A 72,089-nucleotide genomic window follows, 5' to 3' on the forward strand; every position below is an offset into this window, starting at 1 on the left:
ATTTAACTAAGTTATACTTGTTAGGATGTTTACATACCTTAGAATGAGTCTACATTAGGTGAAATGACAATTTCTCACCTTATAAGTACACTTTTATAGGTACTAAAAAATGAAACTTCTAGTGCTAATTTTGGTTTAAAAATGCTGCATAATTGGCTATAGCAGCTGTGACTTGAAGCATCTGCTTCTTTGTGTGCATTGTCAATGTTTGAAAAAGTTTATTTCACCATTTTAAACTTGGGTGCACTGTTCATTTGGTCAAATTTTAGCCTACATGCAAAATCACTATCAAAACCGTTAATTTTGCTTAAATTTGGAAGTGAATTAGTGATTTTCGAGTGTACTATGATTCCTTGTTGTTTCAATGTTTAAACACCTTTAAATTGATGATATAAAGTTGCTTGAATCATCACTTAAGCTTTACAAACACTGCCAATCATTTTTTGGGTTTGAAAGCACACTTTTAAAGTCCATTTTCTGGTGCAGTTTTCATTCTTAGTGCTGTTTGATTTTGTATACTTTTTATTTTCGAATTGTGCCCTCATATCTATCTTTCTTTTATGTTTCAAAACTTGTGTATATAGTTGTTTTACTGTTTTGGTTAATGCTTTAATACTATGACCACTTTTACTGTATTCTACTAACTAGTTTTAGGTTCTAGGGTGTCATATTTTTAGTTCTATAGAAGCATGGATATATACTATAATTTGTGGTTTATGGAATTCTTTGCATTTTTAGTACTCATTTTGAAGAAGAAAAAGTTGTATTGGGTGTCTATTTTCGTGCAACAGGGATTTTGTGCTATTTGGTAGTTTAAACAAGTCCTAATTGTTGTTTTAAACTTATTTCAACATTCAAATATTTGCCAGATTAATGTATGTGCAATTTGCATATTCAAACCTCAATTTTTAAGTGAAATTGGGAACTAAAAGGGTCAATCTGCTATACATGTATATTGTACACCTATTTCTATTATTTTTAAGGTTGTTGGCATTTAAAAATTGACCAATTGAAGTCATAATTTGGTGCTGTCCTTGTACATTTCTGGTCCACTTTTTTATCTGCTTTGGTGATAATTAATGTGTGAAATAGTGGTGTTCTAAAGACTTTGAGGTGCAGTCCAGTTTTAGAAACATTTTCCAACTAAGGTGGCATCTTAGGAAGTGGAGAAGGACCACAATTTGTCAATTCAAAGGGGCTGTCCAGCAAGGAAAATTGATGAAATTGGCAACAAGAAAGGTGAATGAAAGCATCAACAGTGAAAACCTATCAGATGTGGAACTCTCACAAGTCTATATGTATAAATTAATCTGTGTGATGTCAGGTTTTGAAACATGATGCAGTCTTGAATTTATTATAGTTTTGTTGTGTAGTGAATGGACAGTGACGAGTGTTGAAGGCATGCAGTGAGTAGCTGGTGAAGGTCCTGAGAGACATAGCTAGAGGAGAAAGAGCAATGAATGAAACAAGAGCAGAGAAGAGATGTGCTGGAACAGTTAAGCAGTGACTAGTTGTTCTTTTTTATAGGGGAATCTAAGAATCCTGTCAAAGATAAAAAAAAAAGGTGACTCTGTCTTGTTAGCCAAAGCTACAAGGCAAAAGGTCATCTGAACCTAAAGCTTCTTATGTGTTGTATTCAAACAACCAATTTGGAATCATTGTAAACTTTTTTTAATGTACAAGACACTTGGGAAGTGGAACAAAATTGACAGCAGGGTTGTTGAAGGCCAATTGCTTTGATTCTAGTCAACAAGCTAATTTACGTAGAAGACATTACTAAACTGAAGAGGCTAATCTAAACCTACACATTCTATGATCTTACAAACATGGTAAGATGCGTCATGGCTATTTATGACAGATTATAACTAATGGAACAGGCCATTGTACATGCTTTATTTTATCAAATTCATCATTCACATATTAAAGTACCAAAACAAACCTCTTACATGTTTGGCAATCAGTTTCAAACTATTCACAACAAACTTTGACATACCTCAATGTTAACAATATCAGAAAACTTCAATCAGTATAACTTAACATTTAAACTCAACATTCACAACATCTAAGAACAAGATCAAATTCATTAAATGAAAGTCAAAATAATAGGACAGATACAATCATGCAATTTCAGTTTAGGTCCTCATACCTTTGCCTTTGCTTTCCTTTCCTAGTTAAGTCTTCTCCGTCCTCCCTTTGTGGCCACAATCCAAACTCCTTTAAAACCTCACCCTAACACATGAAATGAAAGTTCCTCTAAAAACTCCTTTAAATGTACACAAAAAATTGAATCCAATCTCATGAACTTACAGTCATTCCAAATAGCCTAATACTTTAACATAAATAATATTTTCCTAATGAACTTCCTAACAACTATAAAAAGCACATGGAAGTGATTTAAACAAAGAAAGAAAAAAAGTGTGTTAAGGATGAAAGAGTAATTACAGAAATATGGAGCTGTGGCAGTAATTAGGGAACAATTAATTTTGAAACAGAGACTGTGCCACTAAAACAACCCTGGTTTACTATAATAAACAACCCTGGCAGAAAAGCACACTGTTTCTGCCAGTTTTCTTGTATCTAAAACTTGGGACAAGTTTCTTATGTGATATTAAGCATGTCTGAAGTGATAGTCATTACAATCAATCAAAGATATGCAAAAAACAGTATTTGAGTTGATTTAAATCTGGTTTTTACTATTGTATCAGAATTTCTCATCCATTCTCATCCAATACTTCAAGCACGTAGCACTTTTTCCTCAAAATTATGAAAGCAGAAAGAATCTACAAATTTTCAAAAGATGGATTGGCCCAAAAAACAAGTTCTTTAAAGAATCTTTTGTTGTGACTGTAAAGTTTTTGTCAATTTACACACCAGTAAAGACCGACTCCTGTCATAGAACAGAGAAACACCTGTATCCTTCTTAACAATTTATTTAACACTACAGTAGAGAAACAGTGATTGAAATTTACTCTTTGATTTATTACAGTCATCAACCAAGTGTAATTTGTCTTCTTAACATAGCCAATGATGGAAATACTGTTATCAACCATATATTGCAAATTTGTAAATAGTCAATTTATATAAGAATGCGGTAAAATCAATAGTTGCTTTACTGTAATAAATTTATCCTTTTTTTATATACTTGGATTATGAAATTTGGGGCAGATACTAGTTATTAATCTTTTTACATTATTTTGTTAGAGAATTGGATAATATTTAGATGAAGTAGAGTAGAAAAATAAATAGGGATTTTATTGATTTTATTCTGCTTTCAAGATCTAGATAAAAGAGATATCACAGGTCCAAGGCAGAAGAAAACCATGACTCATGTACAAAAGGGAACTCAACTCTTAGGAAATTTGACAGTCCTTGTTCTCCTTAACTTTTCTCTACAATTTTCAGTTAATACTCTATTAACCACTGAACAACTATCACATAGTGGTTAAAATCTTCTAAACTATTGGCAAGCTCTTCTGGTGTATCCATCACATGTGAATTGGGACATCAGAACTAGATGAGGGACAGCGTGTTGATGTTATTGACATCCCAGGTAAAGACATGATAACATATTAATTCAGGAGCATGTGTGGTTGTGATAGGAATCACACTCATAATTCCCTATTAGCATACTCCCGTGGGCTCAAATCCCCCAGGTTATGGCCCAATACACCCGTAAGTAAGAATAAATGGTTGTATAGAGAGAGTGTAGATTCCAGTAGGGGTATAAGGAATATTGTTTTTAAGTCTAGAGCTTTTTCTTGTACTTGGGACTACGACTCTTATCTTTCCCTGTTTTTTCCTCTTTTATTATCAATAAAATAGCGGATTATTCAATGTTATATGGGAATTGCTATCTTTGTGTTTTCTTTGAGATCATTGCCCAAGTCATCTATGCCAACACTCGTTTCACTGGTTTAGGACGGAGAGGTGCTAAATATTGAATCTCTAATAGCCATGGAGGGGAAGGAGGCCGAGGAAGGGAAGGAGATGGTATGACAAATCTTAAATTGTAGACCCTTCAACAACCGCAAAGAGCTTTCTTGTTCAAAATCCATTAAATTTGAAGGACTTTTGGAGGGGTATTAAATTCTAATCTTTTTAGTCTATAGTGCTTCCAGTCACAACTTTATGCCTTTGTAGTCTGTTGGGGCTCTAGGAATGAGTTTTACTAATACGTGAGGCTTTATACTCAACTTTGGAAATGGTAGCTGGTGTGCTTCTCAATTTATGTGAGGGACTGAAGGTTAAAGTTGGCTAGTATAATTTGGATATGGATGCTTGTGTGTTGGATTTAAGAGGGGTTGACTTATTGTTAGGAGTGGATTTGCTGGAACAACTTGGATAAACCATAATAGATTGGAGGAAGACACTGAGTCTTGATGAGAATGGATGAACAACGTGGATCCTCAAATTACACAATTTATTTCCTATCAAGGCTATCATCAAAATAGACAATTCATACATGCTCATATTGCTCAAATTGCAAACTAAACAATCCATATTCAATTATAATTGGCTCTCAGTTCATAAGGCAATTAACACAACACAATGAGAATGGCAAACACAACAGGATGAACTTTACCTACCTGTAAATGATAACTGTTGGACACTTCAGTGCATCCCTTTTGCAACCAGCTTTAACCCACTGTGTTGGAACCTTCTACACGTTCTGTGACTCAGCCCCTTATCAAGACCCTAAAACCTTGTAGAATAATGGACAAATTACATTAGCAAACCGTAACACCAACAAATATTAATCATTAAACACCCTCTTACGAAGAATAGGGGCTAAACACATGCAGGTTCAATAAGAAACCTACTTACCTTGACGGTAGGGGAAGTAAGGCAACACAAAACCTCCACCGCAGGGATTGTCCACACCCTCCCTCCAACATACCCTCCTCCACAGCGGCACAAAAGGCAGCAACTCAGCCTCTACCGTAGAATAGCCGTCAAAGAAAACCCCTAACCAAGATGACAGAAACGCACCACCCAACCTCTCGTTTAGCGACAGCACCAAACCAGCTCCAAGCCTCCCCTCACCACCACCAACCGAAGAAGGAAGCCAATGTTGATTGGGAGCAAAGGACGAACAATTTTCTCGGACTCAAATGGATTGGGGAATCAAGAAAGGGAGTAGTGTTCGAAGAAACAAATTTCGGGTAAAGGGAGAAAGGAAGACTTGCGCGAAAACAATTTGGGACAATGGGAGAGGGAAATCCCAAATTCGCATTTCATTAAGTCGATCCTTATACCGACGGTCGCAAGCCTTCGGTATTTACACTCAGCCATTATCGACGGTCAGAATCCTTCGGTAATTACCATCTCACATGCCCTTCGGTAAAGCCTTCGGTAAATGAACATTACCGACGGTCCAAAAAGCCTTCGGTATTTATCCTTCGGTATTTACTGCATTTCTTGTAGTGTCACTGCCTTCATCAACCATAAAGAAATACTGTGTAGAAGAGAAAAGATATCATTAACAGAGAGAGCAGAACCCTATATATACACAATGGAGGCAAATAACAAAGAGAGACACGTGTAAACATGCAGAGAGACGCGTCTAAACATGCAGATAGACGCGTGTAAACATGAAGTTCATTGGTTTACGTAATACATTGTCTGTTATTTAGATGAAGAAAACTTTCTTGTTTTTAGAAAAATTTTAAAAGTGGCACTAGATTTTGCTAATTGTTTTTACTCCTTTAAGTTATACGATTCCTCATACAAAAGTAAATATTTAGAAGTAGATTTTCTATTATTTTTCAACCTGTCTAATTAATATACTTTTTTACTTTCAAAATTTTCATGATTTAAAAACAAATTTATTTTCTAAGAATGGACTTTAAATATCTCTAAGCATTTATACAAAACTTTCGTAATTGATTAACAACATTCACACTGGCATAATTAGTAATATATGAATGTGTATAGGATAAATTAATTAATTTTCCTACTAGTATTTGGTATTATGGTTGTTGAATTTGAATATTAAAAGAGTTTGTGATTTTGTTCAATTGGTATATCAAATGGTTTACTCTTTTAAGCAGTCAAGTTTCCGATAGTAAGTCAATAATATATTTTTTTGGATATGTTTTGATCTAGCTACTTCAATATCCAAAAAATATTTGAGGTTTCCAAGTTGTTTTATCTTAAAATTCAAATACAAGGTATTATTGTAAACTAAAAATCTCATCTTGATCATTTCATGTAAGAATCTGTCATCTACATATATAATAATCTACATATATAATCAAAACTGTAATTTTTCCTTTTTCTCTTTTAAAAAAGGTTTAAACCCTTTAGTTGTCCCTATTTATGTGGGTTTTTCCTAGTTTGATCTCCGACTTATTAGAATCCCCAATTGAGTCCTTAAAAGTGCTAATTTGAGTCAATTAAGCCACTGCCGTTAAATTTAGTTAACGTGGTTAAGTTTTTGCACAAATGGGAGGGTGATGTGTCAAGTTTTGAACACGTGGCATGGTGAGAGTTGAAACGTGGAATTTGGCAACTTGTAAAATTATAATAATATGAATTTTTGAAAAAAAATTATAGGACTGAAACTAAAGTTTTTAGAGAGGCCAAAAACATATTTTTTCTCAACTTGAAAAAAAAATCGATTCTAATCTAAATGGTCTCTTCGTGTCCAATTCTTCATCTTCTCCAAACAACCACGGGTGTTGCTCACAGTAACTCCCGCTTATATCACAATGCCAAAAACTACAAATCTGCTGATTACGAGCCACTCGTGCTCGAAGTTGTGGTTGGCACTGAGAAAACATGACTAGGCTCTTTTTCAAGTTGAGAAAAAATATGGATTTCTGAAAAGGGATTTAGGGTTCAATAAAACTGAATTTGGGATTCAATTTGAGATTAAAAATCTAAGAGGAATTTGGGATTTAAAGTATTGGGATTCAATTTGGGAGATGAGTGAAGTCGCAATTTAGGGTTTCTGGTGCGAAGAGATTTGGGGCTTTCTGTGTTTCAGGTTTTGCAGGTTGCGAGGAAGTGTTTCGCGATAAAGAAGATGAAGCGAGGAGCTTCGTTTCGCGGTGTTGCTCATGGTGACGCTGTGATTTTGGAGCTTTTGCGCTACAAGTTTCGAGATTTCACAGTGACTCTGACGAAACTCGCGACGGCTTCTTCTTACGGTGGCGTGAGGGTTTGCGTTGGTGGTGGGGAGACGAGCATCGCTAGCACTATGAAGGAGGTGATGGAGCGTGATGATCTCTAGTGACTATATGAAAAATTGGAAAAAACAATCAGAGAGGTTCACAAGCACATTACTCTGACATCAACATGTCACGTTTCAAAAAATTACACATCAACCTCCCACTTGTACAAAAACTTAACCCCGTTAACTAAATTTAACGGCAGGGATTCAATTGACTCAAATTAGCACTTTTAAGAACTCAATTGGAGATTCTAATAAGTCGCGGATCAAACTGGGAAAAATAAGGTGTAATCAAAGTTATCTATAGCCAAAAGCCTTCATAGACTTAGTAAACCTTCCAAACCATGTTCTAGGATATTGTTTTAATCCATATAGAGTCTTCTTTAAATTGCAAACCTTCATTCCAATTGAATTTGTCATGCCTGGTGGAGTTAGATTAAAAGTTAGATATTCATGTCTTGGTCACAAATCTGGTAGCAATAGAAATATAACCCTTAAAAGCAGCCAAAGTCTCATAATCATGTTTCTCTAATTGTTTTTTTTATAGAAAGGAGACATCAGAAATATTCAATAAAATAAAGAAGCACCAATTTCTATATTGTGGAGGGTGTAGTGTTTTGCTCTGATATCATATAAAAAGATTTAAAGAATAATTCTGATGTATTCTTTCAAATAGTAATGTACCATATACATACAAGATCTTATAATTCTTTATCTATTAAAGGAATGATAATTCCATAAATCTACATAAATTATAATAATACCTAAATTATAGCTAACACAATATTTAATTAACTGTAATAAAATATTTCATGTATATTGTTAACTAATTAATGAGACCCTTTAAAACACTTTAATAATATGTGGAAGAGAAACAACAAAGTAAGGGTATGATGGTCTTTCCACTAATATTTAGTCCATCAATTTACTTAATCATTTAACTTCCAATTCACATACATAAAGTCATTTGCTCTTTTATGTAGTGTTCGCTTGAACAGATTTTACTATTCAGAGGTGAATGCGAGCAATGAATTGAGAGTGAGAAGGTGTTCATTTGTGCGGATTTGCGAGCGGTGAAATGCAGTGATTTGCGAGATGGGGCTATTTTTTTCATCTCGCTGAAACGAGGAGATTTGCGCTGATTTCTTTGCAAATTACGTGTGTGCCCTCATAATTTTGTTAACTTCGCAGTTTCGGTGTGCAGCGCTTGTAGCCCTAGCTAGCGAGATTCTCTGCCATTGGCACAACCATTCAAGACGAAGAACGGGGTTGATTGCAGCTTGATGTTGAGGACAGCTTGATGGATGAAGATGAAGTTTAGTGAAGGAGTGACACTTGAAGAAGAGGTGGTTCATGGGCGTGTATTCGGTTCCACAAATCTGGTAACCAATTCCAATGGTAAGAAGAAAATGAAGATGGAGTTGTATTCGGTTCCATCACGAGTATCCGGTTCCACTCCTTCAAGAAATTGTAGAGAAGAATGTATTGGGTTCCACGTTCTTGTATTCAGTTCTAGCTTTGAAGAATGCGTGTGCACTAATCGGTTCCCCAACATTCTTCCTCCCTCGTGCATGGCTGATGCATGTTGCAGGCTGATGCGATTTTGATGATGGTGGAGGTTGGAAGGATCCAGCGAGCATCCCATGGTGGATGATGATGAAGACGAAGCTGATAGGGAAATGGGGACCCAACTCTTGAAGAAGACTTCAATGACCACTTATTTTTAGTACGTTTCATGATTCTAATACTACTAGAGTTTTCTTTTGGGAGAAAATCTTTGCCCGTGTTAGTATACTGGATACAGATGCAGTGAAAAATTCCTAATTATGATTTCAATGAAGAACATTGTTGGTTTGGATAAGTTCTAGTCTGTACAATTGATTTTGATTAGAAGTGGTTTCGGTGATTTAATTATATTTTAAATTATTTATTTAAAAAGTGATTTTGACATGATGCTTTTTAGATATTGTTAAAACAAAATCTTTTTGATATATAACTATACAAGAGGATATAGTTTTCTTATTTGATATTTGGTTACTGAGATAGTAACATGATGTTAAGTTAAATAATATTGATGTAAACACATACAAATCTCGGATTTACTCATTGCGAAAGGTAACAAAAATTATAATTTTTTTACTTTTAAAAACTAATTTTAATAATTATTTTTAATTTTTTACTCTTTATAAACATTTTTACAATTAAATATAACATTAACAAATATCATTTTATATTATTTTAATAATTAGGGGTATTTTGGTAATCTTTAATTTCTACCAATTAAACAAATTTTTTAAATCTCTCACATCAATCAAATCTTACACCAATTCTCACAAACTTTACTTATAAATTCACTCTTATTATTTACTCTAACGACACAACCTTGATTCATTTTTCTTTCTACCATTTTTCACTTTTTAACATCAACTTGATCTTATTCATATAAATATTTTCACGGTTTACTCAAAGATGTTAATTAGATTTCAGAACTAAATCATACCAAGACAAGGCTTAGCACTCTCGAAACGTAATCTAGAAGAAGGGAGACATGGTAGCAACAAGGACTCTACACATAGAAGACATACGGCCTTAAAGTGGGTTTGCACATCAACATGTCAAGAATTTTGATCAAAGATAAACCTTTACGGTTACAACTAATCAAGGTATGCCAAAGAGGAATCATGTCAGAGAAGCTGTCAAAATGGACAACTCGGTTTGACCCGGCCCGATTCACCACGGGTTGGTCACTTAGTGAGTCAACCTAACCCGACTCACTTAGCAAGCTGAAAAAATTCGAACTCGACTCGACCCACCATAGATTTAGTGGGTTAAACGAGTTGGTTCACTAGCTCACTTAATTATAAGTTTTTTAAAATAAAAAAAATTATAATTTTTTTAGTTCAAATCTAAATAAATTTCACTCTAATTCTAAATACAATTCAAAATAAATAAAAAAATCATATAATCCAAGCGTAATCTAAAAACAAACACAAAAAACCAATAAATAAGTTTTTGATATAATTTTTGTATCACTTGTCCATCTATAATATTAGAGTCTTAAATGGATAAATCTATAAGATTTTTTCCTCTTGAAACATCTTTTTTTTATCTCATCTACAATATAATAAAAAAATGCTCACTAATAATATTGAAACACAAAATAATAAATAATTAAATTAAATTAATGGATTGGTGAGGCAACCCGACTCATGAATTCAATTCGGATTAAGTCGAATTCTTAGTGAACCGAGTTAAAAATAATGCGTATAAAAATATTATATATTTTTTTTAAATCTAACTCAGTTTAAATCCTTACTCTCGGCCTATTTTGACCGCACTAAGGAAAATAGTACTCCACCTATGCTTGTCTTATAATACTATTAGAAAATGATTACTGCAGTCCATGTTTACTTAAGGCAGAAAACGTACACAATGGAATATAAAAAGTTTCTATTCAACTTAAATTTAGACATAATGGTTCCATCATGTATGTACGATCAAAAGGAATTCCTGGCAGCAGTAAAATGATTCTGCACGTCTACAAGAAATAAAACACAAGGAAGACCATTTCCTTCACTTCTCTTGGGAACTAGCCGTGAAACAACACAACAATTACAGAGGAAACTTGCAGCATACAACATATTGAGAATCAAGATCTCTCTTCTTTCACAATCTCAGATCATCAATACATGCATCAACATCATCTAATTCGCATTCACAAAGTCAAGAGGCAAGACAGAAACATAAGTCAAGCATCGAACTCAACATTCATCAACTATATGATCAGAAGACGTATTACAGATAAATTATTTCAAGGTATACATACAATCCAGACAAAGGTTAGCTCCCCTACCTCAACTCCAGCTCCAACTCATCTAAACATTCCATGGTGGCTCCTACTTGTCCAGATCTCCCAGAATTCGTCCAACCATCTCCAACCTCACGTTTTCTCTTCTGGTTCCCTTAATATTTTCCTTGAGTTTCATTAAGGAGGAATTCAAGGTTTTATCCTTGAAGCTACAGCCCCTATGTTTGGACGTTTCTAAAAAGAAGAAACCATTTTTCCTTAATTCAAGCCTGATGTCTGTATAACGTCCTGCCAAGTCCTGTGCATGTTTTGTTTCATTTGATTACTAGGAGATACTTTTGATGTGAAGTCAAAACATAAAGTTGCTACGCTGGAAAGAAAGGAATGGTAGGTGTGTGGGGGAAATAAGACAATTTACATTATAAAAGTTGAAATATAAAATACAACACTTTCCAAAAGCCTGAAATTATCTCAGAACTAAATAATCTCCTCTTTGATAAAGATAAATGTTTCTCATCATTAGTTTAGCTTTTTCCTCTTCGTCACCGTTTGTAAAACCTTCTGTGTTGGGAACTTCCTTATCATCTCGAGAAATCTTGTCTCTGAATCTTGGACTGCAGCCTATGTCACAATTCTCTGAAGCCATTAATTATTCATTTCCTTCCAATCTCATGATGAACAGAATCATCATTCAAAAAAACTAAGAGCAGATCAAATTTTTATGTTTGTGCAATTTGATATTATGGAAAAACCCTCTTCAAGGTACCTATGTCACAAATTTATATGACCTTAGTACAGTGTGTAACCAAATGGGTTTTCTTTTTGCATGATTCTTCCTTTCAAAAATCCACTCTTTTGGTTTTTCTTTAGCAGAAACAACAGCAACAGACGTACAACTTTTTAACGTTGAAACTGTTCGAAACAAAATAATGAGGAGACAGTAACTGAGTTGGCTGCTATTCCTACCCTGCACTGACCATTACTCACTCACTCAATATCGGTCTTGCCCTTCCAATTTAAATTTATAAATATGTAATTTTTTTATAATGGTAATTTACTCCAATATTATTTTTTTTTTTAATTTCTTTAAACTCGCCCTTCCGAAAAGAATTTGCATATTTTGAAAAAATGGGCAAAACATGGTCATTGTAGGAAGAAACAGCAGACAGCTCGGTTACTGGCTCCTCACTATTTGGGCTCGAAGAGTTTCAAAATCAAAAGGCTTCAGATCTTGTTGAAACTGTTACTGTAAAAAGAAACCTGAAACTGTAGATTTTGAAAGAATGGTAATGCAAAAAGAACAGTTTGGTTACATACTGTGTAAGAAATAAAGGCCACTTAATAATCTGCAAATACCTTAGAAAGTGTTTTGCTTGAGAAATAAATTGCACAATCATAAAAAAATAAACATTATTACTCAAGAAAAAATGCTTTGATAATTATAATAAATAAAATAAAAATATATTAAAAGTGAGGTAGATACCAGTTTCAAATGATAAATTAGCATTTTGCTGCATTAAATTAGAAAGAAAAACATTAAATTAGAAAGAAAAATAATACTTTCACATATATAAACCTTTTACATTCATTTATACTATTTTTTTTTTACTTTTTGAAAAAATATAAAAATTCATCTTTTAGGACTATTTTATTTTTATATTGTGTATAAATAAATGTAAAAATATATCACCTTATTATTACTCAATTAAATAAAAAGGTAAAGTATCCACTATTTTTAGTAAAATTACACACATTATAACACTAGAATTTAAGACAAGAAAATTAATCAGAAATACAAAATACAATACTCAAACTGAGATAAATAACAGTAATAATAATAAATAGTAAATAATAAATAATAATAATAATAAATAATAATAAATAATAATAATAACAATAATAATAATAATAATAATAATAATAATGAAAAATGATAATGCAAGAGAGTTTAACATAAACCAAAACATGTAGAAATGAAAAATCAGTGGTCAATAAATATGAAAAATCAGAAACCTGTAAAAATTTGCTTGAGAGATGAAAAAGAACATAATATAAAAACTCAGTGTATTCCTAATTTGTTTATGAATTCCACCACTCAATGCACTTCTTCTATCAAAAGTGATAAATTTATGTGAAGTCTAAACTTTGGAGAGTAAAAAAATTGTATCTTTTATGCACTGAAGTTGTCCAAGAGGACCATGAAAGGGAGAAGAATCCTAATTTGAAGAATAAAATGAAATATAAGCCTTATTTGGGGAAAGGGTAAAAAAAACTTGGAAAGAAAAAGGAAGATGGTAATAAACCAAAATCTGTCTTCTAGATATAAGAAAAAATAGGAAGAATTGAAATTGCAACAAGTTTTGTTCAAAATATTGAGAGAAATTGCAAAGAGTGAGGATATGAGTGAAAGTTATTGTAATTGAGAATGAAAATTAGCACAAGGAGAGGAAGGTATTTATACTAAATTGAATGAGATGGGGAGGACAAAAATAAGAGTTAAACATTTTTTAGAGACAAATTTATTAATTAAAGGATTGGAATAATTTATTTTTGAGATAGAAAATTATGAAACTAATTATAAGCATAAAACGTTTGACAATCTCTTATATAAATTCATTATTGTAGAAAGAGAAATACATTAATAGTTTCCTAATCTAACTGATAGCTCATAACTCAGTTTTCAATTTATATTTAATGTAGCATACGTTAAACCAGCTGTTAGATGTAAAAAATATTAAATTTGTTTGAAAATAGTTAAGTTATTTTAAATTTTGGTTTAATTAAGTTTATTTTCAATCAAGTCTTTATTAAAATTTTCTTGTGTATCAAGTCATAAAAAAATATTATTTCCCAATTTAGTTTCATTTCATTTATGTTGACTATTATTATATTTTGTCATTTTGTTTACACGTTAAAGAAAATATTATTGATATTACAATTAATGTAAAAAATAACCTTCATTGTTTCCATAAAATTTAATTAGTAATTTAGTATGCGTTTAAATGGTTTAATTATATTTTAATTTTTATTTGATTCAATTAAGTCTTTTATATTTGTAAAAATAATTCAATTAAATCTTTTTCATTATATTGTATAGTCATGTCACCTGTTTGTTTACATTATTTTCTATTTTATTCATTTTTTATATCATATGTCAGGTTTTTGTCATGTCACCTGATAGTTGTAATAATAGTGTTTTATGTCAGAATTAATGTCACATGGTAATATTTAGGATTTATGGTTTAGGAGATAGGATATATGGTTCATGTTTTAAGGTTTAAAAAATCTTTAGTTTCTTTGTTAGCTTATTTATAATTTTAATGTCATAAATATATTTATAACTTTTAACTTAATATATTTTACATATTTGTTAGTTTATTTATAAATTTAATATGACAAATATAAAAATTAAAAAACTACAACTGTCATTTTATGTTTATATTTTTAATATTTTTTAAAAAAATATTTGTTTAAAATAGGGATTTTTTTATTGATATTAAAAGTGTAAAAATTAATTTAAATATTTAAATAGAATGGTTTGATATATAAATTCAAAAAACATGTTTTAACATGTATATATTAATTGCATATAAGCTTAATTATTCATTTGGTCTCATTTTGGAGAGCACAATGTGGTTTCAATTTTAAAAAAAATTGAAATTCAATTGAGTTATTAATATTTCAAATATATAGACTAAATAAAATTCAAGACATGATCAACGGGACACTAACATTGACATGTAACATTTTATGGACATGTGTAATATCATTGCCTACTACCAAATGGTAACACAATGACTTCACATATGACAAAAAAAATTGAAAATACTATGAGCTACGTATAGGTATGACCTTATCGTCAATCTAAAGAGAAAAAAAACTAATTGGATCACTTTACCAAATACGAAGACTTAATGGAACCAAATAAAAAATAGGGGACATAATTGAATTGAAAGGAATACAATAACCAAATTACTAATTAAATTTTTTATAAAAACTGTGTTGGAGAACAATAATGATTGGCAAAGTTCCTTTATCACTATAGAAGATGATGTAGCGGTAATCAAGGTTATATCAAGGCTTAATTACTCGCTTGGTTTCCTTGATTGGAAAGTTTCAAGTTAGTCCTTATTAAACTTTTTTTGTTTCATTTATGTCTTATCTTTTGAAAAAGTATCACAAATAAGTCCTTAAAAAAATACTAACCATGGTAATGACATTTCATGTGTCAATCAGTGGTTTTTTTTAATTTTTCTTTTTTGAAATGTTTTTATTATTCGCATGTCAGGTTCCTGGTGTGACACGTAGCATTAGTAATGTTATGTGGCAAGACAATGTCATGTATTAGTGTTAGTATGAGTGACAAGTGTTATTGTCTTGATTTCAATTTAGTCTTTGTATATATCTTTTTAATTTAATTTAGTTCCAACTTTTTCAAAATAATGCAATATTGTCTCTCTCCAACTTGAGACCAAAATTATTATTTGTATAAATGTCATGACTTTTAACATGTTACATCAAAAATAAATTTTTAACATATTACATTATTATATATTATTAATCAATGTAAGTTTGTTCAATGCAGTGTATCGTGTCATTCATATAAACAAAATCATCTATTAAAATTTTAACATGATGTAAACTCAATTTCTGAAATACTTGTTGAATCAAATACACATGCTAGTCATACATTTATCATGATCTATTATTCTAAAATACAATAATAATAAAATATTGAATAAGTTACAAAAATGGAATTATCTGTTTGAGTTAGAAAAACATAAAATAGATTATCGTTATGTTTTATCAAATACTTTTATATTAGTGAAATTAGTTTATAAATTCATCAAATAAAACAATAATTAAATATAAATCTTATTAAATATACTCAAAGTAAGAAGTGTGAATTGACAAAGATATAACAATTCTTTTAACAGTGTTTTCTTAAATAAGGTTGCGTTTTCTTAAATATTCGATATTAATATTGTAGGGATTAAAAACAACGTAATGAAAGTATATAATGTTACAAAATTTAAAATTATATGAATGTTATATAAGGAGTGGGGATTATCTTATTCTAGACATGCTTCAACTGTTTGATGTTCAAGTGAGAAAAGCTTTGGGGTCCATTTGTCCAACTGTTTAATGTTCAACTGTCAGGTTAATATCATACGGTAATGTTTAGGATTAATATTTAGGATTTTTGGTTTAGAATTTATCATATATATATATATATATATATGGTTCATGTTTTAAGGTTTAAAAAACCTTTAGTTTCTTTGTTATCTTATTTATAATTTTAGTGTCATAAATACATTTAATAGCTTTTAACTTAATATATTTTACATATTTGTTAGTTTATTTATGAATTTAATATGACAAATATAGAAATTAAAAAACTACAAGTGTCATTTTATATTATATTTATAATATTTTTTTAAAAAAATATTAGTTTAAAATAGGGATTTTTTTTCCGGGTTAAATATGTTTTCAGTCCCTAAAGTATCATGCGATTTTGAGTTTCGTCCCTCTTCGAAAGGTTTATTCATTTTCATCCTCTTAATTAGGAAACTCGTATTTTTAGTCCTTAAAATGTAACGGCGTTAAATTTTCTATGAGGTGGCTAACGGTGTGCCACGTATGATGCCACCTTACTTGCCCACTGTGTGCCACGTTTCATCTTCAAGGCATCAGCTGAACTAAACAGTGACAAAAAAAAACTTATGGATGCTACCTTAAGCTCTGTTCAGCACTCTTCCTCTCTTTCCCTCTCCCAAGTCCTAAACAACATCTCTTCTTCGACGAAATAAAGAATATCCATAATCTCAAGATAAATAAAAAACAAACATACAACGCACACCACAGTTTCACTCTTCGACGCAATCTTCACCGTCCGCAAGGCTTTCACTGCCGACTTCGACGCCGGCGGCACTCCTCTCCTACCTCCGCCGTCGGTCTCCGCCAGAGTTTGCAACAACGCCTCGTACTTCGCCAACGTCTTCCAGGCCCATCAAAATTTATGCCCCTCGTGTGCGTCACCAAATCCCTAATCTGAAGACGAAGCAGCTCGCGCCTTCTCTTTCTCAGATCCTCGTCATCTCTGTGTGAATCCTCGTTACTAGAGCGATCCTCCACCTCCTCATGCTCCTCGAACTCCTCATCACCAAAGTTCAACGTGATCATTGGCAAATATTGTGGTTCAAAGACAAAATCTTTAACTCCCAGATAATGTGAATTTTGGTAAATATTTTCAATTTCAAGAGGGGTGAGAGAGAATTCAGAGTAAAAACGATTCCAATCAAGAAAAAAAAAGAGTCTGAAATTAGGCAAAACGTTGGTTCAAAAGGATGGGGATTTAGAAATTTGTGTTTTTTTCTCATTGTGAATCTGAAATCTGAAATGTGAATCTGATAGAGATTATGATAATGTTGGCACTGGTTTGGTTGGTGCAGAAGGAGACAGTTTGCCACCAGTCGCAAACGGAGGGAGAGGGGGCAACTCAACGATCGAAGGCGGTCCGGCGATCGGAGACAGAGATTGAGAGGAGGAAGTCCTTAACAAGAAACGTGGCACACAATTTTCATGAAAGCTCGCATCATACGTGGCACACTATTAGCCACCTCAGAAAAATTTAACGTTGTTACATTTTAAGGACTAAAAATACGAGTTTCCTAACTACGAGGATGAAAATTAACAAACCTTTGGAAGAGGGACAAAACCCAAAATCGCATGATACTTTAGGGACTAAAAACATATTTAACCCTTTTTTTTATTGATATTAAAAGTGTAAAAAATTAATTTAAATATTTAAATAGAATGGTTTGATATATAAATTCAAAAAACATATTTTAACATGTATATATTAATTGCAAGTAAGCTTAATTATTAATTTGGTCTCATTTTGGAGAGGGACAATATGGTTTCATTTAAAAAATTTAAGATTCAATTGAGTTATTAATATTTAAGATATATGGACTAAATAAAATTCAAGGCACTATCATGTGACATTTTACGGACATGTGCAATACCATTGCCTACTACCAAATGGCATGACAATACTTGACATATGACAAAAAAAATAATTGAAAATACTATGAGGTACGTATAGGCACGACCTTAACGTCAATCTAAAGAAAAAAGAAAACAAATTAGATCACTTTACCAAATACAAAGACTTAATGAAACCAAATAAAAAATAGGGGACAATTGAATTCAAAGGAATACAATGACCAAAATACTAAATAAACTTTTTATAAAATGTGTTGCAGAACAATGATGATCGGCAAAGTTCCTTTATCACTATAGAAGATGATGTAGCGGTAATCAAGGTTATATCAAGGCTTAATTACTCGCTTAGTTTCCTTGATTGGAAAGTTTCAAGTTAGTCCTTATTAAACTTTTTTTGTTTCAATTATGTCCTATCTTTTGAAAAAGTATTACAAATAAGTCCTTTAAAAAATACTAACCATGGTAATGACCTTTCATGTGTCAATGCGTGGTTTTTTAATCTTTTTGAAATTTTTGGTGTTGTCCACATGCTAGGTTCCTAGTGTGACATGTAGCATTGGTTCTTGTCACATGTTAGTGTTAATTTAGTATCAGTGACAGATGTCATTGTCTTGATTTCAATTTAATCTTTGTATATGTCTTTTTAATTTAATTTAGTCCCAAAATTTTCAAAATAGTGCAATATTATCCTCTCCAAATTAAAACCAACTTTATTATTTGTATAAATGTTATGACTTTTAACATGTTATATTAAAAATGAATTTTTAACATATTACATTATTATATATTATTAATCAATGTAAGTTTTCTTCAATCAATTCACTATATCGCGTCATTCATATAAACAAAATCATCTATTAAAATTTTAACATAGTGTAATCTCAATTTTCGAAATACTCGTTCAGTCAAATACACATGCTAGTTGTACATCTATCATGATCTATTACTCTAAAATATAATAATAAAAAAATATTGAATAAGTTACAAAAATGGAATGATCTTTTATAGTTTGAATTAGAAAAACATAAAATAGATTATCTTTATGTTTTATCAAATACTTTTATATTAGTGATATTAGTTTATAAATTCATCAAATAAAACAATAATTAAATATAAATCTTATTAAATATACTTAAGAAGAGTGAACTGACAAAGATATAACAATTCTTTTAACATAAAAATAGAAATAGCATGATGTTCTTATTAAATTATTTATAAAATCATAAGCTATGAGGTTGTGTTTTCTTAAATAAGGTTGCGTTACTTAAATATTCGATATAAATATTGTAGGGATTAAAAACAACGTAATGAAAATATATAATGTTACAAAATTAAAATTATATGAATGTTATATAAGGAGTGGGGATTATCTTATTCTAGATATGCTTCAACTGTTTAATGTTCAAGTGAGAAAAGCTTTGGGGTCCATTTGTCCTAAGAAATATTTTCCAAATTTCCATTGGTTGATTATATTTTGCCATCATGTTGTTATAAATTAAAATATTGTATTTTGAAAGTTTATTTTATATACCTTTTTATGATCTTTTTTTTTATTTAGAAGGAGGGTTTAATGAAAAAAGTGATACAATAGAAAATAAATATTGGAATCCAATATTTCAGCATTATTTATTCTATATCTTTATGAATCTAACATTAATAAGTTGTTTAATGCAATTTGACATCGAATATGATGCCAGAAAATTGAATAATATAATTTTTATTAAGACATATTTATATAATTTTAAAAAGATCATTAAAAATAACCTTAATTTGGTTTACGGGTAAAGAAAAGTAGAAGTACGAAAGAAAAAAAAGGTAATAAGAGATACGAGAGTTAAAGATGAAAAGAAAAGAGTAAAAGTGAGTGAGAAATCACAACTAGTGTTATTTATATATTAACTAGTCTATTAAATAATAAATATATAAAATTAACTCCAATAAAGCTCGAGAAATTCTGTATAATTTTTTTATAAACATTGATCTAAATTACTATTGATAAGTTTTTCATATAAACACACAACTTCCAATAAAATAATAGTGTTAAAATTAATATTTGTTTTATATTTATATATCTTTTAAATTATAATCAATAATTAAATTAATTTAATCACAATTGAATTAAATAAATATTAGAATAAAATATATATATATATATATATATATATATATATATATATTATTTTTTCTTACAAAAGTTTTTAAATTTTTCATAATTCTTATTATCATTAAACTCTTCATTCCTATTTGATTTAGTAATCAACTCTTCGAATTGCTACATCATTTGACAAACCTCTCTCGTTTTCCCAACTTACATTATCATTAAAGTTTTTGTCTAATGTCTCACTCGAACATGGTCCACTAAAATCATTTGATAGACTTTGGACTTCTACTTCTACATTATCATACTATTCTATATGACCATCTATATCACAATCAACACTAACATTAACTAGCCCCTCCAACAACTGACTATATATTTCCATCAAGACTACCATGGTAACTAGAGGAATTCCAACTACGAACATCAACTTCCTCCTCCACAACTGATGGAAGTTCACATTCACGCACCTCTTGATATATGTCACCCTCACCTTCAACTTAACCATAAAATGAGTTGGGTTTTCTAACACACCACCATCTTCTTCACCCTGATGGACCTCTTCTTGTATGTCAGGCTCACCTTCCACTTCACCAACACAATCATCATTCTCTTGTGTGTTAGTATCACCTTCACATTTACCACCAACTTTACCTACACACTAACTAGTCTCATGCAACATAGGTTCCAGTCCTCCTTCATCATCATTAATATATTCCAGCATGCGTATGACTCAGAATTCATAAATAGTGTGTACCACAAATACATTAATCTGACCATTAAGCCTAACTAAGTTAACCATATGCATGACCCTAGTGTCATCATACAAAGGCTCTAACTTGTCTTCCAACACTGAACCCCCTACAGAGTACCACATAGTACCCCTCCTATAGAGTATCACAAATCTTTAAAACCAACATACCTCAAACCTTTGACTACACTTACAACCACGAAGTACTTCACATATTTAGGTCAAAGGATAACGTAGAAGTCTCCCCTTTATACTTCAACATCCCATCATTAACGAACTTCCCTCCATGGTGGAAAACAAACTCAATATCCTCGTCCACTACGCATAACACTATATAAATATTTCTACACCTATAATATAATCATATCCCAAAAAAAATTAAACACATTAAAACCATAACCATAACATACTCAAACAGACACCAAAACAACTTTAAACATGGATGACCACCACATCGCAATTAACAACCCAAATCATTTCAACCATGGGGGACCACCACCCAATAAGCTTTCTCCAAAACAAACACAATAGAACCATAAAAAAACATAACAAAAAACATAATTATTAACCTTTGTTGCGATTGAACTCCAATGACCACGTAACTTAGCCTCGCGCTTTCAACGAAACAAGGTTTCACAGATCGTGAAAATTACCAATGTCCTAAAATCGTTCAATTTGAATTTCTTATAAACCCTAATTTCCTAAAATGAATCTTTAGTTTCTCTTATTGATTTCCAATTTTTTGCCAATAAGTCTTAATTCAAAGAAAGAACTCTGACTTTCTTTTCACAATCTCTAATATGAAGAAATTACTAAGTTTAATTAACTTTTTCTCCAATTTCTTTAATTAAAAAAAACTAAATACTCGTCATAATCACCTATAATAAATAATTGGGTCACGTCATTAAAAAATCAATATCAATATGTCACGTCAATGTATCTAACGTACTTGATCCAATTTAATGGCAAAGATCTAATTAAAATAATTTTACAAAAATAAAAATCCAATGGAAACAAGAGTTAATGATAAATAAAAAAAGTAGAAGTGAATGAGAAATCACATATTTGTATATAACTAGTCAATTAAATAATAAACATATAAAATTAACTCCAATAAAGCTCGAGGAATTCTGTACAATTTTTTTTATAAACATTGATCTAAGTTATTATTGATAAGCTTTTCATATAAACACACAAAGAACAAGTGTTAAAATTAATATTTGTTTTGTATTTATATATATTTTAAATTATAATCAATAATTAAATTAATTTAATCACAAATAAATTAAATAAATTTTAGAATTCAGTCAAATTGATTTAGTTATAATCGATTTAAATGAGTATTGACATTTTTTCTTTTCTTCTAAAAGGAGTCATGGATACAAATTGTTATTTATGTGAAAGTTATGAGGAGAAAATATTACAAGTAATCATATACTTTATATATATATATATATATATATATATATATATATTTGTTTTTTATGATTAAATTATAATAATTATAAAAATAAATAAAGTTAAATATATACTTTAATTAAAAGATAAAATTATTTATTCAAAAGGTAAAAAGATTTCATAATTATTCAATTTAAAATATTTATTGATTTTTTAGTTATTTAATTTAGAAAATTTATTTATTATGATAGAAGATATAATGATTTATTAATTATTATTATTTTTATTTAAAAGGACTTGTTTTTAAAAATTATTATTATATAGGAGATTGAATAGTTAAAAATATGTTTTTAAATGATTTATTAAGAGATAAAAGACTTGTTGAATAATTATTAAGAAGATATTAAATAGATTATCTAACAAATGAATATAAGGGATATAAATACTTAATTAGATTTTATGAATATAATAATATATTTAATTAGATTTTATGAATATGATAATATCTGAATTTTTTTAATTGATATTGTCTTAAAAAATAATTGAAATTTTGGGCTATGAGTTTTATTATAAATAAGTCATTTGGGATAGTGATAATGCATTCAAATCTAAAACTTTTCAATGTTTTAGACAGTGAAACGTGAAGGTTTTTTTAAGGAGAATTAAGAATAGTTTTAAGGTATTTTTGAAGAAGTACGTATAAGAAAAGACATAGAGTTTAAAGTGAAGATTGAAGAGTTAGTGTAAACTTTTGAATATCCAGGTGAGAAAAACTAACTTTCTTGTTGTATGTTTGTTGATTTCTTTTGAGTTTTGGATACTTTTATTAACGTTGAAGATGTTGAAAGTTTTTATTTTTAAATTTATAAATTATAAAAATTTTGTTGTGTTTTAAAAATTATTTTAGGGTGTTTTCAATTATTCAAAATTTCAAACAATTATTTAAATATTTTTGGATTTTTAATTACTTCGATATTTGTTTTCAAAATTAAGGTTTTCAAATTGTTTTTTTAATTTACTCTTGTATTGATTGATGTGGATTCCATCATATTCGTATTTTTATACATACGAAATTATACGATTCTCCAAGTATTAAGAAAAATGTAAAATTTTATGTTTTCTCGTTTCCATAAACACTATGCTAATAAAAGAATAATTTTTTTATTAGACTTATAAAATTAGGATAAGATTTTATTTTAATTGTTATTGATTATAGATTTTATGAAGTAAAAAATTTGGGTGTTACTACGCTTTTACAAATAAAATTTACTGTGAAAGTAATAATAAATAATAAATAATTTATTTATTTACTAAAATAATTAAATAACGTATTTTAAATTAAAAAAATTATTTTAAAAAATTATGTAATTTTTATTACTTTTACAAAATTATATATATATATATATATATATATATATATATATATATATCAATTTAAATTATTTTTTTGTTTTTAATTAATCTCTCATAAAAATTATAAATTACAAATATTTTGATATAATAAATACAGTATGATTTCCCTAGTAATATTAATGAAAAATAAAAAATGATACAACATCATAGTAAAACTCTGTTTATCACCTAAGCTTCCCTGCAAAATCAATTGGCCTTTGTTTCCTTCCTCACTGCTGCAACCCTTAAACTCCTCTCTCCTTTCTTCTTTCTCCGCCGCCGGAAAAGTCCAAAGTGTCGGCAATTATCTACCTTCTGCTGCTCTCTGCAAGATGGGCATCCCAACTAATCCGTGTTCAAATTCCTTTTTTTCGTTCTAGGTCTCTAGGAATCGGGGCTTTTTATTCTGTATTGTAAGGTAACTCTTATGCCACCAACAAATTTTTTCTTTTTCTAGAAATTTAAGCGCTTTTTGGTGTTTGGGTTATTGACTATTGCTATCATTTTCGTTTTCGTTTTTGTTTTTTGTTTTGCTTCGAACTGGCTTTTTTTGGTGGTTTGTTTCTGCAATGTTGCTTTCGGAGTTTGGCATACGAGTGTTCGGGGTTTCTTCCATGTTTATTTATATGCAATGGTTGTTATTTAAATGTTTACATTTGATGCAGTATTATTTTACTATTATGTATTGGTGAATTTTTTGTGGCCATGATCTGGTTTTTCAATGTTTTCTTTTTGCGTATTGTAGGTTGTAAGTTATTTGTGGCTGGTTGAACAGTAGCAATATTGTTCAAATTTTAGTTCCTGTTTTTGAAGATGATACTTTGATGAATTAATTTTTCTTTTACTTTACCCGTCCTGGTTTTAACTGTCATGCTTTTGAGGGATCTTGTTTTTGTATGTATTTTTTGGTTGTTGAACAATCCTAGTTGATAACCCGAATGTCTGGAAATGTGATGCAGAGTTGTTGCGTGTTAGGTAGGAATCCATGGAAACACAACCAGACGGTAATGAGGACACGATAGCTGCCGTTAAAGATATGAGGCAACAGCTTGAAGCTCGCATAGAGTGCCAACACAAGGCTCACATGGAGATACTTGCTTCTATACAAACAGTAATACCTAATCTTGTTTCATCCCTTGACCTTTCTCTCAAGGTTGTGTCTTCTTTCAACCATCGTCCTTTTGCTCCTACACCTGCTTTGCCTCTGCCTGATCCTAAATTGAACCCTAAAAGACCTACTGAACAAACTCAACGTTCCAATTCTGAATCCTACGCCGATGGCTCTACTGAAGCCGACTTGACAAATCCCAGGAATCAAAAACTCAAAACGTCTATGGATTCAAACCCAGCATCTCAAGTGGATTCTGAGAAGATTAGTCCATTAGCGGTGGTTCGATCACTGGTTGCCGTTTGTCTATTAGGGCGAGTGCCCTTCTCACCAATTGATTCTTCCACTGTGTCAAGGAAATTGGAAAATGATCAGACAGTGACACCAGCAGAAAAGACAGCGCTTCAGGAGCTCGGAGGGGATTCAGGGGCAATACTTGCAGTGGAGATAGCTTTAAGGTCAATGGCAGATGATAACGGTGGTGTTGAAGTGGAGGAATTTGTGGTTAGTGGCAAGGCAAGGATTATGGTTTTGAATATAGACAGGACCAGACTTTTGAGAGAATTGCCAGAAAGTGCACAGTATCAACGGCTTGAATCAAGTTCTGGAGATGGGAATGTAAATCAAAATCAAGTTCAACAAATCACTAACAGTGGTACTAATGTGAATGGTAGTTTGCTTGGGATGGGAAGGCCAGTTCTGAGACCAATGTCTGAAATGTGGATACCCCATGGGGATCCTCATATGTCAGGGTTGCAGCCAATGTTTCCAGGTGCACCAAGGGGGGCACCCAGGGTAATGGGCATGATGGGGACTCATAGAGGTATGAGTATTCCTTCAATGCACAGACTCCCAATGGGGCCAAATGCACAAGGGAGTAGTCCTAATGCAATGTCACAAAAACCAAGAACTTTAGAGGATGACATGAAAGATCTTGAGGCTTTGTTGAATAAGAAATCGTTTAGGGAGATGCAAAAATCTAAAACCGGTGAGGAGCTTTTGGACCTAATTCATCGTCCAACTGCAAGGGAAACTGCTGTAGCCGCTAAGGTTTAAGCTCACTGCCTACTTTAATAGGCTCTATACTAAAATTTCCCTTATGCTTGATTTCAGCTTTGGTGCAATTTTCTACAGTTTAATCTAATTCAGCTTTTTTACTATGAATTGTTTCAGTTCAAAACAAAAGGTGGTTCCCAGGTCAGACAATACTGTGACTTACTGACTAAAGAGGATTGTCGACGTCAATCTGGTTCCTTTATAGCATGTGATAAGGTTTGTGATAAGGACATTATTTTACTGTTTCTAGATCTTTTAGATTTTATTTCAACTTTTTTTATCTCTGTTGGTTTAAACCAATGTGCCGATTATTCGGTTTTAAATGAAATCTAATCATGAAGATTGGTGTTTACTTTTTCTGTTAGCCTTTCTTGACATGCATTAATCATCCTTCCACTGCCAGGTTCATTTTAGACGGATTATTGCTCCTCATACCGACATCAATTTAGGAGACTGTTCTTTTCTTGATACTTGCAGACACATGAAGGCATGATTTTTACCCGATTCTATATTGTTTTGAAATTATTTTCATTTTAGTAATCCTTATTCTTAGTTTGAGTTGTGTATTGTTCTTTTGTCCTTTGACAGACATGCAAGTATGTTCACTATGAGTATGACCCTACACCTGATGTGTCTCCAACAATGATGGGTGCCCCTGCTCCTCCCAAACCGCTAAAGCCTCAGCGTGCTGAATATTGTTCTGAAGTGGAACTTGGTGAACCACAATGGATCAACTGTGATATACGTAACTTTAGAATGGACATTTTAGGTCAATTTGGAGTAATAATGGCAGATCCACCATGGGACATTCACATGGAACTGCCTTATGGAACAATGGCTGATGATGAAATGCGCAGTCTTAATGTCCCTGCTTTGCAAACTGATGGGCTTATTTTTCTATGGGTCACTGGACGTGCAATGGAACTTGGACGGGAATGGTAATGTTTTCGTGTTTGGTTATATGCTATTTGTTATTTTGTAGGAAAAATCTATTACCTGATTCTCGTACAAGGCTGCCTTTTATTAATAATTCGTTTTCGGTTTCTATATTCCATATGCTCCATCCAGTTTGGAACTTTGGGGATATAAACGTGTTGAGGAGATTATTTGGGTGAAAACAAATCAACTTCAGCGAATAATCAGAACTGGGCGCACGGGCCACTGGCTCAATCACAGTAAGGAACATTGTCTCGTTGGAATAAAGGGTAATCCTGAAGTGAACAGGAACATTGACACGGATGTTATTGTTGCTGAGGTCAGAGAAACAAGTCGTAAACCGGATGAGGTTTGTATAATATTCATTTGTCATTCTGCTGCTTCTGACGTTAAATTCAAATAATTCACATTCTTAACATTTTCAAATTTGTCATTGTATTCCTGAAGATGTATCCTATGCTGGAGAGGATAAGTCCAAGAACAAGAAAGCTAGAACTATTTGCTCGCATGCACAATACTCATGCAGGGTTGGTTTTCTTAACTGGTGTATTTTCCTTTGAGATTTTCTTTCATGGTATTCATGAAATATGTCGATTGAGGTTGAGGACAGTCTAATTATGTCATGGATTTTGATGCTTTGTAAGCAGAGTTTACATGATAATGTTCTAAGAACCTAAACTGATAGAAAGATAGAAATAAACTAGTTGGTTTAGGGCTTAAGAATCATCTTAGTAGAAATTATTAACTGTTGGTGTTATTATTGATTATGTTCTTTCTTACATGATAATGTTCTAAGAACCTAAACTGATAGAAAGATAGAAATAAACTAGTTGGTTTAGGGCTTAAGAATCATCTTAGTAGAAATTATTAACTGTTGGTGTTATTATTGATTATGTTCTTTCTTGTTCTCCATCAGATGGATGTCTCTTGGTAATCAATTGAGTGGTGTAAGGTTGGTTGATGAGGGACTGCGAGCAAGGTTTAAGGCTGCTTATCCTGATGTGGAGGTGCAACCACCATCGCCTCCAAGAGCTTCAGCTATGGAAGTTGACACTAGTGTTGCTCCTCACACCAGGAGTCCATTTGCAGCCACAGAATCAAAGTCCAATTCAACTCAGTTTGCAGAGACTGCAGCAGCTCCAGAAACAAACTTTACTTCAGAAGATAAGTCAATGGCTATTGATGTTGACATGGGTTAAGTTTCCACTTCTGGTCATGCTTAGTTGTAGCTATTCCTTGACAAAGCTGAAAGCAGAACAGTATTCTGATCTTTTCACCATTGTTAATTTTACTATTTCACACCTCTTTTTAGGAAAGATAGAGTAACAAAGGTATCCCGGAAGAAATATTTCTCTTTCTCTTAGGCGAAGATGCTTTTGCAAGTGAAATAATTATGAAATAGTTGTTAATGACGAGGAATGTTGTAAAAGTCTAATTCCATTTTGTACATTTTGTTTTTATCAAAGTTTTTTGTATTTGATAATATTAATGTCAAATTAGGAGAAGCAAATGCATATTAATGCTTAATGCTCATATGAGACTATTTTCTCCCTTTAAAACTTTTTATTGGAAGAAAAGGTCAATTAAACTTAGCATGTTAATCCATCACATTATTAATTATTTAATACAGAAAAACACATCACTGTTTTTAGATTATATATATATATATATATATATATATATATATATATATTTATATTTCAATTAATCTTGATTCTTGAAAATTTTTTCAGACTATATTTTTTTCATGTATTCATTACAATTTGAGAATTAAATTAACCAAAAATGTTAATCCTAATCAAATTCAGTTAAATAAATATTAAAACTAAAACATACTAAGTCACTCAATTTATAATTCCTTTAATTAATACCAGCACAAACACATATGTGCTAAGGCGTTCACATTTTAAAAATATGTTTAACATTATATTTTTGAGTTTATGATATTTAAAATTTGATTATGCTAATTTATAAAGTAAAATTACAAATAACATTAGAAAGTTTATAATGTATTTGTTAGCATGTTATAATAAATAAAGTACTTGTAGGAAGTCTCATAATTTTGGAATAATAAATTATTTGTTAAGTGAAAAATCAAATAAAGATATGTGTTTAAACTTCTATGTAATTTTTTAAAAGTAAATTATTTTTTAATGAATTTATTTAGCAAATATAACAATAATTGAGAAAATGTAAAATTATTTAAATATAAAACATAATTTTTCAGTCCAACGTAATTTTCATTTTAAAGGATGTGGACAATGTCACAACTGACTGTTTTATTTATTGTATTAAAATATAAATGATATTATTTATTTATTTCATATAAATATATGATCATAGTAGTCATAATATATACTTATAGTATAATTCTTAAAAACTCTATCACATTAACTTATAATATTTTAAATTTATTTATTTGTTTACATAAATTGATTTATTTAGTGTAGTTATAGTTATTATAAAATTTTAAAATAATAGTGAATTTTTTTTAAAAGCCTGCCTTGACCCTGAGCATAAGAAAATGGAAATTGGGATCTGAAATCTAAGGTTTTGTAATCAAAATTAAAAATAATCTGAAATTAAAATCAGCAAAGAAATTTTGATTAAGAATGAAAATTACATTTCAAAAGAAGAATGGATGGAGAATTATGGAAGTACATTTATTAACATTAATATAATAAATATTTTGTAGTATAATTAAAAATTTAAACAAAATCAAACAAAATCCTATTTCTTCTGCAGGCACACACACTCTCTCTGGTTCTTTGCTCATTCATTCTCTGATTCCAAACCTAAAAGAAACCAACTTCTCTCTCTTCTTCTCTCAGTATCAGTAAGCATTGCGCTAGGCGGCTAGGGTTAGTTGCTTCCTTATCACTCTCCCAATCAAACATCGAATTTTCTTCCGTAACCTTAGGTTTCTGAGGAGATTTTTCTTCCATCTACCAATTAATCACTTGTTTTATTCTTTTCTGTTTTTTCATTACCTATCTATTTTTTACATAGAATATAGGGATTTTTATTTTACTTTGTATTTTTTTTTTCAATGTTGGTGTCCTGGATGGGTTTGCAATGCAGTGAGTTCTGCCATTGTTGCTTCAGTGGTGCTTTGATTTTCCCAGGCGATTTTTCACCTTCGAGTGCTCTCCAGATCATTAGGAATCAGGGTTTTTTATTCTGTATTTTAAGGTGACTCTTATCCTCCCACCTAAGTCCTTTTTTTTCCGCAATAAATTTAAGTTCTGTATTTGGGTTGTTAACTGTTGTATCATTTTGGGTTCTTTTGCCCAGAACTTGTTTTCTGGGACGAGTTATTTATAGGGAAGGCTTTTCCATTCCCAGAAAACTAAGTTAACCTTCATTTTTTGGAGGTTTCTTTAGATTTTCATTTAAAGTATTTCCAAATGAAATTTTCCTTTTAGCCTAAATTTTTATTTTTATCTGGTCTCCTCTCACTCTAAAATTTTATTTTTGTCTGGTCTGATTTCAATTCAGTCGTACCTGGTGGTTGATACTTCACTGTTCACGCACATTATATAGCAGGAGACTTGTTCAATCAAATCCATAAGAATAAAACAAACTTCAATATTGGAGCCAGCTATCTTGTGAAGAACTAGCACTATAAGTGTCCAAACCATTTTTAAGTATTTTAATACAAATTAATTTTAATATGGGTAATAAAACTCTGCTCAAGTGGCCAAAGCAAATCACAAATTCCATAGTTGTGCAGTTAATTAAAGCAGAAAAGGACGCTCACAAAGCTGTTACTATATTCGATTCTGCAACTGCTGAATATAGTAATGGGTTTCGTCATGATCATGAAACTTTTGGTCTCATGATCTCCAAGTTAGTAGCAGTGAATCAGTTTAGGACAGCAGAAGGGATGCTGGAGAGAATGAAGCAAGAAGATTGTAAGGTTACAGAGGACATACTTTTAACTATATCTAGGGGTTTTGGACGGGTGCATAGGCCACTTGATGCCATCAGGGTTTTCCACAAGATGGAAGATTTTCAGCTTAGACCCACTCAAAAGGCTTACCTTACAATAGTAGATATTCTTGTGGAGGAAAACCATGTAAAAAGGGCTATTGGTTTTTATAAGGAGATGAGAGAACTGGGCTTTCCACCTACTGTTGTTTCCCTCAATATTTTGATCAAGGCCCTCTGCAAAAACAAGGAGACTGTTGATTCTGCCTTACTGATATTTCAGGAAATGCCCAACCATGGGTGCCAACCTGATTCATATACATATGGTACATTGATTAATGGGATGTGTAGACTTGGAAATATCAGTGAGGCAAAGGAACTATTCAAAGAGATGAAGCAAAAAGGTTTTTCAGCTTCTGTTGTTACTTATACTAGTTTGATACATGGCTTGTGTCAGTCTAATAATTTAGATGAAGCTATTGGATTGCTTGAAGAAATGAAAAGAAATGACATTGAGCCAAATGTTTTTACTTATAGTTCTCTTATAGATGGTTTGTGCAAAGGTGGTCATTCATCACAAGCAATGGGATTATTGGAAGTGATGGTCAGAAAGAACCATTTACCCAACATGGTTACTTATAGTTCTTTAATCAGTGGACTGTGTAAAGAAGGAAAGCTTTGTGAATCTGTGGAGATTCTTGATAGGATGAGGATTCAAGGCTTGAAACCAAGTGCAGGGTTGTATGGAAAAGTCATAAGTGGCCTCTGTGCTGTAGGAAGCTTTCAAGAAGCTGCAAACTTCATTGATGAGATGGTGCTAGGTGGTATTTCGCCTAATCGAGCAAGTTGGAGCCTTCATGTTGGGATGCATAACATGGTAGTCAAGGGTCTTTGTAATAATATTGATCCACCTCGTGCATTTCAGTTGTATCTGAGTATGCGAACTAGAGGCATCTCTGTTGAAGTTGGCACTTTTGATTGTCTAGTCAAATGTTTTTGTAAGAGAGGAGACCTGCATAAAGCTGCTCGGATTCTTGATGAGATGGTGTTAGATGGATGCATTCCAGATGAACAAATATGGAATGTTGTAATTGGTGGACTTTGGGACCGAAAAAAAGTGAGAGAAGCCACTGAGCTGTTGCTGGTTGAGCTGAGGCAGAAGTTTGTTGAAGCTGAAAGTTGAAGTCTGTGTTTCTCACATTATCCATATGCATTTCATTCTTACTGAAAACCTTTGGTATCTGGTGGTCTTTTTCTAATGTTGAAGGTTGTTATTTAGTTGCCAGTTGTGTTAGGCATATCAATCTTGCTTATTTTTTATTATTGCATTTAGTCTCAATTAATTTTGTGCTCAGTCCTTTAATGGCTTGCTTGTTATTTGTGCTAACTGTTAAATGAATCTGTAATTGTTTCTAGTATAGTTTAGCTGTCTTTTTAAATGCAATGATTTGATCATCACGTGACTCCACCATCAAAACATAAAGGAAGAGATTCTTGGATATTGTTGAAGAAAAAAGATTTCTCGTCAACCCCTGTAGCTTTTGAACCCTTAAATTCAACCACTGAATTTTAGTGAATTTTAGGATTCTAAATTACCCATTTCTTTTGAGCCGCTTCAAAGAACTTCAACATTTATCATTTGAAGCTACAATTTGTTGCTTTCAAGTAAATTTTGACATCATTATCGTCTCAACCTTGATCTTAGATGGACAACCAAATATCCTCTAGTAGGTGTATACAATAAAAGACACGATTTCAATTCTTCTAATCCTATATATTTTTGGAGCTTCATAACATTACTAGTTAATGCCCAAATTGTTGCATCAAGAAATTTGAAGACTTTTTTTTCTTGAAAAAATAGTTTTATCTTTAACTTTTACAATTGACATTGCAGATCCAAACTAACCTTTTTCCTTTTTTTGTGACTGAAGATGTGCTGCCTTTTCAATTTATGATCTCACCTCATCTCAAAGGGTTGACATTTTCTGATGATCAGTGTCTTTGTGATCTGATGGTTTGAGCTTCAAATTGAGGAAGTAAATGTGCGGTGTAGGATTTAAAACTAAGCTATCCTTGGGGCTGCGACTTAACATTCCACACAACCCTGCTCTGTCTGAGTAAGGTAAATTCAGGTAATTGCAAAATTGGTTTTTTTGGTCGAACCTATTACTCGTTGATGTTGTCAGTTCGTAGAAAATTTGTTTCAGTCAGTTGCAGTAATTTAGCAAAATTTTGTGTATTCTTTAGTGCTCTTATAGTGTAACCATTAAGATTTTAGTTGACATTCTTTATTTGCAGATTACAATTATATGGCCTGACTCCTCAGGCATTAATATATTGGAATTTCATTTGATGTTGGATTCAAAATCGCACATGTGTTAAATAAAGGGGGGATATTCATTACTAGATAGCCTCTTAATGAGGATGGGTTATCATTATCACTGACTTGTTGAATAATGGCTCTTGAATATTTATGAATTCGAGCTGAATACTATTAAGTTTTTTCTAGTTGTATACTTCTAAGTCTGAATTAAACAATAAACCCAAATCAAATATAAGACTGTTGAAAAAATACAATTTGTTTAAGGTAAGATTCAAGTAGTTGAAAAGTTGCTCGAGCAATCTATTCTCCGTTAAAAAGGAGGACTTGGTGTTAGCTGTTGCTTACCCGATCAAAAGAGTGCTTCTAAGGTTTAATACATAGATTAATCAAGAATTTCTATAGCTTGGTTTAAGTCAGCTTTAAATATATTAAAATGTTTTAATAATATATAATTTAAATAACGGATTTCAGTAGAATATATATGGATATGTGTGTGTGTGTTTATGTGTATAATTTGTTCCAGAAACAAGAAATAATCAATCCAATTAAATTATTGAAATAGGTAAAAAAAATTGAATATAAACAGAAGACTATTAATTTGTTGGAAGGGGGAAGTCAGTTCCATGCTCTCTTTAGGAAGTGCAACGAAGAACATGATGCCCAAAACGTCAATTCCCACTGGCAATGCTGTGTGGATTTTCTGTATCTCAGCAAAGGATGTGGAAAGAGGCAATTCACTACATTCTGATCAAACAACACAATTACTGCAACTACCAAAGTTGTCATCACTGCATGCATGAAATCTATGAACTTTAGTCGATAATTTGCTCCGAGATGGGGTGGAAGGGTGGTTGATCCATCAATAACAGATATTCCCCTTGTTGTCTCTGAAGTCATTAGTTAAAACATAATAAAAGCATGAGGAACCACATAGAGATACAAGTGCAGCAGTCATGGCCATACCGACAGAGTCACAGTAGCCAGTATTTCTGAAGATTGGAGAGAGAAGTTGGAAAGCAAGGGTTGTTCCAATTGGTAAAAGATTGGCCAAATGGACATTGCTGGCAGTGTCACAGTCGCCAATATCTGTGAAGAGTGCAGAAAGAAGTCGGAGAGCTAGGACTGCGCCAGTTAGTAAAAGGTTGGCCAAATGGGCAGTGCTCTGAAATGTCTAACCAACGGCTTTCTAATTTTTATGGATGATCACTTTTTTGCTGGCAGCTTCTAATTTTTTGTTTTCTGGTGTTGCTGATGTTCGCTTCAAGTTTCTTAGATTGCCAATAGATGTCAACCGTAGGGGATTTAAGACATGGCAGCCAGTTGTAGACTCTTTGAAGAAGATTCTAGCTTCTTGGAAAGGAAAAGGATTCTTTCAGAGGAAGAATTACTCTCCTAAGCTCTGTACTTTCAAGTTTGCCTCTTTATTTTCTTATCCTTCTACAAGTTGTCAAAGAGCATTGCTAAAACACTAGTGGGTTGAAGAAGAGAAATCCTTTGGTGTGGGTTAGATGAGAGAAAAAAAAATTGCATGGATTAGTTGAGATAATATATTAGCGTGCTTGGTAAGTGGGTATGTATTAAGGAAAAACTTGTGTAAATGGTGCGTGAGGTAAGTCCAATTCAGTCTTTGTGGTTTTAAAGAAAAGCATTAAGGTAAGTTAGAAATGGGAAATCGTCAAAATTTTGGCAAGACATGGATAGGTCTAACTCCCTCTAAACATTTTTTTCCAAGGTTTTATCAAACATCAGAAGACAAGCAAGCATTTTTATCTTTGAAAAGGGGGATTTGAAAAGGGAACAATGGTGTTGAAACTAGAAGTGGCGCAGGGATATGTTTTTTGGGAGGTAGATCTCTTGGATATTTCAAATCTCATTTCTTACCGAACAAAGGAACCTTGTGTAGAATTTTTTTTTTCTGCAATTTTGTGTAGAAACATTTGGATGAGTTGTGTCTCACAAGGTGAAAGTTTTCTCTTGGAGACTATTCCTTTACGGGTTGCCCACTAAAGTTGCTCTTTTTAGAAGACATTTTTTTTTTCTCATGATCACTGACAAACCTTATGCTGTTTTTGCTTTAGTCATCCAGAAGATTGCTAGCATCTGTTCTTCTTATGTTCTATAGCTTCTCTACTTTGATATCATATGTATGCTTGGACATGTCTTCACACAGTTCTCTAGCAGTGTTTGGAGAAACTCATTTTCTTCTAAAAGGAAAAAGGGTTAAGAAGGCTCGGTACCTAGTGTGGCATGCATTGGTGTGGTCTATTTGGTCACTCTGCACGACTTTGTTATTTTTCAGCGAGCTTGATCTTTATTTGGTGGATTTATTAAGGTTCATTCTTGGTCTTGGTTAAACTTTCTGGTCGGCAAAAAGCTAATTTCTTTTTCAGATTGGTACATCAATCCTATATCTTGTCTCTCCTGCTCATCATGACATTTTCTTCTACAATTGGTTGGTGTCAAACAGATATTGTAATTTTTTTTGTATAGTTGTCGTATTTATGTATTTCACTTATACAATCTCACTTAAAAACTATAACATAAAATCGTTAAATATAAATATATTGTAAATATAATATGGTGACATTGTAAATTAACTTTTAACAGTCCCGTCGCATTTATTTATCAGTTAGTTACTAATTAATTAAATAATAATAATAATAATAATATTGTATTCAAATAAAACAATCAATTTGATTCAGCTCTGATTTTCTAACCGAAGCCAAACATTCTTGAGTAAAAAATAGAGAATCCCAAATATTATAATGTTTTTTCTTTTTGATATTTACAATGTTTTTAATCCGTTTTTTTTTTATATTTTTAAGAAAGAAGTGATATATGATAATATTGTGTTAATAGTTATGTAATTAAATGTTAACCAAAGAAGGCATCAGTTTCACATTTCCTGAACATTTTTTGTCTAACCCTAGCTATGTTGAGTTTCTTTAGGCCTTCTTAAAAGGCTAAAATGATTAGAAAAAGGAAGTATTGACAATATTATATATATTTGATTTTGTATAATAATGATAATTAATTGTATGAGTGATATTGATTGTGAATACATTCGTCTTTATGATAAAGAATGTGATATTTTAAAAAATTGTATATTTTATGAAACTATTTATATCATATGGTAAAGAATGCACAATAAAAACACCTTTTTATATCAATTAAAAATGATTTTTTTATACTGATTGATATAGAAGGAGAAAATATAGAAAACATTGATTTTTTACGCCGGTTTTAAAATTGATATAAAAAATCTCACTTTTTATATCAGTTAAAGGTACAATCAGTATAGAAAGCAAAATATTTATAATTGGATTTACTTCAGAGTTAGTTAAAAGTTGGTTGTAATTCAGGCTCATAGTTTTTTTTTAAGATTTGGTGGAGCATGGATGAACGTCGACAATGTGTTGTTATGTTGCGCGCGTCTGGCTATGGTTGACAGTGGTGGCACACGGATTTGGCAGAGGCTGGGTTTCGCGAGATGTACACTCGTGGTGGTTGCATCGTTCTAACGCAGTGAATTCAATGGAAATTCGAGGTGATTCTTGTAGTGGTCGCGCAGTAAGTGCTACTTTCATGATGTTGTGTGGTGGTGCAAGGTGTTTATGTAATGGCCAGTGCAGATAGTGAGAGTCTTAGAGTTTTGCCGTAAGGATTTTAAGAGTTTAAGGATTTGAATGTATGTTTTTTCTTATAAATAAAAAAGATCTTAGAAATTTCACGTCAACTAGAGATAAAACCAATTTATAAAATTTATAATATATAAGTGAGTGTAAACCTCAACTTATAAACCAATTTTGTGATGGTATCCCATTGTCGATCTACTATCAGATCATCCATTAATTCTACTCTCACGCTCGAGATGTCTATATCTCAGTGTGAAGGGGATGTGTTAGAAGTTCTACGTCAAATAGAGATAAAGCCTAAGGCTTAAAAACCACTTTCTAACAAAAGATAAGAAACTACTTTTTATACTATCTGTATCTGCAAGGGCCGGACGCCGTACGGAAGGATCCATGTGTACGGACGCACAAACTAATTGGGCGGATCTCCATGCGGACGAGGCGGACGCCCATATCACATGGACGGATCTTCGCGGACACGGCCGGCAAATCCGGACGCCGGACCAAAGATCCCACATGGGCGGATCCCACATGGACGGATCTTCGCGGACACGGCCGGCAAAACCGAACGCCGGACCAAAGATCCCGCATGGGCGGATCTCGCATGGGCGGATCTCCGTGCGCGCGAGGCAGACGCCCATTTCACATGGGCGGACGTCCACGCCCGCCAAAACACTAATCAACATGACTTAAGGAAAAGCAGCCTGGTTTAAAGGTAAGTAGAAATTAGAAGCTATTGGGCCGTTTTGGGCCGTGATTAACTTTTCACTAATCCCAAGCCCATAGCGAAAACTATAAATACAGGTCCACGGTGAGTGGTAGATAGGTTACATTGAATGCACATTTATTGCTATTCTAGAGAGAGAAACCATTGCTCAGAAACTGACTTTGGCATCGGAGAATCTTTTGCAGGTCTCCACCCCTCAGGATTGAGAGAAGGAATCGAGAATCAGGACAGAAGATCAGCCACCGGGACAAATTGACAGGAGGTCGTGGAGGTTTGGAACTGCACAGCCCTACACATCCGAAACATTTGGCGCCCACCGTGGGGCCGTGTGATTTAAAAAAAAACCCAATGGTGACCACGAGAAATATGAGCTTAGACGATCCCGCTGAGATGATGCGCGCGCTACAACAAAAAATGGACGAGATGCAGCAACGTCATGAAGAAGAGATGGCGGCCGTGAAGGCCGACTGCGAAGCCCGGATAGCTCGGGAGATCGGGCGGATGAACGGGGAAGAACGAACGAAGGATAAAGGAAAGGGGGTGGAAGGAGAACGCCCGCCCCCGGGTACCGAGAGCGATAGGACTTGGAGGCCATCCGGATCGGAGGCAGCGGAAAGCAAGGCTAAGTCGGTGCACGCGGAAAGCGCTGCCGAGGACGGGCGGATGGTTATCAAGCCGGAGCCTTCATCCACCCTATTGCTCCCATTTACCCAGAACATAATGAATGTCCAAATCTCGGAGCAATTCATGGCTCCGCAGTTCAAAATGTATAACGGAACGACGGACCCCGCGTCCCACATCCAGACATTCTCAAATGCGATGGCGTTCCGAACAGGCAATGACGCCATTTGGTGCCGAGCATTCTCGCTCTCGTTGGAAGATGAGGCACTGGAATGGTTCAACACCCTCCCCCCTAATTCGATAGAAAATTTTGCCGGATTGAAACAGCTGTTCGTCAAACAATTTGCGGCCAGCAGCACTCAAGATCTGACCGTATTCGAATTAATGACCCTCAAGCAGGAGAAGGACGAGACCTTGCGGACGTTCATGGACAGGTATCAGAAGACCATCCGGCGAGTGAAAAGCCTGACGCCGGAGCTCGCCCTTCACTACATCCTGCCGGCTCTTAAGCCGGGGCCGTTCAAAGATAGTGTCTGCAGGCGAGCACCCAAAACAATGGAGGAATTGAGGGAAAGAGCAGCTGATGAAATAAGGGTGGAGGAGATGAAGCTCTCCTATAAAAAAGAAACTCAAGAGGCCAGAGGAGAGAGGACGGACGGTAATAAATCCGCCAATCCTACGGGAAAAACGTTCGGCCCTAGGCCCCGGGAGCAGAAGAAAGGACCCCGCTTCCAACAATATACGCCCTTGAACGCCTCAAGGGAGAAAATTCTCCGAGAGGCCCTAAGTGCAGAACTGATAGTGGAGCATGAGGGACTCCCAACTTCGAAGAACGCTGACCGGAGCAAACACTGCTCCTACCACAAAAACATGGGTCACAGCACCGAAGAGTGCTGGACCCTCAAGGACAAAATAGAGGAGCTCATCCGGGCGGGAAAGCTCAAGAAATACGTCCGCGATGAGCGTCCGCCATTACAAACCGAACGACCTGCTCAGAGGCCGGCCTACCGAAAGGACGAGCCAAAGAGCACGAGGACAGAGCGACCACGCTCGGAAAGGCGACCAAGCAGAAGCCGTAGCAGGGAGCGCCCCTTGAGAGGGCATATCAACACCATTTCCGGAGGATTCGCGGGGGGAGGATCATCTTCCTCCGCCCGTAAACGCCATATTCGGGCCCTCCATTCCGTCCATGTGGTTGATAAGCCGCGCCGTTCCATGCCGGCCATCACCTTCTCGGATGAAGACTTTCACGCCCCCGATCCCGACCAAGACGACCCAATGGTCATAACGGCAGAAATAGCACGTTACGGGATAAGTAAAGTCCTGGTTGATCAAGGAAGCTCGGTCAACATCCTCTACTGGAAGACTTTCCTGCAGATGGATATCTCGGAAGATCTGATCGTCCCCTACGATGGACAGATAGTGGGATTTGCCGGAGAGAGAGTTGACACGAGGGGGTATGTGGAATTACGAACGAGGCTGGGAACCGGACGATCTAGCGAGGAGAAGAGGGTCCGGTATTTGCTGGTGGAGGCCAACACGTCGTACAATGTACTGCTCGGGAGGCCGTGTTTAAACGCCTTTGGAGCGATCGTCTCTACCCCCCACCTCGCAATGAAGTACCCCTCCGAGAGGGGAACTATCTGTACGGTCCGGGCGGACCAGAAGACGGCACGAGAATGCTACGCGGCGGGGTTGAGATTGCACGTCCGTCCAATGAAAAGACGGGCGGCCGGCTCTGAGGTGGCCATGGCAGACCTCGACCCGAGGACGAATACCGAAGACCGCTTGGAACCTATTGGGGAAACCCAACCTATCTTGATAGGAAAGGAACCCGCCCAGACCACCCTCATCGCCAGGGAGCTAAACCCTGAGACGGAAAGGGATCTGAGGGCACTCCTGTGGAAAAACCGGGATCTATTTGCATGGACGGCAGCGGATATGCCGGGCATCCATCCCGCCGTAATGAGCCATAAGCTCTCGCTTTTCCAGAACGCTCGCCCAGTGGCCCAGAAGAAGCGACGAATGGGCGAGGAGAAACGTAAGGCTGTGCAAGAAGAGGTGGACAAGCTGAGGAAAGCCGGTTTCGTCCGGGCAGTCACTTACACCACGTGGCTAGCTAACGTGGTCATGGTGAAGAAGGCCAACGGGAAGTGGCGTATGTGTACTGATTACACAGATCTGAATAAAGCCTGCCCGAAGGATTCCCACCCCTTGCCCAGTATTGACGCCTTGGTGGACGGCGCTTCCGGGCACCGGGTATTGAGCTTCCTAGACGCGTATTCCGGGTATAATCAGATACCCATGTACGGGCCGGACATTGAAAAGACAGCTTTCATTACGGAGAAGGCTAACTTCTGCTACGAGGTTATGCCGTTCGGCCTGAAGAATGCAGGGGCAACCTATCAGCGCCTAATGGACAGAATCTTCCAGGGCCAGATAGGCCGGTGCATGGACGTATACGTAGATGACATGGTGGTCCGGTCAGCAGACGGAGAGGGGCACCTCAAGGATCTTGAGGAAGTTTTTCACCAAGTTAGGAAATTTGGCATGCGCTTAAATCCCGCAAAGTGTACGTTCGGGGTAGCAGCCGGAAAGTTCTTGGGTTTCATGCTGACATCCAGGGGGATCGAGGCTAACCCGGACAAATGCGACGCGGTATTGCAAATGCAGAGTCCGGCCACCCTTAAGGAAGTGCAGAGACTGGTGGGACGCCTCACTGCTTTATCCCGGTTCATCCCCAAGTTGGCAGAGCGGATGAGGCCGGTCCTGCGTAAGTTAAAGAAGGGGACCGGCCAGTCATGGGACGACGAATGCGAGCGAGCGTTCCAGGACATCAAGATCCTCCTTAGCAACCCACCGGTCATGAACCGACCGGTCCCAGGTGGAGATTTGCACATCTTCTTGGGAGTGTCTGAAACGGCTGTCAGCGCCGTGTTGATGCAGGAACGGCCTCAGGCGAGGCTAATTTACTTCGTGAGCCGCACGCTCTTGGACGCAGAGACCCGGTACCAGCAGGTAGAAAAGGTGGCCTTGGCCTTGTTACATGCCTCTCGAAGACTTCGTCCTTATTTCCAAAGTTACCAGGTCATAGTCCGGACGGACTTCCCAATCTCCAAAATCCTCCGGAAGCCAGACCTAGCCGGACGGATGGTGGCCTGGGCGGTAGAGCTCTCAGAGTTCGGCTTGCGCTATGAACCAAGAGGATCGGTTAAAGGCCAACATCTGGCGGATTTCGCGGCCGAATTACCCTCTTCCGGCCAAGACGTCTGGAACTTGTATGTAGATGGAGCTTCCGGCCGCTCGGTCAGCGGTGCCGGCATCGTACTTGAAGGTCCCAATGGTTTCCTACTGGAGCATTCTTTGATATTCAAATTCAAAGTATCCAACAATCAGGCCGAGTACGAGGCCCTTGTAGCCGGCCTCGAACTGGCAAAAGATATGGGGGCGAGGAGGATAACCTGTCGCACGGATTCTGAGCTGGTGGTGGGCCAAATGAATGGCAACTTCCAAGTCAGGGAAGAACGCCTTTCGCAATACTATCAGAAAGCGACCGAGCTCACCCGGGCGTTCGACAAAGTGGATATACAGCATATTCCCAGGGAGCAAAACACGAGGGCGGACGTACTATCCAAACTCAGTTCGGGAAAGGAAAAGGGGCAGCTGACTACTATCGTACGGCAGGTTCTACTACAGCCTTCTGTAGAATGCTCGGTGGTATCCGGCGGAGGACAAGATTGGCGCGCAGGAATCCGGGAAATCATGAACCGCCAGGATGAGGGGCGGATGGTAGGTCCGGGCGAAGCCAAGAAAGTCGCCCGTTATTTTATCATGGGAGATGACTTGTACCGAAGGGGATTCTCCTCCCCCCTCCTTAAGTGCCTGGGGGCTGAAGAGGCATACTATGTCATGGACGAACTCCACAACGGCGTTTGTGGCCTCCACACGGGCTGGAGGACGTTAAAAGCCCGGCTACTAAGAGCCGGATATTATTGGCCTACCATGGAGGCGGACACAAGAGCGTTCGTCCAAAAGTGTATCCGCTGTCAAGAACACTCCAACAACTCCCATCTTCCGCCACATGCCTTACATTCAATATCCTCCCCTTGGCCATTCGCACAATGGGGAATGGACATCGTAGGACCATTCCCAACAGGGCAGGCACAGAAGAAATTCCTTTTGGTGGCAGTTGATTACTTCACCAAGTGGGTGGAGGCCGAACCTTTAGCAACAATCACGGCCTCCCAGGTCCAGAAATTCTGCTGGAGATTGATATGTCGCTTCGGCCTCCCTCAGTCCGTCATCACAGATAATGGCCGGCAGTTTATCGACAAAAAACTAGCCGAATTCTTCAAAGGGCTAGGGATCAAGCACATCACCAGCTCTGTAGAGCACCCCCAGACGAACGGACAAGCAGAGGCAATGAACAAAACCATAGTTTCGGAACTCAAGCGGCGTTTGGGAGAAAGGAAGGGAGCATGGGTGGACGAGCTGCCCGAGGTCTTATGGGCCTATAGGTGCACACCTCATGGAACCACAGGCGAAACCCCTTTCAACTTAACTTATGGTACTGATGCCATGTTGCCGGTTGAGCTGGGCGAACCGTCCTTAAGGCGAGAAGTCGAGGACCTGAACCTCAACGATCAAGAGTTGAGAATCGAATTGGACTCCCTGGACGAACGGCGTGACCGAGCGGCGCTGAGGGCCGAAGCTTGCAAACGAATGGTCAAGAGAAAATACAACTCCAAGGTCCGCCCAAGAAGTTTCCAAGAGGGGGATTTGGTATGGAGAAAAACGGGGGATGCCCGCCGAAACCCGGCGCACGGAAAACTCGCCGCCAAATGGGAGGGGCCGTTCAGGATAGTGGAAGCCCCGGGAAACGGAGCCTACAGGCTGAAACGCATGGACGGACGTCCCATCCCCAACACCTGGAACGCCACGCATTTAAAGTTTTACTTTAGTTAATGTCAAATACTTGATTCCATGTACCCCCATAATCAATGAATCAAGATATCTGTTTTCTCCCACAAAGCTAATGTCGTCTTGTAGAAATGTAGTAACGAAGGATCGTCCGCCCTACCAAACTCCAAGCTGGCGAACGAGCGTTCCGAAGAGAACGACTCTTAGCTTGGTTGGGCGACGAAGTAAAATGACGTCCGCCCTACCAAACTCCAAGCTGGCAAACGAGCGTTCCAAAGAGAACGACTCTTAGCTTGGTTGGGCGACGAAGTGAAATGACGTCCGCCCTACCAAACTCCAAGCTGGCAAACGAGCGTTCCAAAGAGAACGACTCTTAGCTTGGTTGGGCGACGAAGTGAAATGACGTCCGCCCTACCAAACTCCAAGCTGGCAAACGAGCGTTCCAAAGAGAACGACTCTTAGCTTGGTTGGGCGACGAAGTGAAATGACGTCCGCCCTACCAAACTCCAAGTTGGCGAACGAGCGTTCCAAAGAGAACGACTCTTAGCTTGGTTGGGCGACGAAGTGAAATAACGTCCGCCCTACCAAACTCCAAGCCGGCGAGTGTTCCAACGAGAACAACTCTCGGCCTGGTGGGGCGACCCCGCGAAAGGATTGTCCGCCCGACCAAACTCCAAGCCGGTGAGTGGTCCAACGAAAACAAATCTCGGCCTGGTTGGGCGACATCGCGAAAGGATTGTCCGCGCTACCAAAATCCAAGTTGGCGATTGTTCCAACGAGAACAATTCTCAGCTTTGTTGGGCGACGCTATGCAACTAAACCGGATAAAAATAAAGGCAGATAAAGATGTGCAAAATTAAAAAGCTGTGTATTAATCATTTGCGCTTAAAGGCGCTGCGATCTACAAAAAGACCGCCCAGCCAACCTCTGGAACACTCGAGACGTTGGATGGACGGTCGAAAGATACACCTCCAAAAAACAATATTGAAAAAGAGAAAAATTCTAATTCTTCCCGCCCCCAGCGATCTCCACGGGCGGCTCGTTCTCTTCGACGGCATTCAAGTCCACAAGGACGCCGTTGAAGACGTCCTTTTCTATATCCACGCCCAAGGCAAAGGGATCCTGGACGCCCGCCAAGAGAGTCACTTGGCGAAGGGCTTTGTTGAATCCCTCCTCATGTTCAAAAAGGATGGTGGACTCCAACTCAGCAATCTGTTCCTTAGCCTTAGCCACTTCAAGAGTGAGCTCCTCATTGGCCTTGGCGTGGCACGACTCGGCCTCCTTCGAGCGGGTTACTTCCGCCTCCAGCAGCTCAATTTTCTGGCAGCTCTCTTCCGCCAAACGCTCCTGCTCAATCCGGGCGGCTTCCAACCCTTCAGCGGACTCCCTCTTAGCTTCCTCTAGCTCGGCCTCAAGCTGCTCGATCCTCTTATCGTATTCGTCTTGATTCAGTATGTCGCAACCGGAATCGCGACGGGACGACGATCCAAAGAAAGATCGTATTTTAAAAAGAGATTTGGAGTCGCCACCATAGTTTATTATGGAAAACTATGGAAAAACCTCAAAACGATAAAGCACGGTCCACAAAAACCAAAGATTGGGTTCGGGAGTCGGTTACGCGTGGGGAAGGTGTTAGCACCCCACAACGCCTGCCCTAAGGCAGTACCTTTAACTAAATGCACGAATATGATGTGGTTTTTCAAAATGTTTAATTATCCCCTAAAATAAAATTCTAAATAAACAAAACATATTTTTTAGTTTTTTGGGCCCGACAAGGATTGACCTTGCTCCTACGTATTCTCATTCAAAATGAGAAATCAGGGTTACGTAGTTCTAGCTAAAAGATTGTTTGTTGTTTGGAAAAGCATATGTTTTTAATTTTTGGAGATTTTTATGTTTTTAATATTTTCGAGAAGGTAATGAGTACTAGGCTGACGCGAACGGTCGCACGAGTACTCATACCTTTAAAATGATATTTAAATATTTTTAATTATTTTTGAAAAGAGAGATAACGATATTAAGCACTAGGACGATGCGAACGATCACACGAGCACTCATACTGTTATCTGCTTATTTAGGAAGACTTGAGAGCAATGAGTGCTAGGCTGATGCGGACGATCGCACGAGCACTCATACCCTCGTTTAATATTACGTAAATAAGAGAGAAAAGTATTGAACACTAGGACGATGCGAACGACCACACGAGTGTTCAACCTTTAAACGTATTTTTGAAATTTTATTTAAGAAAAGAAGAAAAAGGTTTTTAGCACAAGGACGACGCGAGCGGTCACACGTGTGCTTAAACCTTTAAAATGTATTTTTGAAATTTTATTTAAGAAAAGAAGAAAAGGTTTTTAGCACAAGGACGACGCGAGCGGTCACACGTGTGCTTAAACCTTTAAAATGTATTTTTGAAATTTTATTTAAGAAAAGAAGAAAAGGTTTTTAGCACAAGGCCTACGCGAGCGGTCGCACGTGTGCTTAAAACCTTTTTCAAAATATTTTTATTTGATTTTTAACTTTTGTAAAAGAAAGGAAAAAAATTTTCAGCACAAGGCCTACGCGAGCGGTCGCACGTGTGCTTAAACCTTTTCAAAATATTTTTATTTGATTTTTAACTTTTGTAAAAGAAAGGGAAAAGATTTTCAGCACAAGGCCTACGCGAGCGGTCGCACGTGTGCTTAAACCTTTTCAAAATATTTTTATTTCATTTTTAATTAATTAAAAGTAGATAATGATAGAAAAATAGAAAGTAGGGGAGTTACTAAATATAAATAAAGGGTAAAAATAAAGATAATATGGAAAGCTTAATGATGAAATAAAATAAATAAAAAAATGGTGTTTAAATAAAAGATGGGAGTGTCTAAATGAGAAAATGGGGTGCCCAAACCATTTTTCTTTTATAAAAAGATTGGGCCTAAACCCAAGCTAAAAGGGGTGTGGAAGTGAGAACAGGAGCTGCGCGAAGTAGAAAGGAATTTTTTTGTTTACTTGGGCCAAGCCCAGCACTGGCCCGAGGATGGTATGGGGTGCGCGGGTGAGAAAACAGGGTCTGCAGAACGGAATTGAGGCTCCTTTGGTTTGCAGAAACGGAATGGGCTTCAACCCAAACAGGAGGGGGTGTGAATGAGAAATGCGCGTCGACATGAAGAAGAATCAGTCCTGCTGGGCCCAAAGCCTCTCTATCCAGAAACCCTAATCCCATTAGGGGTTTGGTTGAATTCCCCCATTTCGCCACACCCCATCAGCATCCGAGAGGTCCCCTTTCCTCCTCCTCTCAACAAACAGAAACCGTGGACCTTCACCTCCGCCACACGACGATCACCACTCAACCTTCACACCACCGGTAGCCGCCAGCCACGGTCCATGGTGTCGCCCGTGACGGCGTTCGTCACCGGAACCGTCCCTGGTCGAGGTGAAAGCCCTCCCTCTTCCACCGCTTGTCGCGCGCGAGTTTGAACTCGCCCTCGCCGCCGCAAATGATACCCGTCGCCGCCAACCACAACTTCAGGTTCTCGCCTCTCTTCTTCTTCTTCGCGCGAGAGGGAAGAAACGTTGCTGCTCTACGACGAAACCTCACCACTACGAGCAGAGCCAACCGCCACCGATGCCTCCGCGATTTGCCCCTACTCGCGCCGGTGCCGCTGTGACTCCCCTACCACCGTTGCCGGCGTGCGCCACCCTCCGATATCTCCCTCTTTCTGTCATTTATTTCCTTGATTGTATGATGGGTTGTTATGTGCGGGAGTGTTGTTTGGTGAGGAAGAAGACGAAGGCGTGGAGATGGTAAAAAAACAATTAGAAGCTCGACTTTATGCGTGTGTTTGGAGAGGTGGTATTTGGTGCTTGAGGATTCAATTTTGCTGGGGATTGGAGATGAACATAAGCGTTGAAGGGTTCCATGAAAGGGGAAGAGAAGAATGGTTTTGTTTTTGTTTCTGTTTCTGAATTTGGTTGACTGCAGGTGGGGGGTGACACACTGAGGAAGTTCTCGGTGGAGGGTGTCGGAAACGCAAATTGATGATGTGGTTGGGATAGCGGTTCCAGTGGAGAATGGAATGGTTCAATGAGGATGAAGACACTGTTCCATTGTTTCTGTTACATGATTTTTCTGTTGTGTGTTTTGTGTTTTTTATTTCAATTTCAGTATTGATGATTGGAGATGAACAGAGGCTTGGGGGCACATCTTATGGAACCTACCTCGTTTTGAGCTTGCTTGACATTGAAAAATAAGACCATAGAAGTGGACGTGGGGAGGGTGATGCAACCATGAACATGTACAGTGGAAGGTATTCAAACCATACGCAAATAGCAATTTCAAGAGAGATATATGTAAGGGCAAACAAACAACTCTCTAAGCAACATTACTTACCTTTCGAAGATCCACCCGCTATGGTCAATCTCCTGCTTCCAATGAATACTCTTCTTCCTTGAGCTTCCAATGAATACTCTTCTTCCTTGAGTGGCTGCCCTGTGTCTCTCTTTCAGATGCCAAAAAAAATGGGGAAAAACTCCTCAGCAATGGATGATCCAAGATGATGGCCCGGAGCTGTGTCCAAAATCTCTTTTCTCTTCCTCCCGATCCCAACCAAAATCCTGCTCTAAAATCTTCGAAAAAAAATTCTTTGTAACCACCTTGTCCCCCTCCTTCCAGACATGTTTCCCATACGCCAATTCCCACGTTTTTTCATTTTTTCTATTTTTTATTTTTTATTTCAATTTTATTTTATTTTTTAATTGTTTTCAGTTTTAATTTTATTTTTTTAATTTTTTAATTATTAATTCTATTAAAACAAAATTGAAGATAAGAAAAATAGAAATTGAATTAAAAACAAAAAATCTAAATACATAAAAATAGAATAAAACAAAAAGGTAAAATAATAAAAAGGAAAATAATAAATAACCAATAAAAAAAGAATTTTTTACAACCCGGACAAAATTGAGTGTTGACAGCTGCCCCTCTTTACTTAGATATTACTAAATAATATGAAAATTTAATCTTTTCGTATTATTTAAGTAAAGCTAAGTAAAGATAAAAACACAAATTTTGTTCGGGTTTCAATCATGACAGAAAACGAACAAAATAATTCAAATCACGATACCAAACGACCAATGTCAAGTAGAGTATCCGTAACAAAAACTAAAACCTGGATTTGACCATTGCCTCGCAGAGGGCCAAACTCACAGAACAAAAATTTAAATCCGACCATTGCCACGCAGAGGGTCGATACCAGAAAATTAAAATCTGGATTTGACCATTGCCTCGCAGAGGGCCAAACTCACAGAACAGAAATTTAAATCCGACCATTGCCATGCAGAGGGTCGATAACAGAAAATTAAAACCTGGATTTGACCATTGCCTCGCAGAGGGCCAAACTCACAGAACAGAAATTTAAATCCGACCATTGCCATGCAGAGGGTCGATAACAGAAAATTAAAACCTGGATTTGACCATTGCCTCGCAGAGGGCCAAACTCACAGAACAGAAATTTAAATCCGACCATTGCCATGCAGAGGGTCGATAACAGAAAATTAAAACCTGGATTTGACCATTGCCTCGCAGAGGGCCAAACTCACAGAACAGAAATTTAAATCCGACCATTGCCATGCAGAGGGTCGATAACAGAAAATTAAAACCTGGATTTGACCATTGCCTCGCAGAGGGCCAAACTCACAGAACAGAAATTTAAATCCGACCATTGCCATGCAGAGGGTCGATAACAGAAAATTAAAACCTGGATTTGACCATTGCCTCGCAGAGGGCCAAACTCACAGAACAGAAATTTAAATCCGACCATTGCCATGCAGAGGGTCGATAACAGAAAATTAAAACCTGGATTTGACCATTGCCTCGCAGAGGGCCAAACTCACAGAATAGAAATTTAAATCCGACCATTGCCATGCAGAGGGTCGATAACAGAAAATTAAAACCTGAATTTGTAACTTTGAAAAGTTGATAAATGCCGAGTCAAACATGAAGATTTTGCAAACAATTTTCCTCGCTTCCTCTAAGATGATGTTATGTCATGATGATGCATGGATGCATGAACACATGAGACCTTCATTTTGGTCTTTTCTTTTAATCTCGCTTTTCATCATTTTTTTTTTTTTTTTTTTTTTTTTTTTTTTTTTGAAAATTCCATGCTTGGAATCCATTGTTAACATTGTCATCAAACACAATGTACGTTCAAAACGCATTCCTAAAAACAACGTTGATAGGTATAGAACCCTTTGATGAGCAGGAAGAAAGTGTAACCCTGAGTTAAAATTCTTTTTATCGCTTTTTGCAATCCAAATTAAATTGAACCCTGTAGAATGTGGAAGAATGATTATGAGAAGCAAATGAATAATGATTAACGTATGTGTGTCCCTCCTTTGGGGAAAAGTGCTATTAACATGTTGTGCTCCCATACTGCCCCAATTTTACACAATGGAAAAGTGAAAAGATTTGGGTATGAAGGATTCCCCCAAATTGGATGATCTTCGATTGACAGGGAGACCTCTTTTTCCCTTTTTTTTTTTTTTTTTTTTTTTTTTTTTTTTTTTTTAACACTGAATTGTGTCGTTCACCACATCATTTTGTTTCAAAGTTAAATTCGTGAGAAAGATTAGGACCAACAGTCTTCAGTCAGCGTGGACTTTTATGGGCTTGTACCGTGGTTAAAGGTAAAAGGGTTTTGAAAGAAAGGATAACAAAGGCCCAAATAAGTGTTTGATGGTTAAAGTCTTTAAACACGAATCATTTGCAAGGTGCCCAGTCAATTGTCTTTAGGGATTTGAATTTCAAGCATATTTATTGTTGTTTTTTCTTTCTTTCCCTTTGGATCATTCTTTTCGTTGCCCCTGTTGTGGTCTTTTATGATATTTCCCCTTTCATTCATTTTTTCTCAACTTTGGATGCTTGTGATGTACCCTTTCAAATTGACGTCGACATGCTAAAGATTCTTGTCTAGGGTGATGAAAACAATTATGAATTTCGGCTCAAAAGGGGTGCAATTGGATGAACTGTTTTTGACGATTGGATAATGAAAAATGGCCACACGTCACTCCGAATCTTGTTTGTCTGACTTTCTCTTGAATTTAAACCTGAAACGAAACTACGTAGTGCCTGACACATCAACTTCATTTTTTCTTTGTTTTATCCTCTTTTTTTTTTTTTTTTTTTTTTTTTTTTTTATTATATATCTCCCTAATCAACGGATTATCGGTGATATGTAACATGATGAAAACTGTCCCAATATTAGGCATATGGCGAAATCCTTCGTCTTGTGAGAAACGAAAAAGTTAGGGTTCAAGTAATGTGAATGCAGATGCTTTATCAAGAAAAGACACCGGTTACACCCAAAACCTTGAATCAGGGAAGTATTCACCAACGGTATTTTTCAAAACTGTTTTCGAACATACTATGTCTTTGACAACTTTATTAACAACAAACTCAACATGTAACTCTTTTTTTTCGTTTTTCCTTTCCGACATCCTCCAGGACCGAGCTCGCCAACCTGATATACCTGTGATGCTTTTATCAACGCGCGTTTACTTATTTTCATTTTCATTTTCACTTGACTACTTAACAGCTCAGCGTGACATGCAATATTTCAGATGGAATGCAAACAACCAAAATATGAATGAAATCATGTGAAATTTATTTATTGAATAAAACACAGAGTACAATAAGCGTTGAAGATAACATCAACATCCCTTTAACAGCAACCACTATCACGGAATCATCATGCGTAAAACTTTTTTACTGCATCAGAATTAACTGGCAATGGTAACTCCTCTCCGTCCATTCTCGTGAGAATTAGTGCCCCACCAGAAAATGCTTTCTTCACTACAAATGGCCCTTCATAATTTGGAGTCCATTTGCCTCTATGATCCTTTTGTATAGGTAGGATCTTCTTCAACACCAGCTCACCTTCATGAAATTCTCTTGGATGTACCTTTTTGTCAAATGCCTTCTTCATTCTTCTTTGATACAATTGTCCATGGCATACTGCTGTTAGTCTCTTTTCATCAATGAGATTGAGCTGGTCGAAACGAGCTTGAACCCACTCCGCCTCTTCTAATTGGGTTTCCATTAAAACTCGTAAGGACGGAATTTCCACTTCAAACGGAAGTACTGCCTCCATTCCATATACAAGCGAGAAAGGCGTTGCCCCAGTCGATGTTCGTACCGAAGTGCGATAACCATGTAAAGCAAAAGGAAGCATTTCATGCCAATCCTTATACGTGACCACCATTTTCTGCACAATCTTCTTGATATTTTTGTTAGCAGCCTCTACTGCCCCATTCATCTTTGGACGATAAGGAGAAGAATTAAGATGATGAATTTTGAACTCCTCACATAACTCTGTCATCATCTGGTTATTCAAGTTAGTGGCATTATCAGTGATGATCCTGTTAGGGATCCCGTATCTGCAAATCAACTCCCTTTTTATGAACTTGGTCACTACCTTTCTAGTCACATTAGCATAAGAAGCAGCCTCAACCCACTTGGTGAAGTAGTCGATTGCGACTAATATGAAACGGTGTCCATTTGACGCCTTTGGCTCTATAGCTCCGATGACATCTATTCCCCACATCGAAAAGGGCCATGGTGCAGACAACACGTTCAAGGTCGTGGGTGGAACGTTGATATTACTTGCGTATACCTGGCATTTCTCACACTTTCTCACATGTGTACAGCAATCATTTTCCATAGTCAACCAAAAATACCCCGCTCTCAGTATCTTCCTGGCCATTGAGTGCCCATTCATGTGCGTGCCAAATGTACCCTCGTGTACTTCTTTTAGTATCAGGTCGGCTTCTTTTGCATCTACGCATCTAAGGAGAACCATGTCATGATTCCTCTTATATAGAATATCCCCACTCAAAATGAAACTGCCAACCAACCTCCTTAGCGCCCTTTTGTCGTTTTCTGATGCCTTTTCTGGATATTCTCGGGTCTTAAGATAATGCTTGATATCAAAGTACCAAGGTTTACCATCTACCTCCTCTTCAATGAAATGACAATACACTGGCTTTGCATGACTCTTCATTTCAATCATTGGCAATTCTGCATCTTGATCAACTTCAAACATCGATGACAAGGTAGCCAATGCGTCTGCTAATTGATTATCTTCTCTCGGCATATGATTAAACGTGATGGAATCGAAATACTCAATTAATCCCCTGATGTAAGCTTGGTATGGAATTAATTTAGTATCCCTAGTCTCCCATTCTCCCTTCAATTGATGGATGACCAAAGCTGAATCTCCATATACATCTAGAATTTTTGCTTTAGACTCTATAGCTGCTCGAATTCCCATGGCACAGGCTTCATATTCTGCGATATTATTCGTGCAATTAAAACACAACCTTGCCGTCATTGGAATGTATTGATTCTTAGGAGAGATAAGCACTGCCCCTATTCCATGCCCCATTACATTCGAAGCCCCATCGAATAATACCGTCCACGCTTTTTCATCTTTGTCCTCTTTATTCTCAGCAAATAAAGCCATGATATCTTCATCAGGAAATTCAGGTTGCATTGGCTGATAATCACTAATGGGTTGATGGGCTAAATATTCCGCTAAAGCGCTACCCTTGATAGATTTCTGAGTAACATATACAATGTCGTACTCTGACAATAACATCTGCCATCGAGCTATCCTTCCAGTGAGAGCAGGCTTTTCGAAAATATATTTGATAGGATCCATCTTGGATATCAACCAAGTAGAGTGGCTCAACATGTATTGCCTTAGACGATGAGTAGCCCACGCCAGTGCACAACAAGTTCGCTCTAACGACGAATATCGTTGTTCGCAATCTGTGAATCTTTTGCTCAAGTAATATATGGCATGCTCTCTTTTCCCGTCTTCATCATGCTGACCCAATACACAACCCATTGAATTGTCCAATACGGTCAAATACAAAATGAGAGGTCTTCCAGGCGTAGGTGGACGCAATACAGGAGGATCTTGCAGGTATTGTTTGACCTTTTCAAAAGCAGCTTGACAATCTTCATTCCAGACTACGGCCTGATTTTTCCGTAGTAACTTGAACATTGGTTCACAAGTAGCAGTTAATTGGGAGATGAACCTAGCAATGTAGTTCAATCTTCCCAAAAAACCTCGAACCTCCTTTTCTGTTCTGGGCGCAGGCATTTCCGTTATCGCTCTTACTTTGTCAGGATCAACTTCTATCCCTCTTTGGCTGACAATAAAGCCCAACAATTTTCCAGACTTTACTCCAAACGTGCATTTGGCAGGATTTAACCTGAGTTTGTACTTTCTCAGTCTCTCAAATAATTTCCTTAGATTGAAAATATGCTCCTCTTCTGATTCCGATTTTGCAATCATGTCATCCACATAAACTTCAATTTCCTTATGCATCATATCATGAAAGAGTGTCACCATTGCCCTTTGGTATGTTGCCCCAGCATTCTTGAGTCCGAAAGACATCACCTTATAACAGAATGTTCCCCACAACGTGATAAAGGTTGTTTTTTCCATATCTTCCGGTGCCATTTTAATTTGATTGTATCCCGAGAATCCATCCATGAACGAAAACAACGAAAATTTGGCCGTATTATCAACCAGAGTATCGATGTGTGGTAACGGGAAATTATCTTTCGGACTTGCCCGATTTAAATCACGATAGTCAACACACATTCGAACCTTCCCATCCTTCTTAGGCACTGGTACAACATTCGCTACCCATTGTGGGTATCTTGCCACGGCCAAAAATCCTGCGTCAAATTGCTTTTGGACTTCTTCTTTAATTTTTAGGGACATTTCCGGCTTCATTCTTCTTAGTTTTTGCTTGACTGGAGGGCATTCTGGCTTGAGTGGGAGCCTATGCTGCACAATATCGGTATCCAGACCCGGCATGTCATTGTAAGACCATGCGAACACATCTTTAAACTCCTTCAATAGGGCACGCAATCTTTCCCTCACTTCCGCTTTCATACTAGTACCGATTTTCACTTCCTTTATCTCATCTTTCTCTCCCAAGTTAAGTATTTCAATCTCCTCCTGATGGGGTTTTATCTCCTTAGACTCTTGTTCCACTAATCTCAATAATTCTGGAGAGGGTTCCACATCATCTTCGAAATCATCTTCCGTATTATTGATAGGGTGCTCAAAATTAGGAACATTGATATCATTATTTTCAAAACAATCATTGTCACATCTGCATCATTTAAATTTATGAAAAAGTATAAATAAATAAGATAAACAAAGAAAAATGCCAAATGATGATGAAATGCAACTTTATTATCACGCTGAGTGAAAAGTAAAAAGAATCAATCCGCAAAGATTTAGTTCTAAAGCCCCAATCGAAACTATGAGCTTAATTAAAACTATTACATTTTGTTCACATTAAGCATCACAGGTAAATCAAGTGTTTCCCAATTGTTGAGTTGAGTATCAGGGGAGCAAGCCCACACAAAGCTCAAACTTTGAGGCCCTTCTTCATCCTCCACAGCTGCTATTTGGTCAGCATTGATCCACCCAGCACTGCGGAAGCTTTCCTTGATGTCAACAATGTGAATTTTGCTCTCTTTGGGCCCTCGTCTTTCTGCACGGGCCAAACTGCGCTCTTTTCTTTCTTCAATCATCCTTTTCCGGTCTTCCTTAGTAGGTTTGTACCCCAAGCCATATCTGTTCTTGTTTTCAACGATTTCCAGAGGAAATGCTCGCCCCTGCCGATATTTGCCCAAACCTTCGCCATATACATAGCCCTCTTTTAGCATAATCTTGGCCATCATAATAGAAGCACATGATAGACGAGGATTTATTGGAAACGGTTCCACACAAGTATTTCCCACGATTTCCAACGATTGGAAGGCTGTTTCGAGAGCTTCTTCAGCCGCCTCGATGTAGCGTGTGGATGAGGGCCCACTCACAAGAAGATCTTCTTCTCCTGATACTATCACCAGCTTATCTCCCATCACATACTTCAACTTCTGGTGTAGTGTAGAAGGTACAACTCCAGCCGAATGGATCCATGGGCGTCCCAGCAGACAACTATAAGCTGGCAGAATATCCATAACTTGAAATGTTATTTGAAAGACACTCGGGCCAACTTGTATTGGCAATTCCATTTCTCCCATCACTTCTCGTTTGCTACCATCAAACGCCCTCACAATCATTGAACTAGGCCTCATATGCATTCCTTCGCAAGGTAGCTTTTCCAGAGTTGCTTTCGGCATGACGTTCAAAGAGGACCCATTATCCACTAAAACACGCGCAATAACATGATCCAGGCATTTCACAGAGACGTGAAGAGCCTTGTTATGCCCTCTTCCCTCAGCTGGTATCTCTTCATCCGTAAAAGTGAGATAATTATTAGCAACAATATTGCCAACAATACCCTCGAATTTATTCAACGAAATACCTTGCTCAACGTGGGCCTCACTGAGTATCTTCATTAGCAACTTTCTGTGTGATGCCGAATGCATGAGCAGGTCCAACAAGGATATACGAGCAGGCATACGGTTTAGCTGCTCCACCACCTTATACTCACTTTGTTGTATGAATTTTAAAAATTCACAAGCCTCCTCTTCAGAAACTTCTCTCCTCTCTTCATTGTCGGGGATCTCCTCTGTCTGTGCACCCTTCCCCTTTAAGAATTCTTTTGCTTTCACGGCCATCGTTGTTTCTTTATCATTAACTCTTTCTCGTGTCAACTCTGGGGATGTGAAAATTCGACCACTCCTAGTCATTCCACCTATCCCCGATATGTTTTTGACAGCCGGGTCAACGATTTGTTCTTCGCTTGACGTATGCGTCCCATACCTCCATGGGACAGCTTTTTCGTTCTTGTAAGGAAAAGGAGCTGGTACATGGATAATAACGGGCGACCTTCCTTGAGTTGGTGGAATAGAAGTAGTCTTAGTGAAACGAATCACTAATGGTTCTGGTAAAATCATACCGGATTCATCACCAGTCTGTGCAAATACCTCTCCTTCCTCATTCTTGTAACATACCTGCATCAGACCACGATCTAGCAGGTCTTGCAAAATTTCTTCAAACTCCACACACTCCTCAATAGAGTGCTCCGTATCTGGGTGGAACACGCATGCCCTACCCTCATCATAATCACCCTTCAGGATACCCACTTTCAGCAATGCTTCCAAAATAAACCTCCTAGAGCTCTTGACTTCTTTCACATTTCTCACCAGCTCATGTTCTTTCACTTCGACAGCATTCGTCGAAGCACTTCCATGCCCAGATAAAGGATTGGATTCGACACTAGGCTTATCCTCTTGGAACTTTAACCACCCATAATCAATTAGAGTCTGCACTTTATGCTTGAAAGCCAGACACCTCTCAGTGGAATGACCAGCGGCCCCTCCATGATAACTACACTTTGCCTCTGCATCATAGCCTCTTGGGTACGGAGGCTGCAAAGGCTTCAGGGGACAAACGACCACCAGACCTTGTTTGATAAGATGAGGCAATAATTCCGTATAAGTGGTAGGAATTGGGGTAAAATTAACATAATTTCTCTCTTGGTTCCTTCTTGGATAAGTATTTGGACCCGCATTCACATTGGAACCTACGTTTGCCCCTTCTCTCCAATTATTCGTCGGAATGTATTGTGGTTGATAGTACCCTGGTTGTTGTTGAGGCCTAATTTGATGACCAAATGACGCGTTAGCTGCATGTGGATGTTGACCCCAGTATGGTCGATAATTATGAGTGGGAGCTTGACCTCTCCACACGGGGGTTGCAGATGTTGCATGCACATCTCCCTCCTTTCTTTTCCCTGAGTTGAAATTTGGTTTTTTGGAATTTGCAACCACCGACGAGCCATATGCAATCTTGCCATTTTTCAACCCGATCTCTATCCGCTCACCTATCACGATGATATCGGCAAAATTTGAAGATACATTTCCCACCATATGTTCATAAAATGGTGGTTGGAGTGTATTTACAAACATTGCCACCATTTCCCTATCATACAAAGGTGGCTCAACTTGTGCAGCCAATTCCCTCCACCGCTGAGCATACTCCTTAAAACTTTCGTTGTCTTTCTTCGACATGTTCTGCAGCTGTAAACGATCTGGCGCAACATGTGTATTGTATATGTACTGCTTCACAAAAGCATCAGCCAAATCTGCCCAACAACGAATTCGAGCCGGCTCCAAATGGGTATACCAGTTTAACGCCACTCCAGCCAAACTATCTTGAAAAACATGGATGAGCAGCTGCTCATCATAAGCATATGCAGCCATCTTTCTGCAAAACATGGTCAGATGGCTCTTTGGACATGTATTTCCCTTATACTTCTCAAAATCTGGTGCCTTGAACTTATGTGGTATTTTGACGCCAGGAACCAAACTCAATCTAGAAACATCCCCAAATCCATAACTCTCATACCCCTCCACAGCCCTCAATCTTGCCTCTAAGCTCTCCAGTTTATCCTTCGCCCCATCAACATTACTAGTTACCCCCTGAAACGAGGTATGTGGTGCAGCCCCTGTAGAAAAGCCCTCTCCGGTAATCACAGGTGGCACCGGGGTTACTCGTATTCCATCAGTCATGCTTGCATGCATCCCTTCATTTACCATAGGTGCAGACATTACAACAGGCCCCTGAGTACAGATTGGCGGTACGTTGGCAGTGGTAGGAAAAGAGAATGAAGTCTGCTCCCCTTCTGTGTATTCTCCCACAGGTGGGGTATAACCTTGGGGTAATCCATACATTGGGAACGAAACAGATTGGCTCCCAGCATTGAACATCGGAGGGTAATATTGAGCACTTCCCTCAACTTGCGCAGACGACGCCCCTCCCGTAGTCTTCAGGGCTTCGAGAGCCGCCAAAATTTGGGCCATCTGATCCTTCAACTGGTTGACATCGGCCTTAATAGATTCGTGTGACTGCTCCCAATTCTCCATGACCTTCGAGTTAGCTCTGGTCCTGTACGGATGTCGTGGAAAATTTGCCGTTGTTTTCTCACTTGTACTGCCGATTATTATTTTTTATTGAATTAAATTAGATAACGATGAAAAATGCAAAACGAAAGAAAACATGATGCATGCTAGTAATAAGTGGAAATCACAGGATAACGATGACAATACTGATGGAAAATTAACACAAGCCGATACCAACAAACATCCCTTATCTTTCATTTAAAGGAAATTTGATCCATTACATAGTCTAAGGAACAAAACACATAATTCCGATGTATATCAATCCCGCGCCCGGGCAATGAAAGATTTCATCTCTCCCACCAACCATTTACAATGATTAATAAACAATTCTATTTCCGCTGGTGAGTTACAAAAATGAGTGCTTGCTTCAGCATTCGACACCATCCTGGGGATGTCTTCAATTGCCCCGTTTGCCAAAGCAGCCAACTGAGAGAATCTTTCCTTCCAGTGCTTTACAGCAATTTCTTGCTCGGCGATGTGCTCTTCCATTCGCTTTATCAAGGCCTGATGCCTTTCTTCAAAATCTATCGACCTCCATCGCTCCTCCTGTTCCTCGATATATTCCTCCATTTGTTTTATCAGAGTTCGATGCTCTTCCTCTGCTTCTGTTAGCTTCCAACGCTCCCTATTCATATCCGCCTCAAACGACATGGCCATTTCTTTCATCTCATGCCCCGCTTTTTCTATCTGAATCTGCGCTTCTCTTAATCTCTTTAGGGCTTCTCGTTTATCTCTTTTGGCTTCTTCGTAGAGGTGCTTCCACTCCTTTCCCTCTTCTAAAGCCACCTTCTTCTCATTTACCCTCATGGATAATTCCTTACTCGCAGCTGCCAGATCCTGTTTCACTCGAAATGTGTAATCCCTCTCAGCCTTCTGGCTTTTGACAAGGTTTTCATAAGCCCGCGACTTTTCTTCATTATCATTTCTCATATCCACAAGATCATTACGCGCTCTTTGTAATTCATTCTCCAACCTAGCATTCCTAATTTTCAATTTCTCCATCTCAGCTTTCAATTGTTGCACCTCTTCACTTTCTGGGGCTTGAGATGGTCCTTCACTAGCTGATTGATCCTTGATTGGCTTGAAAGGCAACTTGACTACTTTCACTCTCTCCAGAATCCAGGTGTGATAACTAACACTGCTATCCACTACTCCATCCCTCAAGTCCTTCTCTGCTCGAACAACATTTTCCCAGGCGCTTTTAACCTTTCTTAACAATTCGATGAAATGCCCGTCTTCGTAATAAATGAATAGGGTAGCAAGGTAATCTGATGAAGGTGCCCCTTTTATAGGATGCCCAAATTGTCTTTGCACCAAAAGAGGGTTGTAATTGATACAGTACCGGGTACCTATGAGAGGTATATTAGGAAAACTACCACAATGTTGTATAGCCAGTTTATTTCCGAGCCAAGGAAGGCGCCATTTTATACTTCTTTCGCTCAAGCCAGCAAGGAATCGGGCCCAATCGTTTCCTCCTTTACCTTTAAGCCCTTGGTGTGACAAAGTCTCCGATAGACTCTTGACATCGACCATCTCCTTAAACACGCGAGTTGTCATCCATGTATACAACGCCGGTAAGCAACAAAGAATCTTCTTTCCCTTTCTCTCATGGCAAAAACTCAAAGTCCCATAAACATCCGCAAGAACTGCTGTTACAGGATTCTCTGATCTGGTTTTACTCGCCACGAAGACGTCTATCGCGGTGTAATCCACAAATTCTTCTATTTTGGGAAATAAGACAATGCCATATATGGTGAGGGCTAATACATCCATGAAAGTTTCCCAATCCTCTTTATCAGCCAGATGATGTAAATACTGCTCTAGATATCCCTGTGATAACCCATGCACTTGATTCCTCATCATCATCCTGTTTTCAAGCTCCTTGGGATGTAATTTCATGATGGCAGCAATGGTGGGTATAGAGGCATGATGCTCTAAATGTTGATAGGGAGTGGTACCCTCCAGTGGCAAACCCAAGATATACTCAAACTCTTCTATGGTTGGTGCCAACTGAAAGTCTTGAAATGTGAAACATCGAAGCGGAGAATCATAATATTGTGCCAAGGCTGTGATAGCGGGTATTTGTACTTCAACCTCCATTAAATTCAACAAATTTCCATATCTTCTCTGAAAGGTTTCTCTTTTTATCGTCTTAAGCCTTTTGCCCAAGTTTATCAGCCCGGTCAAATTTCCAACATGAGTCCTTAGACTATACTTCTTTCTTAAATCGGAAGAGTCGGTATGCTGTGTAGCATCAGATCTTGTGTTAACATCCATCTCGTATGAAGTCAAGTAGGTACCTGTGATTTCCCTTAAAATTAACATGTTACTAAATGATGTATGAATATGATGCATGATAATAAAATAACATGACAAAACAAAACACATGCATGGTATGAAATGTAATATCATAAAAAAAATGAACAGCGTGAGGGTTACAGAAGCATATATTCCTCCCATCGTGCCCTACCAAAGGTTCACTGCTTTGAGTTCAAGGTCAAGTATATGCAATCTCACAAGGATGGTTCCCTGAACCTAAAGGTCAAAGGTCACTAGAGCTATGGCCCCCTTCATAGCATTTCCACAACAGTCGAGTAATCAACTAGGTGTGAAAACACATATGAAGAGAACAGACTCTAGCTGGAGTTCTCACGATAGCCAAACAGGAAGTACATCCCAGAGTGACACCGCTACACAACTCCTCTAATTCTAAGCTACGCTCAGACCCGGGTATAGGGCCCCACTCATGATATGCCAAAAGTGTGTGTGTGAAGGGAGGAAATTATGCACACCCAAACCCTCACCTGCAAAACAACCAGAAAAATTCCCAGGTAGATATAAACATATTGTCTACCCTAGGGTTCAATATTCCACAGTTATTGCAGTTATTCCGAATATCACACATAGATAGAGAAAAGGGAAAGAAAAACACAAAGCAAAACCACACCCAATTCACGCATCTAATTAAATGGTTCGACTCTCTAAGGGTCCCCAGTGAAGTCGCCATCTGTCGCAACCGGAATCGCGACGGGACGACGATCCAAAGAAAGATCGTATTTTAAAAAGAGATTTGGAGTCGCCACCATAGTTTATTATGGAAAACTATGGAAAAACCTCAAAACGATAAAGCACGGTCCACAAAAACCAAAGATTGGGTTCGGGAGTCGGTTACGCGTGGGGAAGGTGTTAGCACCCCACAACGCCTGCCCTAAGGCAGTACCTTTAACTAAATGCACGAATATGATGTGGTTTTTCAAAATGTTTAATTATCCCCTAAAATAAAATTCTAAATAAACAAAACATATTTTTTAGTTTTTTGGGCCCGACAAGGATTGACCTTGCTCCTACGTATTCTCATTCAAAATGAGAAATCAGGGTTACGTAGTTCTAGCTAAAAGATTGTTTGTTGTTTGGAAAAGCATATGTTTTTAATTTTTGGAGATTTTTATGTTTTTAATATTTTCGAGAAGGTAATGAGTACTAGGCTGACGCGAACGGTCGCACGAGTACTCATACCTTTAAAATGATATTTAAATATTTTTAATTATTTTTGAAAAGAGAGATAACGATATTAAGCACTAGGACGATGCGAACGATCACACGAGCACTCATACTGTTATCTGCTTATTTAGGAAGACTTGAGAGCAATGAGTGCTAGGCTGATGCGGACGATCGCACGAGCACTCATACCCTCGTTTAATATTACGTAAATAAGAGAGAAAAGTATTGAACACTAGGACGATGCGAACGACCACACGAGTGTTCAACCTTTAAACGTATTTTTGAAATTTTATTTAAGAAAAGAAGAAAAAGGTTTTTAGCACAAGGACGACGCGAGCGGTCACACGTGTGCTTAAACCTTTAAAATGTATTTTTGAAATTTTATTTAAGAAAAGAAGAAAAGGTTTTTAGCACAAAGACGACGCGAGCGGTCACACGTGTGCTTAAACCTTTAAAATGTATTTTTGAAATTTTATTTAAGAAAAGAAGAAAAGGTTTTTAGCACAAGGCCTACGCGAGCGGTCGCACGTGTGCTTAAAACCTTTTTCAAAATATTTTTATTTGATTTTTAACTTTTGTAAAAGAAAGGAAAAAAATTTTCAGCACAAGGCCTACGCGAGCGGTCGCACGTGTGCTTAAACCTTTTCAAAATATTTTTATTTGATTTTTAACTTTTGTAAAAGAAAGGGAAAAGATTTTCAGCACAAGGCCTACGCGAGCGGTCGCACGTGTGCTTAAACCTTTTCAAAATATTTTTATTTCATTTTTAATTAATTAAAAGTAGATAATGATAGAAAAATAGAAAGTAGGGGAGTTACTAAATATAAATAAAGGGTAAAAATAAAGATAATATGGAAAGCTTAATGATGAAATAAAATAAATAAAAAAATGGTGTTTAAATAAAAGATGGGAGTGTCTAAATGAGAAAATGGGGTGCCCAAACCATTTTTCTTTTATAAAAAGATTGGGCCTAAACCCAAGCTAAAAGGGGTGTGGAAGTGAGAACAGGAGCTGCGCGAAGTAGAAAGGAATTTTTTTGTTTACTTGGGCCAAGCCCAGCACTGGCCCGAGGATGGTATGGGGTGCGCGGGTGAGAAAACAGGGTCTGCAGAACGGAATTGAGGCTCCTTTGGTTTGCAGAAACGGAATGGGCTTCAACCCAAACAGGAGGGGGTGTGAATGAGAAATGCGCGTCGACATGAAGAAGAATCAGTCCTGCTGGGCCCAAAGCCTCTCTATCCAGAAACCCTAATCCCATTAGGGGTTTGGTTGAATTCCCCCATTTCGCCACACCCCATCAGCATCCGAGAGGTCCCCTTTCCTCCTCCTCTCAACAAACAGAAACCGTGGACCTTCACCTCCGCCACACGACGATCACCACTCAACCTTCACACCACCGGTAGCCGCCAGCCACGGTCCATGGTGTCGCCCGTGACGGCGTTCGTCACCGGAACCGTCCCTGGTCGAGGTGAAAGCCCTCCCTCTTCCACCGCTTGTCGCGCGCGAGTTTGAACTCGCCCTCGCCGCCGCAAATGATACCCGTCGCCGCCAACCACAACTTCAGGTTCTCGCCTCTCTTCTTCTTCTTCGCGCGAGAGGGAAGAAACGTTGCTGCTCTACGACGAAACCTCACCACTACGAGCAGAGCCAACCGCCACCGATGCCTCCGCGATTTGCCCCTACTCGCGCCGGTGCCGCTGTGACTCCCCTACCACCGTTGCCGGCGTGCGCCACCCTCCGATATCTCCCTCTTTCTGTCATTTATTTCCTTGATTGTATGATGGGTTGTTATGTGCGGGAGTGTTGTTTGGTGAGGAAGAAGACGAAGGCGTGGAGATGGTAAAAAAACAATTAGAAGCTCGACTTTATGCGTGTGTTTGGAGAGGTGGTATTTGGTGCTTGAGGATTCAATTTTGCTGGGGATTGGAGATGAACATAAGCGTTGAAGGGTTCCATGAAAGGGGAAGAGAAGAATGGTTTTGTTTTTGTTTTTGTTTCTGAATTTGGTTGACTGCAGGTGGGGGGTGACACACTGAGGAAGTTCTCGGTGGAGGGTGTCGGAAACGCAAATTGATGATGTGGTTGGGATAGCGGTTCCAGTGGAGAATGGAATGGTTCAATGAGGATGAAGACACTGTTCCATTGTTTCTGTTACATGATTTTTCTGTTGTGTGTTTTGTGTTTTTTATTTCAATTTCAGTATTGATGATTGGAGATGAACAGAGGCTTGGGGGCACATCTTATGGAACCTACCTCGTTTTGAGCTTGCTTGACATTGAAAAATAAGACCATAGAAGTGGACGTGGGGAGGGTGATGCAACCATGAACATGTACAGTGGAAGGTATTCAAACCATACGCAAATAGCAATTTCAAGAGAGATATATGTAAGGGCAAACAAACAACTCTCTAAGCAACATTACTTACCTTTCGAAGATCCACCCGCTATGGTCAATCTCCTGCTTCCAATGAATACTCTTCTTCCTTGAGCTTCCAATGAATACTCTTCTTCCTTGAGTGGCTGCCCTGTGTCTCTCTTTCAGATGCCAAAAAAAATGGGGAAAAACTCCTCAGCAATGGATGATCCAAGATGATGGCCCGGAGCTGTGTCCAAAATCTCTTTTCTCTTCCTCCTGATCCCAACCAAAATCCTGCTCTAAAATCTTCGAAAAAAAATTCTTTGTAACCACCTTGTCCCCCTCCTTCCAGACATGTTTCCCATACGCCAATTCCCACGTTTTTTCATTTTTTCTATTTTTTATTTTTTATTTCAATTTTATTTTATTTTTTAATTGTTTTCAGTTTTAATTTTATTTTTTTAATTTTTTAATTATTAATTCTATTAAAACAAAATTGAAGATAAGAAAAATAGAAATTGAATTAAAAACAAAAAATCTAAATACATAAAAATAGAATAAAACAAAAAGGTAAAATAATAAAAAGGAAAATAATAAATAACCAATAAAAAAAGAATTTTTTACAACCCGGACAAAATTGAGTGTTGACACAGTACCATCTCCTCCAAAGTCAGCTGAAGGGAGGCCGCGTTTTTCTTCTCCCGGTCAAGCTCGGCCCGGACCTCTGCCACTCCGGGGCGGTCGGCCCACTCCTTCAAATACCAAGCCAAGGCGGATGTCCGGGTTGACATCTCCAGCATGGCGTTAGTAAGCTCCAATTCGGAAAGTGGTTCAATGAGCGCCCGTTGGGAGGAGCTCATGTGAAATTTGGTGCGGTCGCTCATGCTAAAGGCCGGGCTGAAAATGCCGCCAGGAAGAGGAACGAACGGGGCTTTCCCCCGATCCTTCTCCTTGTCTTTGCCCTTCCGGGCCTTCTTTGAGGCCGAGCGAGACGACGACCCCTCTTTGTCTCGTCGCCCCTCCGCAGTAGGATCTGCTCTCTTGCGCTTCGTGAGATCGGCTGAAACAGTGGCCGCCTCAGACAAAGGTTCCACGTGGGCGGCCTCCAATTCCGGCGGAGGATTGGGAGGCGGTGCCTGCATACTGTGACCCCCGGTTCCGGCAGCAGGGGTGATTCCTACCTTAGGAGCAGCGCGGGTGGTCGCCTGGCGGACCCCCGAAGGAGGAGGACGGGGCGCATCTGGAACAACAGTCGGCCGGGCGGTCGACGAGCTAGCCCCTGACTTCTTCCTCAGTGCAAAAAAGTTGGATTTGCGGGGACCGGGATTCGTCATTAATTCTGCAAGAGACAGGAAAATTCAGAAAATTTAACGTCAGTAAGCGAAAAACAAATACACCCAACGGGACAAGACCATACCGAACGCCTTTGGTCCACAATCTTCGAGACTAAGGCATTCGACCAAGTGGCGGGCGGATATCCGGCGGGGGAGGGCGTTAATGGTGCGCACAGCTTCTAGGTCGGCTGCTGTCAAGGCTCCTGTGGAAGTCGCCCTTATGTGTCGGGGATCTCTCGTCCAATAAAGTGGAAACAGCGGATTCCCTTCATCGTCAGAAAATTCGCGAACGCCGACTTTGTTAATGATTATTTTAAAGTAATGTTGTTTAAAATTCTTGAACGAATCAGAGAAGGGGCGAAAAAGGGTCCTGCCCCGTACCGATCTAAAAGACACCCAGCCGCCAGAACGGGATGGGCGGACTACGAAGTAATGAAAGAAAACCGGGATGGTTGGGGTGACACCTACTGCCAAACACATAGCAAGAAAAGCCTGCACGGCCGCCCACGAGTTGGGGTGCAGCTGCGTTGGAGCCACGTTGACCTCCCGAAGAATAGCCGTTTGAAAATTAGTAAAGGGAACCCGGACAAAAAGGTGGGTGAAGAAAGCCACATACATGAAAAAGAAATCGTACGGACTAGACCGCCCATCATGGAAAACCCTCTCATTTAGCAAAGTTACCCCGGCTTTAATTAACTTAGAGTCCTCCACATCCCGGACAATATGGATGCGACGAACCTGCCACACTAAATCCTTGCGAAAGGCGTAAGAGGAAGCATACCGGCTAGGAACAGGGGGAGCCAAGTCCGACTCAGCCACCCCTTGACCTTCCGGTTCAAAGGGGGACCCGACCACGGAAATACCGCCCTTGAGCAGGAATAGCGGCAAGCCATGAAAAATCCGGTCATCCGCCGCCGCCGGTGAATCGGGATCCGCCCCAAAAGACCCAATCGCCTCCTCCAAAAAGTGAGAAGACACTGAGCTGAGAGAATCGCTGCTGTCGCCCCGCGCCGACCCCTCCCGGACTCCGTCCGACGATCCAGAACCTGACTCGATGGACACAGACGCCATTTATTACCTGATGGAAAAAAGAATCTTGAGCGCGTGAATGATGAGGATAAGTGAAAATGACACCATCTATTCCGCTATTTATAGGGAAAAATTAGTAACCGTTGAACGTATCTTGGCCGTCTAGATTTGGTACAACCAACGCTCCAGATTTGGCGACGCTTCAGCCCTATTCAATGAGGACGCGCCACGTGTTTTCCCGCTCGAAATTCAAATTCAAAAAGCCCACTGGATAAAGCCCAATTACGGGTTCCCGACCCCCACGCGCCGTATCCAAAATCCTACGTCCACTACGTGTACTAGGACTTGGGGGGCTTGTGTACCAGAGAGTGTCGGGCGCCGTACAAGGGACGCCCGAAATACCGAAACCGCCGAAGGGCGCCGAAGTGCCAGGCACCGTACGAAGGGCGCCGAAGTGCCAGGCACCGTACGAAGGGCGCCGAAGTGCCAGGCGCCGTACGAAGGGCGCCGAAGTGCCAGGCGCCGTGCGAAAGACGCCCGAAATACCGGGCGCCATACGGAAGGACCGTCCGGTTGCCCAATGATCGCCTACCCAGATGTACCGGAGTCCACTCCGGAGGCCACGGTGACTTACGACAATGCCTGTACGCAATCGTATAAGGCAAGCCGGAGGCTCATGCGTTGAAGAGCCGGCCAAAGATTGAACCTAGACCCGGTATAAACTCTCCTAACCCTCCTGTAGCAGGGAGGAACACCTACCAACCGGGTCGAACCTCTTTATAAGAAAAACTTTGAAGAACTCACAAGGAATTCTACCATCACAGAGCGGCCCGACACGACAGCCACTGCATCAAATCTTGCCTGTTAAGTGACCCAAAGTCCTACGTTCACTACGGGCACTAGGACTTGGGGGGCTTGTGTATCTGCAAGGGCCGGACGCCGTACGGAAGGATCCATGTGTACGGACGCACAAACTAATTGGGCGGATCTCCATGCGGACGAGGCGGACGCCCATATCACATGGACGGATCTTCGCGGACACGGCCGGCAAATCCGGACGCCGGACCAAAGATCCCACATGGGCGGATCCCACATGGACGGATCTTCGCGGACACGGCCGGCAAAACCGAACGCCGGACCAAAGATCCCGCATGGGCGGATCTCGCATGGGCGGATCTCCGTGCGCGCGAGGCAGACGCCCATTTCACATGGGCGGACGTCCACGCCCGCCAAAACACTAATCAACATGACTTAAGGAAAAGCAGCCTGGTTTAAAGGTAAGTAGAAATTAGAAGCTATTGGGCCGTTTTGGGCCGTGATTAACTTTTCACTAATCCCAAGCCCATAGCGAAAACTATAAATACAGGTCCACGGTGAGTGGTAGATAGGTTACATTGAATGCACATTTATTGCTATTCTAGAGAGAGAAACCATTGCTCAGAAACTGACTTTGGCATCGGAGAATCTTTTGCAGGTCTCCACCCCTCAGGATTGAGAGAAGGAATCGAGAATCAGGACAGAAGATCAGCCACCGGGACAAATTGACAGGAGGTCGTGGAGGTTTGGAACTGCACAGCCCTACACATCCGAAACACTATCTATAATTAGAATCTGTATATTTTTTTATTATTACAAAATTATTACCGTGTCCATTTTCTATATATATTATAATTAGAACTGGTATAAATTTTTTTTATTACAAAAAATGTCACTGCACAATTTGTATAAAAGTGTTATTTTATTTATAATTATAGTACTATACCATTGATGGATTATAACCGATATAAATAGTTGTTTCACACTAATAATTATACTTTGGAAAAAAATTGTTAAGAGAAAATTTTCTTATTATAACACGTGGAAACACAACATACATGTGTGTTTACATTTTTTCATAATAACAAAAAAACAATTATTATTATTATTATCATTATTATAATTATAAAAATAAATTTAATTTTTTTTACAATTTTCTTTTTGATGATTTTTTTTAGTTAATTTTTTTTATTATAAGTTATTTTAATTTAAGAAAATAGTTAAATTAAAAAATGGTCAAATTAAAAAATTAATTAAATTTAAAAAATAACATTACTTAAAAGATAAAATTGATAATATAATTATTTTGATTTAAATAAAAATTTAAAATACAAAATTACAAACAAAATGTGTAGAACCGATAAAATCTCTTCATAAATAATAATCACGCCGTACAATAGAGAGAATTGTGGCATTGATCTTAACAAAAGAAGAAAAGAAAAATGTGAACCTTCCTTTTTTGTTATGCTATAACATTCAAACAATCAAAACTCAGTCTCTTTTATGTACCGTATTAGCACTACAAATCTAGGATAGCATGTACACATGTCTCCTCATCATCATAAAAGTGCATGCTCATCACTGAAAGCAAATGGATTATGCAGTAAAAAAACAATAACATATCATATAGAAGATAACTGACATCAACCTGAGTTTTTACACTGTCTTTGATTCAAATTCCATTCATTTTTTATGCATGAATGATTCCTTCAATTAAAAGCAAAAGCATACAAAAATCAAATCACATACACTGTTTAACTGCACGTGTGAAAACAAAAGATTTTCATACGTCAAAATCACATTTTTTTATTATAATCTCATCACTTTTGTCTGCAAATGAAAGCAAAACTTAAGGCATGTAACGTGGAAACTCATACTTTATTATTCATTCATGCAATCAATTCGATCGTTTCATTTTCATGATGTTTTTTGTTGTCTGGTTATAATTGCACGTACATTATCATAAACAAAAGATATTAATATCCAAAGTTCGAAAAAGTTGGCAAGATATTAAGGCACATGCATGCTTTATTAGATTCAACATATTTGCACGTATACATAATATATGATGTTGTGAAAGTATAAAAGGAACACAGATGCATTTTTTGTAGAGATACCCAGTTGTTCTTGTTTGCTCTTTAAATAGAGTTAGATTCAAAATAAACAAAATCAGATTTTTATTTATTTTTTCTTTTAGACAACCAAAACAAGTTCTGTTCTCATAACTCAAAATCAGAATTCTAAAGATTAGATCCTAAGAATCGCGTGTTGTAGTCACATTTTCAACAATGTCCCATGATTGATATCATTGCTTCATTACAAACTATAACTAAACACAGCATTAGTGAGTTATCAGAGAAAATACATATAAAAAAAACTTGCTTTTGGTTTTTCTTTTCACTATGGTTAAAAGAAGAAGTCTTGAGATGACAGTTAACATAAACTCAATTATTTGACAACTTTTGTATCTCAATCACTGCTTTTTAGATGGATCTGTGTGTATGTTTTTAAATGTCAATATTCTCACATTTCCATATCAGTACAATTATAGAGACTTAAAACCTTGCAATTTCAGCTAGGTTTATTCTCACGGTTTCGCTCAATTATTTGAGTATTCTTTCATAATCTCTTTTAAGTTTCACCCATCTGTTACAAACTCATACATTTAAATCAGACAGATAAACTTTTGGTCAGAACTAAATTAAGAAAAAATAAATAAAAGTTCAGGAGGGAGAGATAAAAGTTTAGGATACACGAAAATTTATCATTAATCAACAAACAGTTTTATTAAGTAACATATATATGCTGCCCTAATATCTTTAAAACATTGCTATTAGTCCGTGTTGGGATTATAAATTATGGGACAAACTACCCCATTTTATATATAGAATAAATTATATCATAATATTTAATATTTATAATATTAACAAATTTTTAAAAATAGGATAATTGATTTTTTTTATAGATTTAGATAAGATGTCATGAATCCTCATGACTTCTCATTTGGAGTTGTCACGAGTCACTTCACTTCTTTGTAAATTCATTAAATAAAATTATTAAGACTTATTATGAGTAGTTGTAGGTCATCCCAATATCCTATAATGTATGTTTGAGTTTATAATGAAATTAGGGCTGATGTTAGTGGACTAATAATCTTTATTCTTAATCGAATGAAATTGGAGTTCATATACCTTGTTGATGATATAGAGGCTATAAACATAATGAATGTATGTGGTGAGGTGTAAATGAGAGAAAGAACATGTAACTATTATATGATGACAAGGCCGTCAAAGAATTTGGAAATGATCACAATCACACTACCAGTCATTTAATTTAATCACAAAAGACATTGGTGAGTGGTGATCATGTGAAGAAAATATTTCTTAAATCTCAAATTTCAAATTGTTGCAATCATATATATGGACATGACACATGCCCCTTGTTTTTTTTAATTTCTTCTAATAATTTTATGTATATCTTCTAGAGATACCGATGAGTAGCTCATAACATAGAATCCACCTTTAGACATCGATCAACAAAACATGATATAACCCTTTCAAATATTGACATAATTAGAGTACAAATAGATAATGAATGAATTATTTTTAAAAAAGAGCTCATGCATATAACAAGAAGTTTGTTGTTATGTGAGTGAACATTTTGCCCTTATCATATCCTAATCAAAATATTTGATTTTTAAAGTATCATGTAATATTAACTTTTAACCATTATTATTATTTTTAATCCACATATTTATATTTCTAAATATAGATAAACGAGAAAGCTTCACAATGGCAAATAAACTTGTTTACCAATATAGGAAAATTCAAAATTGTTTATTAACAAGAGATGACTTTAGTATGGACAAAAAAGATGAATGTGAATGTTAAGTCTTTTGTCAAGCCTTCTCACCTAAAAAAGCATTAAACTAATTCACATATAGATTACACTTTATATAGGTTACTTTGATGCACTCATAACTAAGTTTTGACCAAAGACCTCATCACCTAAACTCCCGTTACAAAACTAGTTGTTAAATTAATTGATAAAATAATAAATTATTGAAGATTTTTAGACAACTTTAAATGCAAACAAAGTTTTATACATTTGAAATTTGAAACATTGAAGTTAAAATTCAAGCAATATAGTTGATAATATAGAAGTATATACATTAAAAAATTACTTACTTTTTTTAATAAAAATGGATATTTCAATACCGAACTTTTACATTTTTTTAAAATCAACCACTAAATATTTGAAATTTAAGATATTCAAAACTAGCACCCTTCTGTTTTAAATTGCTGTTTATATTTAGTGAAAGTGCGTGTCTTATTATAATTGTTTAGATACCTACTCTCTCAAATAAGTTACGACATGTGGACAAACTTTTTTATATCATCTATTTCTAATTGAAAGCATACATAGACTTATATAAATTAAAACCGGTTATATAAATTAAAAATAAAAATCATTATATTATAAAGTTTTTACAAAATAGAGTATCTGTAAACTAATTTCTTTATAAAAATCTATATTCATTTCTTTTTAAATAAAATTCCAAATTAATTGTAGAAAATTCAAGTTTAAATCTAAGTTATAGATTCGATAAAAATGAAAAAAATTTAATATAATATAAAAAATTCATAAATTCATTTTCTTAAAAATTTTGGATTGAAAATAATATCAATGCGTAAAGATTTATTATTTTTGTTATCTTCCTAACAATTTATGGAGGTTAAACTTTATATCACGTTTATGTGACTCTTCCTAATGAGTTTATGGGAGAAAATAAAAAAACTCATAATGACAGTAAAAAAAAATCAAATTCATATTATTTTAAAATTTGGAGTTAAAAATAATGTTAATTTTCTTATATTAGTTAGATTCATATTATATTTATGTAATTTTTTTCTAATGAAGAAAATAAAAAAAGTCAGCTTTATTAGTGACAGAAAAAAAGTAATTCATAACACCTTGACTTTAAAAATTCATAAACACCTTGAATTCAAGTTTTGAATTAAAAATATCAATATATCTTTAGAACTCAAATCTCATTTATCTCCAATTAATAATTGAAAAAAAATATCACTAAATCATGTCTTGGATTTAAACAGAACATGTTCCATGGATAGTATAAATAACTTCACTGCAAGCAAAATTTATCTTCAAATTAAGGGCAAAAGTTTTAGTGTTTCAGTTTGTAGTTTCTTTGTTTAAGATCTTGTTACCACTATCCAAATGGCACCAAAGAT

The 72,089-nt window shown here is 37.1% G+C and overlaps 3 protein-coding genes across 10 annotated transcripts; all 3 read left to right on the forward strand.

Moving 5' to 3' along the window:
• The first annotated feature begins 23,814 nt into the window (after nucleotides 1–23,814).
• Nucleotides 23,815–28,194, forward strand: MTA (mRNAadenosine methylase). Of its 2 annotated transcripts, none has more exons than XM_047292407.2 (8): nucleotides 23,815–24,047; nucleotides 24,589–25,787; nucleotides 25,911–26,009; nucleotides 26,197–26,280; nucleotides 26,382–26,731; nucleotides 26,862–27,078; nucleotides 27,177–27,256; nucleotides 27,646–28,194. In XM_047292407.2, exons 2-8 carry the CDS (start codon nucleotides 24,615–24,617, stop codon nucleotides 27,926–27,928), a joined length of 2,286 nt encoding a protein of 761 aa, XP_047148363.1. In that variant the 5' UTR covers nucleotides 23,815–24,047; nucleotides 24,589–24,614; the 3' UTR covers nucleotides 27,929–28,194. The 2 variants fall into 2 exon arrangements, with proteins under 2 accessions (XP_047148363.1, XP_087958790.1); XM_088102664.1 differs by having other exon boundaries at nucleotides 24,605–25,787.
• Nucleotides 28,195–29,453: 1,259 nt separating this feature from the next.
• Nucleotides 29,454–35,560, forward strand: LOC124820668 (Pentatricopeptide repeat (PPR) superfamily protein). 7 transcript variants are annotated; one of them, XM_088102253.1, is made up of 5 exons: nucleotides 29,454–29,590; nucleotides 29,811–29,921; nucleotides 30,228–31,926; nucleotides 32,591–32,791; nucleotides 35,153–35,560. In XM_088102253.1, exon 3 carries the CDS (start codon nucleotides 30,403–30,405, stop codon nucleotides 31,840–31,842), a length of 1,440 nt encoding a protein of 479 aa, XP_087958379.1. In that variant the 5' UTR covers nucleotides 29,454–29,590; nucleotides 29,811–29,921; nucleotides 30,228–30,402; the 3' UTR covers nucleotides 31,843–31,926; nucleotides 32,591–32,791; nucleotides 35,153–35,560. The 7 variants fall into 7 exon arrangements, 6 of the variants coding, with proteins under 6 accessions (XP_087958379.1, XP_087958378.1, XP_047148364.1 ...); XM_088102252.1 differs by lacking the exon at nucleotides 35,153–35,560 and adding an exon at nucleotides 33,545–33,685; XM_047292408.2 differs by lacking the exon at nucleotides 35,153–35,560 and having other exon boundaries at nucleotides 32,591–33,012.
• A 2,195-nt stretch (nucleotides 35,561–37,755) lies between these two features.
• LOC148191341 (uncharacterized) lies at nucleotides 37,756–42,927 on the forward strand. Its single transcript, XM_088101375.1, has one exon. The coding sequence runs from the start codon at nucleotides 37,756–37,758 to the stop codon at nucleotides 42,925–42,927; it is 5,172 nt and encodes a 1,723-aa protein (XP_087957501.1).
• The last annotated feature ends 29,162 nt before the right edge of the window (nucleotides 42,928–72,089 follow it).

The sequence above is a fragment of the Vigna umbellata genome, chromosome 11 (assembly GCF_029865625.1).
Source record: "Vigna umbellata cultivar VRB3 chromosome 11, Vumbellata_1.0, whole genome shotgun sequence".
Lineage (NCBI taxonomy): Eukaryota > Viridiplantae > Streptophyta > Magnoliopsida > Fabales > Fabaceae > Vigna > Vigna umbellata.

What these genes read in the sequence shown, in the direction of transcription:
- LOC148191341 (XM_088101375.1), top strand. Translation starts at nt 37,756, where the DNA reads ATGGACGAGATGCAGCAACGTCATGAAGAAGAGATGGCGGCCGTGAAG.
- LOC124820668 (XM_088102253.1), top strand. Translation starts at nt 30,403, where the DNA reads ATGGGTAATAAAACTCTGCTCAAGTGGCCAAAGCAAATCACAAATTCC.
- MTA (XM_047292407.2), top strand. Translation starts at nt 24,615, where the DNA reads ATGGAAACACAACCAGACGGTAATGAGGACACGATAGCTGCCGTTAAA. An exon ending in AAACTGCTGTAGCCGCTAAG is followed by an intron (nt 25,788 to 25,910) that starts GTTTAAGCTCAC and finishes GAATTGTTTCAG; the next exon opens with TTCAAAACAAAAGGTGGTTC. An exon ending in ATGGAACTTGGACGGGAATG is followed by an intron (nt 26,732 to 26,861) that starts GTAATGTTTTCG and finishes TGCTCCATCCAG; the next exon opens with TTTGGAACTTTGGGGATATA.